The sequence below is a fragment of the Anomalospiza imberbis genome, chromosome 2 (assembly GCF_031753505.1).
Source record: "Anomalospiza imberbis isolate Cuckoo-Finch-1a 21T00152 chromosome 2, ASM3175350v1, whole genome shotgun sequence".
Lineage (NCBI taxonomy): Eukaryota > Metazoa > Chordata > Aves > Passeriformes > Viduidae > Anomalospiza > Anomalospiza imberbis.
The window spans coordinates 83,755,552-83,827,640 of NC_089682.1; the positions used below are offsets into that span (position 1 = coordinate 83,755,552).

At 41.4% G+C, this 72,089-nt stretch overlaps 1 long non-coding RNA gene across 4 annotated transcripts; it reads left to right on the top strand.

Moving 5' to 3' along the window:
- Positions 1-18,967: 18,967 nt before the first annotated feature.
- Positions 18,968-44,694, top strand: LOC137469417 (uncharacterized). Of its 4 annotated transcripts, none has more exons than XR_010996489.1 (5): positions 18,968-19,053; positions 19,563-19,688; positions 24,809-25,526; positions 26,251-26,533; positions 36,121-36,302. It is a non-coding gene; the product is annotated as an uncharacterized lncRNA (long non-coding RNA). The 4 variants fall into 4 exon arrangements; XR_010996487.1 differs by lacking the exon at positions 36,121-36,302 and adding an exon at positions 42,259-44,694 and having other exon boundaries at positions 18,975-19,053; positions 19,390-19,688; XR_010996486.1 differs by having other exon boundaries at positions 18,975-19,053; positions 19,390-19,688.
- The last annotated feature ends 27,395 nt before the right edge of the window (positions 44,695-72,089 follow it).

Below are 72,089 nucleotides of genomic sequence, written 5' to 3' on the forward strand. Positions count from 1 at the left end.
AAAGCATCTGAAAAGCCATAAAACTGCTACTCATTTTATCATGTACTTATAGTCTCTGTATGATTACACTGTCTTTAGCTACAGCAGTGCATTAGTCAGCTGTGTTTAGCACTGACACATCACAGATGAACCACTCTCTGTGCTGCTCCTGTGGTGCTCTAAAGCTGATAAAACTCAGCAGCTGTTATTTTCACTGGCTTATGCAGCACATAGTGGGTGTTCTGGTCACTTTATAAATATCACCTTTACACTTCCAAATGCTTATAAGCACATTTATTTCTAACAGAGTATCTCCACTTAGGTGCAATGTGTATTTAGCTGGCGTTATATAAAAAGGCCAGTTCTGAGGGCAAAATGTCTCCCCCGAATGACACATATGAGACTGAAAATATTTTTGTGTTTGTATCCTAGAAACACACACCTAAGTCTGGTCAAGTGCTCCCCACAGAAGAGCCACAGTGGTGGAAGAGGCTGCAGCACCCAGCTGCTGTACCTGACCCTTGGCTGCAGCATCCAGACCCCAGGGCTGAGCCAACAGAGCCAGCCACGTGGGCTGCCTGTGCCACACCAGTGCTAAGCCGCCCATGCTAATTCAGTTGTTCAGGGTTTTGTGAGTGAACTGGGCTGACTCCATGCTTTCAGGAGAAGGGACAATCCCAGCTGGCCTTCTGTGGGGACACTAATCTGAAGCAGGAGAATGGGAAGAAGCAGGAAAGGAACATTAGGAAAAAGAGATCTGCAAAATGCTGTCTGCCAAGGAGAAGGATTGACTATTGACTTGTCCCTTTCGGTTTAAGACAGATGTGCTATAAGGAAGCCAGGCTAAAACAAACATTAAGTGATTCCTCAAGTAACCAGTGGGAATGATTTTACTGCCAAAAGACATTGAGTCTGCACAGGTTTAAAGGGACAGTGGACAGGCACTTGGAAAGGGATCTACTATGGGTTACTAAGCAGGAGAAACTGTCACAGGCACAAGAAAATGCCTCTAGTTGAGAAAGGTCAGAGACTCTGGAAACACTTTACAGCTTACTTGCCTCTTCTCGTTCATCAACAAGCATCACAATGAGGACACTGTTTTTCTTTTTCCCTGGGGGAGATCACAAATGTGGTCCCCCGTTGCCACAACTCAGGGAAATGAGTTGCCTGTTTTGGGGACACCTGCAAGATAAGTGCAACCAAAAAACACTGAGGGTATCCCCTGTGAGTCTGGGAATCAGAATGTGGGCTCAAGTTACTCTGATCAAAACCATCACAGCTATCAACATCCAGCCAAAGCAATGGACAAGTAAATGGCAGAAATTATGTCTGTGCTCAAAACTGGGTTCCTGAAAGCCTCTGTTTGTTTTTCCATAAGCATTTTACTGGGGCTCTGAAATTCTCTGGAGCATTTGTAAATGTTCAGCACCTGGCTTTTGCCTAAGATCCATTAATATGCACTGGGCAGGTATTTCTCTGGATGAATACCTACAGGCTTATCTCCAAGGGAAGTTGCACAGCAGCAAAGCAATCCCCAGCACCTCCATGCTAGACAGCAGTAGTTTCCACCCCTCTTTGTATAGATGGAAGGGAAGGGAAGGGAAGGGAAGGGAAGGGAAGGGAAGGGAAGGGAAGGGAAGGGAAGGGAAGGGAAGGGAAGGGAAGGGAAGGGAAGGGAAGGGAAGGGAAGGGAAGGGAAGGGAAGGGAAGGGAAGGGAAGGGAAGGGAAGGGAAGGGAAGGGAAGGGAAGGGAAGGGAAGGGAAGGGAAGGGAAGGGAAGGGAAGGGAAGGGAAGGGAAGGGAAGGGAAGGGAAGGGAAGGGAAGGGAAGGGAAGGGAAGAATTAGGACAACCTAATCAAGTTCAAATTAGAACTGCAGAATTCTGGAAAGACGTGTAGCACATTTCCTGGAAACATAGTCTCTCCTAAGCACAAGTACTTCCTAAGGTTCTGCACAGTGCCACCAGCACTGTAAGGTGCAAAGAGCAATAGCAGCAACCAACAGCAGTGCAGAACCCAAGCATTCCTGCTAAATACTACTATCACCACCTGGGGACAAAGGCTTACTGACTCACAGCCGATCAAGCTTTTTTAAAATTAGTATCAGGTTGGACTGGGCTTTGGAGCTAACTGCTACAAAATCTCAACTTCCCCTCCCCCCTCGCAGTCCAGACACTCAAGGGCAGGGAGAACATCCCAAATCCATGCCACCAAATGCCCCAGCACTATGTCTGCCAGGCCTCATAGTCCCGATACCTTCAGTGCATGCCAACCCAAATAAGAAACAGTGAGCAGGGGGCAGGTGGGGGAAATGGGCTCCTCCCCATGTGCCGATGGAAAAAGAGTGGCACGTGGCACCAGCCCGGCAGCCCCTCCTTATCCAAGAGGCACAGAGCAGGGACAGCATACTGCTGCAGGTGCAGGAAAGCCACGGAGTTTGAGTGTCCCCGCAGATTTCCTATGTTCCTTCCAAAGTCACAGTGTTTTAATTGATATTTCTTATGAGCATTCAACAGGTGCAACATAAATCCCATGGATTGTGCTGAATCCCACAAAATCTTGACTTTCATTTTGGAAGGGCAGGGGGGAAGAGGAGTTTTCTTGCTCTTTGGGTTTTCAGCCTTGAGCTACATGAGACAGAAAAAATGCTGTATTTGCTCACAGTGCTGCCAGATTAAAATAAGCAGCTATTCATCTTATTTTTCTGAAAGGATGGTTAAGTCATTGAGAAAAACTCATTGAATATAGAAATGCTTTCAGTTATAGCACAAGTACAGAGGGGAAAAACTTGGCTATTCCCTTAATGTCCTGGAGTGGGGAGCAAATGCCTCTATGTCCACTTCTGCCCCTTCAGGCATGCACAACAATGCAGATGGGACAGCAGCAGTGCCAGGAAGAGAACTTCTGGGCTTATGGATACACTCTGGAACCCTGCTAAAACCAGTTAACTGACCCATTCTGCCAAGGTTTTAGTTGTGAGGTGCTAGTGGTAACAAAGGTAGATGTCACAGCATATCATTTCTTTAGCACAAAGTCATGATATATCTCCTCTTGGTTTACTTTCTACTTGACCAATGGCCCAGTATCTGCAGGACTCCACGTGGTACACAGATAAACAAAGAGCAGATAGGGAGGAAGATGTTGGAAATAAAGACACACTTCCACTTCTCATTTTTGCAATTGGCCATGTATAGTATTTCTTAAGAAAATTCCTGATACAAGTTTGTTAGATGGTTTGAAGATTTTTAGGTTTCTGTATTAAAAAAATTATTATAAAACTGTTAATCCTGCCCAAGATTCAGACCACCTAGGAAAATCATATTTATAACACTTAGGAAGAGATCAAGCTGGTAAACTGCAGATCTGCATGGTTTTCTCCCTACTGCTGTACCCATTCTTCACTATCTGCACATTTGCAGTTTGGTCTGAGTGCCTGACATGGGTCCTGCACTCATGCCAGGCCAGTCTGATAGTCCTCAAGAGGAAGGGACAGATATCCATCTGCTGACAGATGTTTATCAACTGATAGATGAGGTTTACACCTTTAGGAAAACAACTGTTTTCTTCTAACATCAACACTAATGCTCAGCACCACAACAACAGCAACAGTAAAACTGCTGGCAGTAGTAATAAACACTGATAATAATGACAAGCTTTACTGAAAACATACTGAAGACTCTTAAATGCTATAATACTGATTTCACTTACCACAATCAGATGTGTTTTTAAAGCAGAAATAAAAAAACAGGTGGAGAGGACAATTTCTCATTTCTCTTGAATGTATATAGCAGAGGTGAAGAAATTATGCTTTTTCCTCCCCCACAAAAACCTGAGGTTTTTCACTAGAATGAAAATTTGAAATGTCAAACTTTCTGAAAATGAAAATCTTAAGCAATACAAAAGACAAAATATAGATCAACACAAGAAAAACACTTATCTTAGTCCTCCTCGGTGCCTTTTGTCTATACCTTGACTTAAAAGCAATCTAAATAATCTTTACATGATATGCTTGGGTGTTTAAAGGCGTTATTCTGACTTTCTAAGCATTTTTTTCCTGATTTTTAAGCAAAAAAAAATTATGAAAATGGCTGTTCTCCAACAGACAGTGCATGTTTATCAATGCAGAATTTTTGACAAAAAGACAACTGCTTAATACTAAGACATTGTCGCCCTCTTCTAAAAGCCTGCTGAATTGTAATACCTGACATTTTCACTGTACAGGTCCTAAAACAGGTCACCCTGGGAGTCAACATCATTATCCCCATTTGCCACAGTGAAAAACTGAGGGACTCACCCCAGGACAAGCAACATACCATGGAGCTGAAACAAGAACTTTCCTCTGCTGGTTGCAGCTCAGCACTCTTTGGTCTTAGCTGTGTAACCAAAAAATAGTATCTGAAGAGATAGTTTATATTCTAGCCCTGATTTTGGAAGAAACTGTGACAATAAATCCCATCTCTACAGAGCAGGAGAAAGACCAGCAGCTCTCCAGTGGGAATTAATGTAAGAAATTCTGCTGAGTGATTGAAGCAATATAATTTTGGGGGGTGAGCATCTAAAGGGTTTGGGACCTGGCATGCCCCTCTTAATTTCCCCCTAACAAAGCATATTTATCTACATTTATGAAAAACACAACGCTGAGAGAATGTTAACTAAAATTTAACTAGGAAGCATAAGGAAAATTTAAATAAAAGTCTTTCAAGGAAAAATAATGAGCAGAATTACAGCAGAAACAGTTGCTATATGGATAAGGCAAAATATTTGACAAGAAAAACATCTCTCAGAAGAAAGCACATGGGCAGAGCTATTACAGCCTCAGAGGCCTTTTCCCTCAGACTTCTTATTTTATAACATATTTCTAAAACACAACACCCACAACTGTTTTTCTTCATCTATCAAAGCATAAAATTGCCAGTCCTTTGACCTAACTTAAATGAAGGAAGTAGCAATGTTAGGTTTAATTAAAAACAGCAAATATTTGTACAGCTGTCCCTGGTTTCACAGCACAGAAATAGGTTTAGCATCAAATCTTACAGTTTTAAGTCCTCTGGGAACTATATACAAAAACATATAGGATCCTTCTGGCTGACTTGCTAAAGCCAAAAATACTTTTTTTTGAGTTATTTCAGGTGGGGCTCATTCAACCTTCCTGTTTCCAACCCACTGTTTTCCTACTTGAGAATTTTTTTTTTCCATGCTCCAAACGTGATATTCTCAGCTTGACAGGTTTGGATGCATTTGATGCATTTTGGGGTTGTGAATAATAATAATAGTAATACAAATGGAGGTAGTCTGAGAAGTTTTGGCTTATCATCAGCTTTTCTGGTGGAAACCCTGATGGCCAGACTCATCTGGGCATTTCCAGGTATCTCTGCTGCTCCTTGTGGGTGTCACTGGGAGGTACCTGGCATGGGATGCAGGAGTATCAACCAGATCCATCCCCAAAACTAGGAGGGGTATGGGATGAAGGACTTTGCTCCTGGCCCTTGCTCTCATTTTAGGTTACATGTTGAAACACCCTGTAAAATCCTTCGGCACCAAGGTTTATAATGCAGCCTTCGGAGGGCTGACTCCACATGCACCTCAGCCCCTTGACTGAGCCAGCCAGGGCAAGCCCACAGCCAGCAGGGACCACGGGAGGATTTACACCACCCTGTGCAAGAGGCTTGGCAACCCCAAGCTCTGCACTCAGCTGCCTGTTCCTCCCAGGGACCCGCAGCTTTCAACCTGCCAGGGGGTGTTGGAGAGGCAGGTGGGGCGGGTGGCTACCCACCATAGAGCCAGAGATAAGAGGGAAGAAGGAAAGAAAGGCTCAAACTGGGTAAAAAATGCCTCACCCAGGTCTGGAGCAGGAAGAGAGGTGGGAATGCTGATGGCCAGTTCAGGTGCTCTGCTTGCATCTGTCAGGCACCAGGCAGGGGCTCTCCTCCTCCTCTGGACTGCTGCAGCCCCCCAGCTTCCCCACAGCCCCCACAGCCTTCCCACACCCAAACCTCCAGCACCAGCATGGCTGGCCCAGCTTGCACAGGCCAGGAGAGGAAGGGAAGGTGTCTGAGCATGGTGGGGCTCAGGGGCTGGAAGAAGAGAGAAAAGCTCTGGAGAAGAGAGAGCCCTAAGGAGGGAGAAGAGAGTGGAGACCTACCTCTTAGCCCTGGTGAGCCCAGGCCAGGCGGGCTGGCCCAGCCAAGGCTGGAGAGATGCGAAACACTTCAAGAGATAGCTCTGCACAGCAAGATGTCACTACCAGTAGAAGCAACTTCCCATCTTCTACATGTAGAACATCTCCTGTTACCTCTCCTGCGGAGAGCGGAATCCTCTTCCTCCTCACCCAAGCCTAAGTAAGAGAGAGAAAAGAAGTATACTGATCTTGGGTTTCTGACAGAATGGCAGTGGACTGCACTCATAATTGCACATACTGGGTCTTGCCATGTGAACTGCAAGGGTTTCAATTACAGTAATTTTCAGTTAAGTAATTTAAGTCTAAAACCGTAAAACAGAAAGCTACTTGACAGTTAAGTGCAGTTGCATCACAGGAGTTCAGGGGATAAAAAAGCTTTTTTGGCAGAATGAAGGCTTACTGACATGCTCAGTAGCCTGGAAAGATTATTTAGAGCGTTTTCAGAAGCCAGTTTCATATGTCTAAATTTCTAGAAATGTACATAAAGTCTTAAACTGTGAAGCTATTCTCCAGTCCTCAAGGAGTCTAAAAGCAACACAAGATGCAGAGTTGTAACGTGCAAGTGGAATATGACTGACCCACAGAGCTCAGAATTGTTCAAAACTAACACACAATATATCCAGCATAAGAGGCGAAATGAACATGTACTTGGAAAAATCCTCAATTTTCCAATAAATACAATTGTTATGCATATTAGCCCAGGAAGAAGTCTAAGAAAAAGCCTAGGTATGGGCTTTTTATTCATGGGTTTAGTTGTCTGAGTCCAATACCTCTCCAATGTCTTATCCCCAGTCAGTTTACTTTGGCATTGTCTAAAAGGTTTTTACCTTATTATCTTTTGGGTATACCATGTAGAACAAGATGGCAGTTCTTGTCCAATTTTTAGTACCAAAGGTGCATGCCACAGAAACACCATCAGTAGTGGACACAATTTACTGGGCCAGGTGAGCTAAAATTAGAATTTGCTTTGCTTCTATGCCAATTTTCCCAGTAAAGACCAGTACAATATGGGAAACTGGGGCATACTGAAGCAGCAAAGATATAACCACTTTGAAGTCTCATCTGGTGGATAAATATTTGTGAATGAAGTTTTGCTGTCTCTTTGTTTCTCAGTATCTGGATTATGAACTTGACATATTGCAGGATGCTGTTTTCACACGTACTATGTCCAGCTTTGTGGTTGTTCATAATTTGTTAAAAATTAAATCCAAGCTATCTCAAATCAAGCTACATCTCACTCATAAGCTCAGTCGCGAAGAATCAGGAGCACCTTTAAACATTTTCAGTTTTCATTCAGATCCAAATATTTTCAGTCTCCAGGAAGACCCGCCTGAGAGTCCACTAAAAACAAATACATGGTGAGGTGGAAAGGATGATACTGGAAACTAAAAAGAGTGTGTTAAAAATCAAATTAAATACTCAGACATTATTCTTAAAAATGAGAGAATAGTGACAGATTGGAGTTCTGCAATACTAATTTTCCAGTAACTTCTTTGTTGCTCATAATTTAAAATAAACAAGGCTAATGACATTTGGGTTTTGCTAGCTTGATGAAATACAGCCATCACAATTAAGGCTTTATTTTCTTCTTCTTCTTTCCCAGAACAGCTTTAATATCTACTTGCATGAAACCATGTGTTTAGATACCACTGGGACTACAATTTACTTTGGGTTCTGATTTTTGTATTCTACTTGAAGCTAAGTTAGGTCCTATTTTCCCATTATCATGAGCTGTTGGGACTTTCCATTCCAATCCTTCTTCAGTGAGGGTCCATACATTCTGTAATAGGTTTCCTTAAACACTGCATCACAGGTAACTAATGCCTTTAATTGCAAGTAATTTCACTGCTGCAGATTTGAATTTGAGGTAAATTGGATGCAAGGGATCCATTTATATTAAAACCTATATATAAATTCCAATGAGCAAGCCCTTAAAGGTAAACTCTGAGATGATGAATTGGCCGAAGTCCCTTCAAAATGGCAGCCCTTGATAACATGCTCCTCCACTCATTGTTTTTGAAGGAAAGCTCCAGGTTTATGGCTCAGAGGCACTCACTCATGCTAGGAGTCAGTATTTGATACTTCTCATTTATTGCTACAGTTACTTCTCTTTCAGTTACTTCTTGGGAAACCTGATTTTCCTGTTATCCCTTTGTTTTAAGGTCATTCCTTGTTTTCCCCTAATTAGTTGGTTTAGCAGCTGAACTGGTTCAAAAAATCACTCTATAAAATAATCCCAAAACACAGACACAGTCTTGAAGAAAATATAGAATCGAGGAATGGGAAAATCGCACTGAAATAGCTCAATCCTCTGTAGGCACTGACAACAACACTTCGTGCTGCACTCTGGTGCACATTACAGTGCAAGTCCTCAGCAAATAAAAGGCAGGTGTCAATTTATGATGACAAGTGACAGCCTCACAACAATTTGGAGCAAACCCTTTGCTATTGACAGCAAGCGTTTTGTTACTGAGCTTGCAGTACAACTGTAGAGATGGCTTAGCCAAAGGGGAGATGGGAGATGGGGAAGGGCAAGAGGCCCCTTTTCCTCATCCTGGGACCCAGGTGACACCTTCACCCCACAGTTTACCCAGCTGATTACTGGCATCGCACCCACAAGTGAACTCCTAGTGCCTTCTGCCCCCACAAAGACACCCTGTATTAATGCCTGTGCTGTCTCTTTCCTGTAATTACACACTGCTAAGGTGAACAGAACAGCCTCTTTTAAAAATAGATTCTGTATTTTAAGCAGCAATATGAGTGCTTTTGAAAAGGAAAAATACAAGGTATGAAAGCTTCCCAAAATAGCAGTGTGTGGCTTGCCCTGGCTGTGCTCAGGTGCAGCTATGCATTACTCCAGCTTTTTGATAACATCCTGTCTCTTGCGCTGAAGTTACCGAGGGGTTGTGAGGGTGCTCCTAAATCAGAAATGTGTAGTGGATAGGACTGGGCCAATCTCAATGGCAGCCAGAAGGGAATGGAACATAAATCACACCAAGTTAAAAGAGCCATCCCAACTGCAAAATAGTCATGGTGTTTTCTTTAACGGGGAAAAGAAAATAGTGTCCTTAAAAGGTGCCGGATTGGCAGAGAGGGATAATAAAAAAAACTTCTGACAGTGCAAGTTTCTCCTGCCCCTATGCTATGGTGCTGCTGCTCTGCCCAGCACAGAGAAAGGCTTGGCACTCCTAGACAAAAGGAGCAGCGTGACAAGACCCACACATCCACCTGTACTTCCCTTGCCCTGGATCTTCCATCCAGGTGAAACAGTGCGGCTGCTGTGAAATCAGCCCAGTAACACTTAGTTTGTACTGAGAGTTAGTCACATCACCAAGACTCAGGTGATGGCAGAGGCAGCTCTGCCAGGCTCCTTGCAGGCTGGCAAGCAGGCAGGCAGGGGGGCAGTGCATTGCCTCTGCCAAGTCTGCCACAGTGGTGCCAGACACAGGCTTTGTTTTCCTGCTAGAGAGAGACCCATCCCTAGGGAACAAAACAGAAACCGCAAGTTCACTGAAGGCCAAAGAGCAGCACGTCATCAGGCATTGCTGGCTTTGGCCACAGGTGACCTGAAGATCTGGAGATGTCCTCAGGAGATTAGTGAGGGCTGGCACAGCCAGGCAGCTGTGCCAGCTGCTCAGCATAGCGTAAGCCCAGGGCTTTTCATCATGGGGATTTGCCCATTTTGGGTGACAAATATGGAAAGGGTGGCAGTTGCTAGATGACATTTCTAATGGTAGTTAATAAGCTTGTTTTCTGGTTGCTGACTTCCTGCCACAAATTAGAGATTGGTCCTCAGTACCAAACTAACTCGTTCTTCCTTATGCAGGAGATCTGATGACTGATTCATAAATAAGGTCTTTGGGTTGGCTGAAACTCAGAGATAAATTGCTTTCATTAAAATTCACATAAAACAGAAGCAGAGTCCCTGCTTGCCACCACAGATTGAACAAATGTGCCAACGTGCACGTTTTTCATTTTGCAGCCACTGATATTATGAAGTTGTTCCTGGACCCAATAGCTTTGAATGTTCATTTTTTTAAGTAGTTAATATGAAGCGTGATGCTGGAAAAAATTGCCTCGCCCTCCGTAAAGTTATTTGCAAGCTGTAGGCATCAATACTCATTTGTGTGGCTATTTTTTTTTTCTTGAATACTGACAAATGAACAATTTGAACTTTTTCAGGTGTGGATAAGATTCCAAGGTCTTTCTGGAAGTTCAGAGGAAATACGCTTAGGTGATTCCATTTTATTAATATAATAGTGCTGCACTCTGCATGAATCTGCACCTGCTGTGCTAGAAAAAGGCTTTGCAGTTACAAACTGCAGAATAAACTATATGAGGGGCTTGGGGGACTTCTTTTTTTCCACAGGAACAGTAACTTTACAAGAAATTATTAAAAACTCCACCATTCTCAGTGGTATATGTCTTAAGAGATATCTTCCAAATGCAACCTTTTTAGAAAACAGACGGTGAGAGATGAATACAGACTTGAAGTGTGGCTTATCTGTTTCATGATGTTTCCCGAGGACTGAACTGCTCAGACCATGTTTCCTTTTAGGATCATCTAGAGAAAGAGGCACTCCAGATTCAGTTCATCTTATAGCAGCCATCTAGGCTGGGTCAGATAAACCATTCCTACTGCTCCGCACTGACCCCATGCAGAGCCTCTTTGGAAAAGTTTCAGCTCAGACTTTCTGTACCCAAGGAATGCCACAGGAATAGTTTTATAAAATGGCCATTTTATTCCTCCAGAAGTTGAACTATGCTGAGAGTTTATATTGGAAAAATATAAAATAGGTCAGTTGGGGGTGGTAGTCCTGAATTACCAGAAATGGACATTAGGAGCTCTGGCACTCCAGCCATGACTCCCAGATTTTGGCCCACCAATCATGGAGTGCATCCAGCACCTGGACCAGGGCACCACCACTGCCACTCTGTCTTCAGTGGAAATTTTGTCTACCAGGACACAAGGAGATTAAGAAAAAATGTTGAGGGTTGGCAGCAGGCCTGGGTCTAAAAGCTGAGTGTGCTGAAGAAAAAGGCAGCTGTCTGTAACAGCCAGATGTAGGAATCTGTTTGATGGGTCAGGTTGGCATCTCTGAGTAAAACAAAAGATGGAAGAAAGCTGTTTTTATCCACTCCAAGGAAGCTTTTATAAAAGTGGCTCCTTCATAAACATGGAATAAGTTGGTGGATAATATCAATTTTATGTTAAGGTTCAAAAATAAAAGCTGGGCCATCAGAAACATCCTGAAACTTCAGCCTGCCACTGAATGACAACTGCATGAAACAGACCCAGAGCAGTGGAAAATTTTAAGCCGTAAATTAGCCTTGAAACTAGTAGGCCATGTTGTTTTTATTCTGGGGGAGGTTCTTTATTAACTCATCTGTCTAAACATATGGATCTTGACAAATGAAAGCTGCAGGGAGGATCTGCTCCTGTCCTGCAATTGAAAACACTTAAAATTAAATTACTGCAAATATTCCTGTTACCCTCTCTTAAACGGCAAAGTACCACAGGAGCTGTTGCTCTCTATCAGTTCAGCTCACAAGGGACCTATTTCCTGAAGCTAAAATGGAAAGAATTTTTTAGTCTGAAACTTTTTCTTCAGTTAGGTACTGCCCACTTTTACTGAAAGGAGATAAATAAGTTAAGTTTTTGTTCTCTGTCATGTATCCTAACACTCCCATGTGCTGGACACCTGCAAAAGCTAGCAAAGCCAGCTTGTTTACTTAGTGCAATTTATTTGACCTTTTAATATATTTGAGTAAGGATTTTATATCTAAGGCAACTTTACAGAACAGATTTGAAAGGTGACCTTCAAAGGAAACATCAAAATCTTTCTGCAAAAGGAAACTTTGGAAATATATGTGAAAAAGGCTGCTTTTCAGCTAAGCTCCTGACTCAGGACTCCCTGGCTTTTCAGCACAGGGACATACCATTGCAGTGAGTTCACCTTGCCTACAGCAGACCTACAAGTGCTACCATACAACACTGAAGGGCTCAAGAAAGGCTTTGGATGGCCAGTTCCAGAGTTTCTGTAACAAATGCCTTCTATCTGCTGGCTGGGACAGTCACACTGCACTGGTTTTGATGTTAACCTGCATTTTAATCCTTAACTGCAAATCCTTTTTGCCTTTATGAACCTGGTCAAATGGAGCTCATTTAGGGAGGGATGGGAGCAGACAGAGGCAAAATGGAATGTTTTCCTTTAGTTATTGTATAAATGTGCACCCCCTTACAGTACTCACAAACCTATGCTGGCCCTGGTCAGTGACAGGGAGAAGGCTGTCCCTGCCACAGGCAAGGTCCTACAGCCAGCAGCACTACACATCCTTAGGGAAAAACTGGCTCCACTTGGCTTTTATTTCTGAACAAAGCAGACAAGGGGTTCCATGAGCTTCAACACACAATGTTAGTTTGACTGCATTAAGGAATGCATTTATTTCATGCAGAGCATTTCTTCATTACAGGCAGCTATAAGAGCAGCACTTTCTGTGCTGCAGGCCATGTCACCTCTTGGGGACTGGGAAGCCTTCAGGATTTGTTATGATGTGCAATGGGCAGAGCTGTTGAGTTTACCCACCTCACTGGTGATCTCATTCACATCACAGATGAGGAACCCTGCATGGAAGTCATGCTTCAGCAAGGGCTGCTGTCATAAAGTCCCTTCAGGAGCCATTGGGAGCTCTCCAGAGACCTCTGGATATAACATTTCCCTGAGGTCCTACGCCTGCCTGATGGGGTGGAGGGAATTAAATTGCTTGAGGACAGATGCAAAAGGTCTGTCTGGCAGAAATAAAATTTAAAAAAAAATAATTGTTGAGGCCTGGAGAAGTAGGTGCTCATTCATACGGAGCAGGTGCAATTGCTATCTAGGGCTTCTTGCCAAGACAGCTTGCAGTGGTATTTAATGGTTACACACATTTATCTCAAACCTGAAGATCTTTCACACTAAATCAGAAAATATGCATAATTAGGAAATTTCTGCTTAGAAAATCATGCCTAGAATGCTTGTGGAGCAGTATTTTTTCCTCATTTCTTTTTGCTAGTTCTTTTAGTATAGCATTGAGTTAAGAAACATCTGTAGTCATATGGCTTTACAAAGAGAGGGACAAAAATTTGAGAAAGACTTACATGAAGCTCATCAGTGTTTGAAGGCAATCATTAAGAAATTTATTTGTTCATTGGCAGTTTTTCCCTCATATTCTTATATTCCGGTCTGATCTGCTCTGAGACAAAGCCTGTAAAATCCCCTGGCAATGTGAAGGAGCAGGCTGCTTGCCCAAGGAACGAGCAAAGCTTATGAGCTGTAACGTTCCTATAAAAATAACAGATATCTTGAAAGGTGAATCCTGGAGATTTCACTGTAGCGAGAGCTCCTGCTGACTTTACATCAGTGAAGATTTCCCAGAGGAAATGGTGTTCCTGCAAAGTAGTGAATAGCCTTCTCATATCAAACTCATACAAAAATCTTGTTATTAGGAGCTGGGAATGTCTCCAGAAGTTGCTCTGGAGGAACAAGAATTCGTTCTTAAATAATGTCTTGAAATGAATACAGAAATGTGTAGGCTGAGAAGACAACCATCAGAAATCTCTCTGTTTTTATCACAGTTAAGGAAAATGTGTTTTCAAGTAATTCTTTATTGAGTGAACACTTGAGAGAGACAGAGAAAACAGAGTGCTTAAGTAGGGACTCTTTCACGAGAAGGTATACAGCCTGATTATGTTGCAAGTAAAGACAGTCTGCTAGATCTTTACTGAATTTTACCACAATAAGTCAACTAACCAATGGAGAGGTGTAAGCGCAGTATCTTCTGTTGTAAAAGGGAAAAAAAAAAAAGAAAAAGAAGAAGAAACATATGTGGGCCCAATGGGATCAATCACTTTAAAGCAATAAAAGGCCTTGGTAGATGATCCAGTGAAAGTGAATGGAAAATAAAGCAAAAGAGGCATTAACACAGTGAAGCGAAGGTATTTATAAACTGAGGTGAAACATTTGTGAAGATTGCTTTGCAGAGCTTTCTCAGCCCTGTGACTGTGCAGCAGACAGCACAGAACTTCTCTTCTACTGCCAAATCAGGATGGTTTATTAAGTCACTTGTGTCAAACAGCTGCAGCTGTAATGCTGAGAAGAGACTTCCCTCCCTCCCCACTTTAATAATATTTAATGTCTGTGTGATTGCTGAGCAGGAATAAGGGCTTGTAAATTTTTTAAGGGATAAATTAAGCTTCTTTTAACTGTGATTTGGGTAGTAGGTGAGGGAATTTTGTAGACTATGAGATAGAAAAGTATCTCTTTCCATTGGCTGAAGGAGTAAATTTCCACATGTGATTTTTAATTTTTTTTTTTTTAATTTGTTAACATGTGATCAGGAACATCATCAGCTGAATACTTTCCAAATGTGGGTGCATACTCTGATTGATTTGCCATATTTTATGTTCACACTTTAAATGTTACACTGGCGTCATTCTCACAACTACAATTAAGGCTACCTTAAAAAACTTACTCATTCATTCTTGGTGTGAACGCAGACAGCTGCCCTGGGTTGAAATTTTGCATGGGATATCTTAGCTTAGGAGTTTTTTTAGAAATAGTAAAAAAGTGCCATGAAGGTCCAGCCAGCACTAGATACCTGCTTTCTTTTTTCAAGTGTGACTCTGTCCCTCAAAGGAAGAAGGAAAAGGGCTCTGTTGGGAGCACAACACGGTGGTGTTTGCTGAAATGTTGTGATCTCCAGGGCAACACGGAGCATAGCAGGCAGCAAATAAACAGAGGGAATGCACACAAAGGTGTTATACACGTTCCTGGTTTCTAGTGAGCGTGCATCTACTGTTGGTAGCACCACCCATCACAGGGAAGGACAGAAAGCTGAAGAAGTCCTACGAAATTAGACTTTTGGCTATTTTTCTAATGGTATCCTCTTGGAGGGGAGACGAACAGGCAGCAGAGAGGCCGGGGGAGGAAACCTGTGAGGAGGCAGCTGCAGCCGTAGCCCTGAGATTGCCCCGCTTTGCAGAGCACAAAGTGGTGCCACCAGCCCCACATACTTTGGTGTGACAGCCACCCGCTGGAGCCCAGACCCCTGCTGCCCCAGCTGCAAGGGGCTGTTTTGTTATTTCCGACCATTTAGGCTTTTTACAGGTGTTTCTATAAGTTCACTCCATCTGCTCTCAGACACAAAAATACCCTATTATAGGCCTGAGTTCCAGTTTCTTCAGCAATGCATTAGCCTCAAGCACAAATGGTTTTATCTCCAATTTAATTTAAAAAGTAATTTTTAAAAAAGCTTCCCAAAGAATCTCTATGCCACTCACTTGTAGGCAGCTCAGTGTGTTGAAATCCTGGTCTGATGATCCATAGGGAGATCCCATTGACATAATCAGGGCCAGAATCTGAGCTATGCTGTCCAGGTCAAAGCTCACTTCATCAGTGTTGCTAACAGGGTTGCCATCAGGAAGATTCTGAAAATAAACAAACAAACCAACCCCTGGCTGTTTTGAACTCTGTTTGTCAGGTCACATGCATGTGTACAGAAAACTAATGAGGAAATTGCAGAGGAGTGAAAGTACTTGGCAGATAATTTTCTCCTCAAGCTTCCTAGAAACTAGCAAGTCCAGCCACAGTTCCACCAAACTGGACAGCTTCCCTTTTGGATGGCTCAAGGCTTGCAGAGATTCCTAGCTGAAGAAACACAAGACCAAGAGACTTGGGGGGAATTTAGGCCTTCTGAATATCACTCTTCATGTCTTTTTACAAGAACTAGTGTTTATGCTGAAAATTTCCAGAACTGTTTCTTTCCCAAACATTCCCACTTAAAATGAATATTTTGATTCATGGTCATTTAAAAAGAAAACATTGTTAAATTCTTTGAAATTCTGGCTAGAAATTCAAGAATCCCTTGGGAAATTCATCTTGCATAAGAATATACAGCGCAGGTTTTCAATTCCTCTCCCTGTCCTCAAGATGACGGTGCAACGGAATGAGAGGGCAATGGATTCTAGGGCCCTGAGTCTGCAAACACTTTGGGTATGGTTTCATGACTCAAAGTGCTCACATTACTCTGGTTTAATAAGTCACCACCCATCAGCTGAGCTGTGGCAACTGCCTGTGCACATACAATTAGCTCACCCTAATTGCAAAATGTGCAACTCACCCCCTTTCAGGAGATCTCTGCAGCTGCACATTTATCTCAAGTTACCCCTTGGCATGTTTGCTGCTCAAGGTCCCGTTTCATCATGCCTTAATTGCGATGAAATGTGCTAGAAGATACCAGCATCCAACATGCCCCTGGGGTGGGGATGCACAGCTCCCTCGGCCTCGTGGCCTCGGCAGGCTGGCAGTTCCCTGCCAGGGTGAGCAGCCCTTGAGCCAGGGGGCAAGCTGCTCTCTGCAGTGCCTTGTGTTTGCTATGCAGCGGGTGAAATTTAGAGCATCAGAGAGAAGAGCCTACATTCTGCCTCCCTGCCCTCAACACGTGCAAAGGGACCTGCTGTCACCAGCTCAAGTGCCACACACACAGTGCTACCACACCTAAAAAAGCTCAGATTTTAATGCCAGGATATTCCACTTTGGGTTCAGAAGGAGAACGAACACTGCTTGCACTTCTGTTATGCCATATACCCACCCAAACATCCTACACCAAAGCATCTTTGATTCAGTCCTCTCTGTATGCACCTTTTTTGTTGTGCTTTCCAAATGACACCACCCAGTTTAGCACAACTGCTGCGCATATGATCCACAAAATCAGCCTCTTTGCCTGGGTTGTGTATTTACATCTCCTGCTACCAGGCTTTTGATTAAGCGACTTCCTCCTCCTTACCAGTCCTTTTGGGCTTGGATGACTCAAATCCTTGCTCACGTGAGTAGTCCTTGCTTGAGCACACACTCTATTGTTTCAGCTGGATCTTCCTACAGTAGCATCTAAAGGATCAGGATGTTTCCCACCAGCAGGCAAGGTTTCAAACACAAGATATCCTTGCTACAGCAGGGAACTAGTGAATAAGAAACAGAACCAGCAAGGAAACCCTGAGCATGAATGTATCAACAATTCCATCTGATGAAAGTATCCTCCTATTGTACTCCACACATGAGGCTCAGGTTAACAAATGAGGCAAAGTAGTCCAGGAAAATAGAAAACTTACATAGTAATGCAACAAAAATGGACATATACACCCTTCTCATGGCATATATAGAACTACTTGAATTTTGTTTCCAAAATCTAGGATGAAGTTTGAAAACTGAAAAAAATAAATTAGAAAAAAAATGTAATGATTTTTCATGTGGATATTTTTCCTTAAATAAATCTCATGCTAACTGCCCTGCTTTATTTTTTAGCTGTTTGGAACAATTTGACATTTAAATCATAAAAGAAGACTGGAACAATTTTTTCCAGAAGGTGTTGGTTTTGCTCTGACCTGTCCTACCACTTAGGTAACCTTTCCATATCTCTGTAGCACATTTCATCTGTCGCTCACCTTTGAGCAGCACACCTGAGTTCATGAATCCCTACTCTGAGATTGCTTTAGCCTTCCAAATTCCTGACCAGATTCAAAGAAGCAGAGCTCCTTGTTTGTCAAATATTAAAGTGTACTTCCTTCACCATCAACTTCAAATACTCAGTGCCAGACAAAATATGCAATACCTGTCAGGGCCCCACAGCTAGAAACTGAGTTTTTAAAACAATTTTAAGCTGAATATCGCATGGCTTAGGGGTGACTGTCACTTTGAACCTCTCCAGACAGTTCAGAGATTGCTAAATTTGTGTTATGTGCAAACTTGCACATCCTAAGAAAATGTCATGCAAAGCATCTAAAACTTCCCTAGGAAAACTGATTTTATAATTGCATCACACCATGGAATGTTCTGGTTTCTTCTTTAGCCGTGTTTGTGGTCATTAGAGAAGGTCAGTGTGCAACAAGCACTGTAAAGGCAGTGCCATCAAACAGGCAAAGGAAAGAAAGAGTTGTCAAAGTTTGTTTTTTTTGCCAGTCCATCAATACCTCCCTTTTGGACAGGCATAATGTGAAAGTTTTTAATTCCAGACCCTTTGTCTGAAGGCTTCTGCCGAGTCTGCACACCGGACGAGAGAGCACACTCAGGACAGAGAGCATTTCCCCAAGGAGCATCCCTGTGACCTTCGGTGCCGCGCATGGCTCCGTGCCTGCTGCCGCACGGCCGCTCTGCGGAGGAGCAGTTGTGGCACACAGAGGTGGCAGCCGAGAGATGCTGCCCTCGGTGGGCACAGCCACGGGGCACTCCAGCTGCCACAGCCCCTCGTCATCCCTCCCACGGGCAGGACAAGGCCAGGCCTGGGCTCAGCCTCCGCACGGATGGGAATGGACAACCCAGGAAAGGCTGAGACAGAATTACTCGGGCTTTAACCAGCTTTTCACGTTGCTGCCCAGCTCTGCACATGATGGCGCGTAACTTCAATGCCTGGTGTAACCTCGTTTGCCCAGAAGAAAACCAGCAGGAACTGGCGAGGGATCCCGGCCAGCGTCCTCCAGGGCGCCTCTGGCGCTGGGATGCGTAGGCGGGCGCAGCTCCCGGGGTGACAGGCTAGGGCTGCATCGGTGTCGATCAGTCATCCTCATGCCGGCTCTGCTCCGGAGGGGCCCCGGAGCGCCGCGGGCCCCACTCGCCCTCGGTCCCCGCGAGTCCCCGCAGCGCGGCCGGCGGGGCGCGGGGCCGCCCTTCCCGCGGCCGCCCAGCTGGTGGCGCTGGCGAGTCGCCGACGGAGAGCGGCGGGGGCTGCGCGGGAGCGGAGCGGGAACGCACCGGGAGCGGAGCCGTGAGCGGGAACGGAGCGGGAGCGGGAGCGGGAGCAGAGCGGAGCGGGAGCCGGGTCTGGCGCGGCAGCCCCGTCGTGGGTGGCGGGAGGCTGCGGAGAAGGTGAGAAACTGGGCGCGGAGCGGGCGCGGGGAGGGAGGAACGCGAAGGTGGGAGGAATTAAAAGCGGAAAAAGTGATGCTGCCGCGGGGGCTGCGGAGGGCTGCGCGAGTGGTGGGAGGCGGGGCCGGGCCGCGGGGGCATGGGATGGGGCGGCGGGGGAGGAGAGGAGGGGAAGGGAGAGGCAGGGAAAGGAAGGACAGTAAATAAATAAACAAAAGGAAGAAACTTCTCTGTGCGTTTTCCCCTCAGCTTTTTCAGAAGGTCAAAGTAATTAGGTTAACTATCGCTATTTTTTTATCGCTATTAAATTTCCACCCACTTCCACGCTATCTGCAGGGATTGAAAGTGCGGGAACTCAAACACCGCGGGAAGGCTGTTTTCCAATACAATGTTTGCTGCACTCCCCAAAGCGCTGAAAATCTACAGCTATGGCAAGAGACAGGTTTCTCTCTTTTTGTAATCACACGGTTACTTTGGTGATACCTCAAGTGCAACTCTGCCTTTGCCAGTGGTAACACGTACCACCATAGCACCTACCTCTCCTGAGGAGTCAAAAATTACACCAGTGAAGAGGAGCCTTAACTAAACTTACCAGTAGGACTGTGCCGCTTGCACTGTGCCGTGACATCCAACAGGTACGTTCTGTGGTCAGTCACACTAGTGGGCTCAACACTTGCCAGCAGCATGAGACTACACAAAATGGAGTATCACTGGGCATTCCTCATTTTAATGGTAGTTCTGGAAATGCTGAAAGCTTTCTGCATAAAACCAGATGAGGGAAAGATCCTTAGTGCTACAATAATAGTCTTTAACCCAAAGATTTTACTTGATTTGGTTTTTTGGGGTTTTTTTTGGTTTTGTTTTTTTTTTTTTAGGAAATAATATTTTCCAGCTTTTCTTCTGCTCCCTTGCATTGTCCCTTGGAAGGCTGCTAATATTGCAATGTCTGAGCCCTGAGTTTTGTTTGGCCCCTGCCATTGCACACATGTGAAGGTAGCCACAGCACTGCCAGGATACACAGCAACACCCACATGCACATGAAGGAAAATTACAATAACCACTTTCCAAAGGAATCTGCTAATCATTTTTGTTTTACCTTTTCAAATAACTGCTGGTGACTCAGGCTTGACATGACTCCCATAATCTTCACACATAATTAAGCAATTTATACCTTGTATCTGTGGGTAGATGCTGCTGTCAACACTCAGGCCAGTTCTGGAAATGACTGAATTGTTTTCTTGGGGAAAAAAGAACTAACAAACAACAACCACCTCTTGCTTTCTGCCACCTTTGATTAAATAATCTTGAATAACAAGACTCTACAGTAGGGAAATTTGCTTGTGTGGGCCATTGCTTTTGAAGCTGATGTGACAGCTTGTTGCACGACTCTGTACACGTTCTTCCATTTCACAGTGATGAATACAAGAGATGAGTGGAGCGAGAAGAACTTCACTTTTGTTACTCTAAATTGATAAAATAAGATTTGTTAGCTGTGATGTTACACTGATATCAGTGTTTCACACCTCAGTAGTCTGAAAGTGGCCACAGTGTCTGTGGGATGGGCTGGGGAGCCCCAAAGTGAACTCCACACAAGCCAAACAGGGTTGCTGGCACCACTCCCATTGCAGCATTAGTGTCAGAGGGAGCAGTGAGAAGTCTTGCTGCCCCTACAGGTTACCATTTGCCTGTGTTAACAGAATATTCTGAGGAATACATGTGTTGTCTTCAGTTTTCTGAACTTTTCTTGGATGGACAGGGTTGTCCCAAATAAATGTATCATCAAGGAGCCCTCCAAGGGCCTCAGGACATCTGGACTCTGATAGGGAAATAGGAAACTTGTGCTGGGGGTGAAACAGGCTGCAGTGTCAAACCGGACATTTCAAAGAGATCCAGACTCTGTAACACATGCACATAAATTAAACTGGGAAAAATACAGTGTTAGACTTGTGGAATCCTCAGTTAGAGGTGAAAAACACTCTTTGTTCTTCTCTTCCCCACAGTGAAATAGGATGGTTTCTTTCATAACTGCACCGTCCAAACCACTTTTTAGACTCGTGGCTTATTTCCATTATTTTAGCAAAGGTGTGTCTCATTGTGCACGCAATATTTGAAATAGGGGAGACTTGGTAGCACTTTCCAGGTCAGCTAGTCCATAACCACACAGACTACTATCATGAAAGAACAACTTCTCAGTCTCATGCAAAGGGAGGAGAAACTGAACACAGTTAAGAAAATGCAGATGAAACCCAGTTATTGGGAGGATTTTTCCAGTTGTTGGATGCTGCAGATGGTGGAAGAGTCCCTACAGAAGATATTGGTTCGCTCTTCATCCTGGCACATGCTGAACTCATCTGCACAAAGCAAAAGGAGACACTAGAATTAAGTCAAGGAATCAAACAGTTTTTCATAGAAAAGCTCATAGACCATTTTTAGGTATTTCTCCCCTATCCCCCCCCCCCTTTTTTTTTTTTTAATGAGAAAAGCAGTTATGTTAAAAACATCATGGGGAGTAATTCTGAACTGGCAGAGAGATGCGATAGATGATTGAATAGATTCTTTCCATCTCCACATTTTGTGATCTATGAACTCACCTTCGGGAAACTTTTCTCATTTCAGACTGAGTTTCACTCCCCCAGGGTTGTCTGAAGAAGGTGAGATATTTAACCTAAGCATCATTAACACTACCACTGTGTTTTGGCTTTAAAAGTTAGCAAGATGTCTCAGCCTGAAGAAGCCGTCACAGCGTGACTCTTCTCTTGTTTGCTTTCTTCCTTGAGGTCTCTCCACAATACTTTCTGCTGGTGCTTCACACTGCAAGCCAGAGGTGCAGTCAGCTGGATGTGCTGCAAAGCACATGCATCTTAAGGTGTGCTGCACCAAGTCCTCTGTGACTTCCTTTTGCTTCCTGGCTTTGTTCCTCACAGGCTGAAAGCTCACATGAGGGACACCACTTAAATATGGTGTCCTGTGCAGTTTTTAATGAAAATCTCATCTTTCTTCCCTGCAATGGGTGGTCCTCTTGCCAAGGGCTGTCCAGGTATGTGTAAGCCCTAAGAAGTCCTGCAGGTCCATGCCGCTTCCAGCACTAGGTTGGTGCTTAGAGAGCATGGCAGTGTCCTCAGCCAGTAATCCCATTTAATGGGGCTCATTGTTATGCAGGGGAACTGGGTGACAAGCATCCAAGTAATTGGTTTTAAATGAGGAATCTGCAGAGAGCAAACAGCAAATTAGGGGAGAGCCTTCAAAAATGAAAGGTGTGAAGGATAGTACTGGAGTCACCCAAAGCAGTCCAAAGCATTTGATCAAGGACCTGGGAATGAAGAGTGAGAATAGCTTGTAGGAGTGATAGTCTGTGTACATGTGGTGACTTGGTGATGATATTGTGAGGCTTGCAAAAGGATCAGGGAGATCCCCAGCTATAAAGCAACTGATTTTCCTCTGGCTTCATTCCAATAAAAGTCACTTCTGTCACAGTACCCAAGCATTGCTTCTCCTAGGTTACTTTCTTCTGGGTGGTTGATTTTAGTCCAAACAGCTACATTTATAGCCAAAACCCTGGGATCCAGAATAATGTTTAATTTAATTTACAGCTCGGAGGATGTAAGAAGGAAGTAATGTGGATATCAGTTCAGGAAAAAACCCAGTAACCTGGAAACAGAGACATAAGAGCACATTCACTCATTTCAGCTAGAACAGTTTACCATCACATGGTGCTAAGAGGACAGCATCAGGCTGATATCTAGTAATCTACAGGTTTTATTTCTATTCTCATTAAACTTTCCAAATTACAAACAGTGCAAACTTAGGTAAATAACAGTATATAATACATAACTATTTTTGATGTAAAAATGACTCCTGGTGCCAAGAAACAATTAATATTTGAAAAAGAAAAACCTCAGAAAAATCTCATTGCATTTATATTTCTTTTCAGACTGGAACTTTGTGGCTTGGAGAATGGATACACTGACCTTTTGCTGGTGTGCGCTTCAGCTCTTGCCACAGGCATCTGAGTGCAAGGGAGCTCAGCTGTCCTCCCCAAACCCCTACACATGCAGACTCCTGTGATCAGCAGCCTATGATGGTCTTGCCACAGATTTCCTGTGCGGTCTTGGATAGGAAGGTGTCTGTGTGCCTCAGTTTTTCCATCTGTAAAATAAGAACAATGTTACACTGCTTCACCAGTGCAGCTAAATTTCTGCTTTAAAAGCACTCTGTGACCTTTTGGTGAATGGTGGTAATGAGCTGTTTGCCTTATTTATAAGTATCATTTGCTGTGATATAAATATTTTCTTGTATTGTTCATACTGTGTTTATTTTGTGCAAGTGAATACAGTCCCAATGAAAGCAGGAGACCAAGTATTTTGCTTTCCCATGTAACTCAACCAGCATTCCCAAATTCTGATCTCTAACACCTCTGCTATTGCAGTCCTGGGCCTCTCTTGAGCAGAAACTGCTGATCATGCCAAATTCTCTGGTGTTTTGTAATGTGGGCTAACATGGGCTGAGGTTTGGATGAGACCAATAGACTCATTTTCACTTAGGGCCTGCAGCAGCACTGAAGCTGGAGAGAACAGAAGTGAAAGGTCAGTGTTTCCTTTCCCTGAGCCACACAGCTCCTGTTTGAAAGCAAATAAAAATATAATATGACTCCTAATATTTATAAATATTTTTGATAGCTTTAGTGCCTGTCTCCCAACTTTACACTGAGGACATCTAGATGTTATTACTTTTATATATTTGCATTGTTTCTTGGAAGGTTTGCTTGAAATAAAAACCACTGTAGACCTTTTACTTCTCTAATTTTTCTAATTTTGTGTGTCTTGGTTTATGTGTAAAGTGTTAGCCAAGATTTAGTTGACTTTCTGGAACAAAGTGGGTAAATATGACCATGCACTTTGAGAAAATAAATATGACCATGCACTTTGAGTTGCCACAACTTAAGGCATGTCTTTATAGAATGATTAAAATGAGCACTTAGCTTGGGTGAGCTGGGATCATGTGCACAATAAATTACTATGGCTTGTTAGATGAAGAATAAATTGTTAAATTACAGTAAATGGAGAAATTACCATGTCCGTGTCCTGAAGGACATGACAGCATCCACTCTCCACTTCCAAAGGGTGGTTTCAGCTGCTTTTCTGGATTTCCTCTGGAGTGAATCAGAGAGGCACACACAAGCAAAGAGATGATCCCACTTATTTTGTGCATTCTGTTTTGGAATGGTGGAAATCACTTTGATGGCTAAAGTTGGTCAGATGAATCCTACATTAAATACATACCATGGTATTATATATCAGAACCTCTTCTTTTCTTGAAGGAGTGTAGCCATTGAAGGCTAGAATCCTAGAATGATTTGAGTTGGAAGGGACTTTAAGGATCATCTAGTTCCAGATTCCCTGCCATGGACAGGGACATCTTCCACTAGACTGGTTTGCTCAGAGTTTCATCCAACCTGGCCTTGAACACTTCCAGGGATGGGGCATCCTCAGCTTCTCTGGTCAACCTATTCCAGTGTTTCACCACCCTCACAGTAAATAAAACATAGTAATAACAATAACAACAACAACAATAATAGTAATAATAAATGTGCACATATAAAACCTTGAGACAAGCTTAGCAACTCAATATACACATCAAATATCTGAGAAAGCAGGTGATGCAGCCAAGCCCTCAAATACCACTAACACTACCCCATTTGTTTTGAGAGGAATTCTGCTGTGGACAACCCAATGGTCGAAGGACTGTTTCTCAACAGGTATACTACTTGAGACAGCCATGTCATGTTTCTGAAGGAGCCATCCAAGCAGCACATAAGGAATTACTTCAGTACAGAAAGACAATCCACAAGGACATTTTATCTCCAGTTACTACACAGCATCACACTGTGGAACCTACATAGAAAATCACTGAGCAATTGCTGCTTAAGCTCATATCTAGATGTAAATTCAGTGCTGCCTTCAAAATCTTTGTCCAAGACCTGATATCCAGGTCCCAGTTAAAGGAGACACTGGATGGAATGTATTGCATGGCGCTGTCTCATCACAAGCAGCACAGTATAAAAAGTCTGTGGCAAGGTATACAGATCAAATCCCAGAGACAGTGATTAGCAAATAAGGGTGAATCTCCAGAAGTCTAAATCAAGTAGTCACTAAAAGCATTGAATATTGCTGAGAATTTTATGAAAAACATGAAAATGTACTCTGATGAGATTGGTCATCATTTTCATCTCAAATTACATGAGAAAGACTACAAAAAAAAAGTGTTTTTCATTGGATCTTCTGCTACAGGTACTCATTACCATGAGAAATGTGAAGCTGCAGAAGAAGCAGAAGAAGGAAAACAAGCTGTTGTGCAACTTCTGTGAAACTTTGAATTTATTTGACTGAGATCAGGACTGCAAGTTAACCCTTTTATCAGAAACCAACCTACCTACATTATAGTCTGCCTGCCCGGCATTGCTCTTATTCTTGGTGGTGAGGGTCGTTCATTGAAACAGAAGTATAGAAGTTATTGTTACTCTGGGTATAACATCTCACCCTACAATAGTTGCTTTGTGATTGAAATGAGTTTTTGACCTGGCAGAGTTTATAAGGAGCCAAATTTGAGCAGTTACAGCCCCAGGTCACTTGAGCACTTCACAGGGACAGAGCAGAAGAGCATGATGGTGATCAAGCAGCTGGCTGGGGAAGCCCTGCTGGTGGAGTCCTCTGCACTTGCTCTTCATCAAACCTCAGCAAAAGTTTACAGAGGACAAGCAAGCAGTCTCTTCCCTACTGAGCATAGTATATTTTCATGTGGTAAAGAATTAGGTGGATTCATTTTCTGCTGTAATTGAAGAAAAACAGGATACCAGGATATACACCGTACTGTATATATGATAGGCAAAATGGCATAATTGGAAAAGAGGCTCCATGTTTCTCCTCTTTTCTGGAAATAAATACCTGTTAAAATATAACCAAAGGCAGTAAAAATATCAGTAGGGAATAAATAAAGAAAATAAAAAGGTTTTGTTCTGAAGATAGCAAAGCAAACAAGCAGGCATGGATTTATCAGCGTAAGGGGAGGAAAAGGAGAGAACAGGAACAAAGTAGAGGGGAGCACACAGAAATAAGATGTGGCACTTGTCTGCTAGGAGAAATATTCTTTTTCCAGAGATTAAAGGAATCACTTTATCTCCTGCATTTTTTTTTTCTTAAGGAAAACAAAGGGCAAGACCAACAGAACTTCCCAGAAGCAGGCTTAATGAAAACTGAGGTGAAATCTCTGTGGGCTGCAACTCAAGTGTCTATTAGTGTGAAGGAGGTGGAAGACTCAGCACCCCAGCATGCTGGACAGGGAGGCAGGCCTGAGGGTGGCACTTTGACAGCCATGGCCATGGAGGAAAGCCTGGAACAAGCAGTCCTAAACAGAGGTCAGATGCAGTGACCTCTGTGATCAGGCCATGTATCACAAGATAAAGTGAATCCACTAACAAAACCTTGTGAGTTGTTGGCTAAAATTTTGCTGAAGGAATTTTAAAATTTGGCTAATGAAAAAGCTACATGCTCCTTTCCGGACGTGCTTAGGGAAGAAGATTCTCTGTCCTAGAGCTCTCTTCAGAGATACCTGGGGTAACTCAAAGTATCACTACGAAACTGTTTGTCATATATGGGGCACTTCAGTTTTTTGTCCACTTTGATAGGTCTGTTTAAAATTCAGTGTGATGCTCTCACTGAAATGACTTTTCCTTATGTTTTCCCTACAAGAACTGCTACTTGTGTACCAAGTCAGTTGAGGGAATGTGGCAGTTCTCAGCTACTACTAGAAATCAGTTATTAGACATGAACAGTAGTTTGGGTTAAATTTGCTTGGAACAAGTTATTTACAAAAATATTTATCATCAATACAAAAAGAAGGCTGAATAATTCTAATACACATGAACACATTAATTATTTCAAAGCTTGTAGCATACATTTTAATTTGTTATCTCGTCTGGTTTATATCCTCGTGTTGATTGACATACCTATATGTAATAGTTAAATCTTCTATCCATATAGTTTCTCATATTTTATGTTATTTTTATTATATTCTTCGAAATTACCTTTAATAAACCCCAAAATTTTGGTACCACTGAAATTACCAAAAATATGCTTATGAGATCTACCTCTTTAAGAACAAATATAAAATCAAACTGGAATTGTTTTTTTAGTGTAAGCTGTTTTCAACTTCTAAATGAACAAGGAAAGCTTTGAAGAAATTTTTGAAGTGTTCTATGAAATATCTCCTTACCTAAAACAAAGCCATATCATATCAGCCATTACAGAAATATTCTCCTTTGCCAAGAGACCACACGTGAAGCTTCAGGTGGTAAAAAATTAGGCTTTCAAAAGAAAAAGAAAAAATATTGGGTCTTCAATAAAAATCAACATGGAACTGCTACTGAAGTTCCATTGTAAAGTCTCATAAAAACATTTCCAGTTGCTCTCTAGTAGGTCTCATTTCCATAAGCAAAACCCCTCTTTATTTCTTCCACAGTTTCTTATAGGTCTTTAAGGAGCTATGAAAAGTCTCTTGCCAACAGGGAATTTCTTGCAGAAATAAAGTGTCTTATGAAACATTTTTTTTTATAGATCTGGAAACATATTAATGATTAAAGGGCTGATCCTTCAGAGCTGAGTATTTGCAGTTTCCATTGCCTTCTGTGTGAATTACAGATGCTGGGCATCTTTTCATATCAGCTATAATATCTGCAAACCTCAAGTGTTAGATGATTGCACCAGACTTGTCAGAAACCTTAGGGCTTTGCCTTCTGAACCACACAACAGAAAACAGGTTCTCATATTGAAACCCATGAGTTTCAAATTCAGCATTCAGGTCCTTAAAATCATGGGACAGACTTAAATTAATGATATTTTTCAGTTTTTATGTGATTCATGACTTTGTATCTTTTTTCAAAGTCAGCTTCTTGCCTTTTAGGTTTTCTCTGCAGAAATCCAGGCTGGAAATTCACTTTTCTTTAGAATACAAGAATTTACTTACCTGTCTCCTGCACCTGAGACTAAAGAAAGATGTCAAACATTTAGTGTTGCACTACAGGCCTCGGGGTGGCGAAGTCATTGTCCCTCTTGCAGGTCTGGTGCCGTGCTCCTGCTTGTCTGTCCTGGCACAGCCCTGTGCTTTCTCAACACTTAGCTGGGGACACAGAACCAGAGCAGTAAAAAAAAAATCTGTGGGAGGCAGAGCTGCAGCTGCTGGAGGAGCTTATTTTATCTGTCAGCAACAGTACATGAACCCTCTCTACTGCAGGATAAAATCTGACAGAGAAGCATAAGTCCTGACAGAGAAAGTTTTATGTACATTAAAGTCCCCATCAACCTGTCAATGCATAAATGGCCATGTGCAATGTAAGTGATGATTAAAAGTGATCCGAAAGAAAGCATTTAAAAACCAAATGAACCAACCCACTACACCAGATCTACACCAAAGCTTCTTGATAAGTTAAACTGTTTTTAAGACAGTGATCAGCCACAAAAGGCCTGACTGCCAAAAGGCATTTTAGACATTCAGCAGATTTCCTTTTAAAACCTAAGATAAGAAACATCAAAATATAAATGAAAAAGACCCCAGTCAACAGTATAAAATTTCTTGAGGAATCAAGGAGAGTGTGTCCCATTTGTGGGACTGCTTCCAGGGCCTTCTCCCTCTCCTTCATCTTTTGTGCTTTTGTGTTTATGGCAAAACCAGTTTAGAGTTGGAATGGCCACATTCAGCCTACAGCCCAATAGCAGCTCCTTTTGGAAGGATATTTATTATTCCTGCTGCCTTTAATTGCCTGGTTAATCTGTGTAACCAAGTACTGTAATCCATGTAATCCCATGGCCTTTTCACTTGTCCTTTATTGACCAGACAGGTATTTGTTATGCTGCTGCTTGTGTTCTTCCCTCCACACAGGCTGTCAGCTCTTCACACATGAGGATTACCCACCACACTCAGTGTTTGTACAGAGCTGGCACATCTGGCCTGAAGCTTCCAAGGGCTACTAGATAAAACAAACAAATAACCCTGAAGCCACCCTAGTGATTTGTTGAGGTTTATTTGTCTATTTATACCATTGAAGCTGGCAGAGGGCAAGGGAGTGAGAAGAAAAATGACATTTTCCTTAAAAAAAAAAAAAAAAAGGAAAAAAATAGAGAATCAGGTGTTGTGGGGAACCAAGCTCCATCTGTTTCATAGTGTTCTCAGACCACTGAATAGTCACCTTCTGGGGCGGTGCCAGAAGAAAACTCTAATTTTTCAAAGATGAAAGTCAGATCAATGTATTCTGTAAGGCAATGACAATTAAGTCAGTTAGATTTTCTCAGAACCTTTCCATCAATATAAGGTACTCCTTTAATTGTGTCACTCAAATAACACTGCAGTTGTGGGTCAAAAATGTAATTCTTCATTTTCCTGCATTTCCATACCACTGAGGTTAACAGATGTACCTACTCCAGTGATACGTATGTATGAATGTCTGCTCTAGACCTACACACTAAATAAATGACAGGATATTTGTCAAGCTGCCCCTGGGAGTGGCCTCATATTTTTTGTATAAGCTTCAGATAAAAGTCTAAACATCTGGATACTTATAAAAATCATCCAGAGCTCCTGGATGTTGAGTCTTTCTCTCATTCATTTGGACTGAAATTGTCAGTGGGCACAGAAGTGTTGTAATGTGAGGCGTAATCTGCCAGTGGACAGAAATAGGAATCAGATGTCTTTCAAATAAAACTCACCTCTCCACCAGCAATCCTCCAGCGAATCTCCCACACCTGTGGATGAGGGTTACACTGCTGTTACTGCCATTTAGAACTCTTTTAATGCTGGATGTGTTTTTTAAAAGACAGCTCTCACAGCTTATAAAGCAAGGTTTTGGCTCCGGCTAATGAAAAGCATTAGTGTACTGTGGGAGGTGCAGGGAGAGAAAGATTATAATTAAATCTCTCCACTCCTCTCCAGTCTCTAAGGGCTTGGATAAGAAACAGTTCTGCTGGGCAGCTGAATTTTAGCTAAATAAGATAGCTGGGGGAGGGAGCCTTCTTGGTGGTTTCATATATGCTTGCACATGTGGTAGGGCTAGGGAACGTTTCTGATGAAAATAAAATTGTTCTGGGCTCAATCCAGCTGAAAATACCGGCAGCTTGCCGGGCCCTGCAACTTTCATAAGGTTGCAGATCCTGGCTCCTAGCAGGAAGTTTGGCCCAGCCACCGCAGAAGGCCCAGCAAGCAAAACAATAGTTTTGTGCCTGAAAATTGCACATCAAGTTGGGAGAGGCAGGAAGGACGTGTGCCAACATGCTCCCTCTGTCCCAGGAGCCGAGGTTGGGCTCCTTCTTCCCCCTTGCCCCACAGCCTGTGAGCACAGCCAAGAAGTAACATAGGAGCCCAAAGATGGAGGCTGTGGCTCCTCTGCTCACAAAAAAGGGCTGGTGGGCCTTGGCATCTTGTAGGCTGTTGGTGATGACCAGTAATGGTCTGCTGCAGGATGAACATGGTTCTCCTCTCATCGTCCTGTGTGTTCCTTTCACTATCAGACTCTCCTGAGTTTGATTTGGTTTTGAAGAGCAAATATTTGTTGAAATGATTTATGATTTACATTAATTTATATAGCACCCTTTAAGTACATCACAAGCGGGTCTTTATAAGAAGTAAGTTTGAAACAATGTAGGTGCAACATGCCAAAAAAATACAGCTATTGAAAACAGAAGACTAAAACACCCAAACAACATTTTAAATCTTCTGAAGGAATTTAATACAAAACCTTTTCTTGGAGTGTAGGAGAATGTTGGATTCATGGCTTTGGATTGCTGGGAGGTGTGTTCAATACACTCTTAGCTTGAGAATAGAGACTGAGCCTATGTTGGGCAAAAAAAGCTAAAAAAAATCTGAGCTCATAACCTTAGTCAGATATTAGAGACATGGGCAACGAAAATGTTTTAAACTTAATGCTACAGAAGTAATTGCTGCAGCTGTTTGGACCAGACTCAGCTCTGCATCATCTCATCACCCTAAAATCACTAGTGGTCCAGAACTTCTCACATTATGACAAGATGGCCTGTTCTAGGACCAGAAACAGGGGCAACACAAGTAGGGTCAGTTCACCTTCCTGACATACAATCAAATGCAGCTGCAAAATTTTGCTCTAAGTTTCTTGTAGAAGGGAAAAAGACAAGTTTCTACCAAAACACAACCCTGATCCTGGCAACTCTGTACCTTTCTCAGGATTATACTGCTCTGGAGGAGTGGAAAGGCTCATAGCCACACTGATTTCCACCCATGTAAAGTTCTGTTTGTTTTTTTTTTTCCCAAAAGTTGTTTTTTTTCCAAAAAACATTCCTTACTAGGAATATTCACAAGCATAGAAAACATGGAATATAGTGAAAAATAATGTTGAAGTAAAACCAAGATGTTAATGTCCCTTATCATCTTTATAATCACTGATAAGCCCTTGCACCCACAGATATTTAATGTGATTTAAACCAGCAGTAATTAGTCCCTACCCAAAAGAGTACTTAAAAGCATACACCAACCCACCATGAGGACTGACACCCTAAGATGCTACACACGCATTTGCACACTGTACTGAAGCCTTCATTTTCCTTTTCCTGTAGTGGAACATCTCTTTTTCATGGAGTTAACCTGAAAATGTGCCTGCCACTCTTTTTTTTTTTTTCTGGTCTAGCAAAACTTTCTCAAACATTTCAGCTGTGGTTGGATAGCAGGCCTGATTCTGTACTTGGGAAGTGACTGAAAATTTTGCTCTTGATTTCATTGTGTTCAGGATGAGATCTTACCAAGCAGCAGAAATCTAGTAAGTATGCATGTGACCTGTGTTTTCAGAGTTTCTCCGCATCTTGGACTACCAGGTCAGTCTCTCTTTAGAAGCATATATTTGAAGAGAATGTAAATACCATTTATATATGCATATGCATACCCACACTCATTCCATGCATGCATATATATATATATATAATAATATTACTATTTTACCAAAATTGTGCAAACTTGTTACCTGATCAAAATACAAGCCAATATTACTTTAATGATGAAAATCTTTGCTTTTCACTGCAGTTGTCTTTGCTGAATTAAACGAAGACGACACTTTTATCAGAAATATACCTAGACATGTAATCCAAATGACACAGACCCCGGTTAAGCACAGAGAGATATTTTACTTTCAGTTATACCAATGTAACTCTGCTCAAGGTGAAAGACATCCCTCTGATCTTTCACCAGGAAGGCGTACTTCTTCTAAGCAAAAGACATAAAAGACCTGCCAGACTTGTGCTCCTCAGTGGGATTTATATCTCTGTAAGTGGGCCTGCTTGAGTTGAAGATGTATTTACATTCATTATGGGAGCTTTTCTTCTTCCCCTAAGTGCAGCATACAACTGCATTACATATAAAAACGTAATAAATAAAATGTTCTGCTTGCAAATGTGCAGTAGAACACCAACACAATTTTATGAGAGAGTATTTGTACATAATCTGATTCTTACATTATAACATGTTTCAAATACAGTATAATGCTCTCTCACTTTGAAGTGATAGCCTGCATAGAACAATGTCTCATGGGATGAGCCAAGACCCCCTTGCTCTTGCAAATACACTCTAAAAACAGGCCGGAGTTCTCAGAAGCAATGCACTGATTAGGTTTGGACCAGGGGCTCACTGGTCTGGATAGCACTCCATAGGACCTTGGTAGAATTGACTTGGAAAGACCCAGGACCAAGGTCCCAGTAGTCCATAGCTCCCTGGAAGAGCCATCTTCTCTTAAAGCCACATTGCAGCTTGGCCCATAATGGATAGGAGTTATGTACAATGTGTTCCTCTCGTATAAATGGCACCTCCACACCAAATCTTTGATGTGCTTTCCAGGGCAGTGATGATTAATTTTAAATAAACACTGTGGGAAGGCCACACCTCCCTCCATGTCCCATTCAGCTGCTGCTTTCTGCTGAAGCGCCAGTCTTTGTGCATCACGCTGAGAAGCAATGTGTTATTCCAGATAGTCCTGTGAGGGCTCTGAGAGTCACTCTGCCTTGGACCAGGGCAGCTGGCAGTATTTCAGACCACATAAAAGCTGCCACATGATGGAGTTAGGACCATTTACAAAAAGCTGTGAGTGCCGTCATCCGGACAAGGGTACAATATGAGCAGGGAGGGATAACGTGACAAGGGAGGGGGGCAGCGAGACACTGGGGACACCATGTGCCTGGTGTAAGTCCAGGGTAGAAGGGACACATCTGTACACAGAAATTAAGTCAATAAAATTGCAGGGTTTCAGGAAGCCTCTCGGAATAGGCAAAGTAATCCTTGCTGTATGTATGTCTAGAAATGCATGTCACAACTTTAGTGACAGACTTCCACAGAGAAGCAAAAGGGGTTGCTTCTTCCATCTTAAAAATAATTTCCTTATTGTAATGATGGTACATAATGACACTGTTCTCTCAGTATTTAGGTACTGAATTCCCCTTTTTTAGAAGGGACTTAAACTTGAGTGACCTGTGGACCTACCATCTATGTACTGAGCCCTCTTTGTTATTTGTGCTTTTTGGAGAGATTATGCTCTCACGATTTATATAAAGAGCCTGCCGTCTTAAAGAGGATTTCATATGACCCCCTGATCCCATTATTTAAGTACTAAGATCCTTCTTGTTAGAGGTTACTTTAACCACCATTTAAACACTCGGCTCCCCAGAATAGGGCTTTCCTCACCAGTGTCAATAAAGTTAGCTTTTGTTCAAGTGCTCTTCCTCTGCAATTAAATCACACTTGAATGGCAACAATCCTATTTTTTATAGCATGGTCCCATTCCGGCTGCATCCACCCATGCCAGTGGCATGTTAAGCAAAATCCAAACCCGAGAGTAGATGTGGATGTTGACTGTGGGTTGTGCAGCCATGACTGTGGCTCTGAGCCCCACCAGTCAGCACAAGAGTGCAAGGACTGAGCATGGAATGGTGATGGCATCCTAGAACACTGTGATTAACTCCTTAAATAACAAATGTTCAGGCAAACCCTCAAATCATTGCCACAGCAAACTGACATGATGAAAAGAACTAACTTTGAAACTACTATGTCCTTGCCTTTTTCTCTGAAGCATTTCACATTTGTGAACCATGTGCTTTGTAGGCAGTTATGCTGGTAGCATAAGATTAAAAGCTTTGTTTTAGCATGTTTAGGTAAAGAATGTTTAATAGGACTCACAGAGAATAAAAACTAGGACAGTTTTAATAATAAGTGAAGACGGACTCTTGCAAATTTCAGGGATCTGAAAGAAAAGCCAGGAAAAAGCACAGTAAGGAATAATGCTTTTTAGAAGACAAGTACTGCATGGACCAGAGCATTTCAATTCCACAAACAAGAGACAGAAAGAGAAAGAGAACTAGGTATAAAAGAACTACAGTGATAATATTTAAGGTGTGGCAGGAAAAAGATGATGTAGACACGAATATGGCAATGTGGAAAAATAATACGGAAAGTAAAGGCACAGGGAAATAAATGGGTTCATTAAATACCTGTCTTTCCATTGTAGAACTGTAGGTGGATCATTAAAGGAAAAGAGGCCAATGAGGAATTCCTATAGGAATTTCATAGTTTAGAGGTGGCAAAAATTCTTTTAAAGATGTAGCCAGTGATGTTTGAAATAAATCATTCCATGAGACACTTCACAGAAGTGAAGGCAATAGGTGCTGCTCACATGAGTATTACAGAGCAACATACCTTCAGAGGCTGTTAAAAATTACCTGTTCCAGAGGAAGATATATTGGAGATCACCTTTGTCTAAGTGGTCTGATATTTAGAAGATGCTTAATAGATTTTAGTGTATCAGGATAATTTCAGATAACTGAGATATTGACTTTGTGCCAGGATTCATGAAGAAAAATAGGTAACTCTAAAGAAAAGTAATGAGAGGTTCTCTCATCAGACAGAAATTTTAAGAAAAAAATAGAGTAAACTAAGTAAAAATCATCAATAAAAGAGGCAGAATAGAAGCCTTTCCTAGTTAGTTTGCTATTCTGTTCTTTAAATTGTTCTCGATTGATGACCTAAAAAAGCCACAATAGATTGAAGAAATTAAATATTTGGCCACATAGAAATATTTTATTTGGTATTCAAGTATAAAATGTTCATACAATAAAGCTGAAGCAAATTTTGAAATTAAACATTTCAGACTAAAACATTCAAATACTTAGTTTTTAAAATGTCAACCCAATACTTTTCAGCTGTATTTTAGGTTCTCCTTGTACCCCTACATATATGAAAACATGTGTTTTCAGCTGTAATACTTTCAGAGATGTAACATTATTTCAGAAAATTTATTGGTTTTAATTTGCATTTTTCAATGGGTAAAAGGAAGTTGTAATGAAGCTTTTCACTCAAATGTAACAAGGAAATAATAGATGAGAAAATATCGCAAATCAATATGGTTGAAAATAATTTTGCATTTGTATATTACTGCAGGAACACAGATGTTGGAACATTATGTACAGTTCTGGTCATGCCATATTTATAAAAATACATTGTAAAAATGAAGAAGATGTAAAAAAAATGAGCCAGGAAAAATATTCCCGTGCGGGAAAAAAAAATTCTGTGCAGTGCAAGACCTCAGAATCTGATTAAAAAGAGAATGAATAAGTAACTTGAATGTGCAACACATTCTTTCATCACAAGTTATTCTGGGACTAAAGTGAAGAAAAGTACAATTAAAGAAAATGTTTTGGAAAACCAAAGCACTTTATTGTCCCAAAAGTCTTCACTTCAAGGCTAGATGTCTATATGGAAGTCTGTGATTCAGAGAAACTCAAGGTAAGAAATGTGATATGGAACAAATTTAATCTAAAACAAACAAACAAACAGAAACAAACCCCAAACCCAAACAAATATGAACAAAACATGGCCTATTTTACCCTGGTAAATAAATCCTGATGATCTAATAGCCTTTCTGGGCACATCTGTGTGACATGCTGACTCTGTTTCTATGGATAACACTTTGTGGAGCAGTCCCAAGTCTTCCTGTACATCCAAATTACCTTTTTTTGGCAGAGCACTGAGAGGAGAGATAGTTGTGCAGCTATTGCCAAAGCTAATGAGAAGTGTATCTTAGACAAGACAAAGCCCTGCTTGCAGAGAGATTTAAGCTGAAGTGATGTTTATCTTCAAGCAAACAGTGAAGTCATAAACACTCTGAAACCCATTCTGCCTTCGCTTCCTTGCTGCTCTTGCATAGTGTTAACAGGGCTGCTGTTGCCCTCCCTATGCACATCTGCACCTCCTCATTTCTAATTCTTCATGGTCTTGAGGAGACAGAAGTTCTGTAACTCTCTTGTCCCCCTTCTGTAACAAAGCCATTAAGACCTCATTTAAATCAATATCTCTCCACTGATTCCTCAAGGTTTTAGTGAGTGTCTTTGAAATTCATCCACAGTGGTTTGCTGTACCCAGAGCTCCCAGCCCAACTTGAGTTACTATCTTCAGAGAGGCCTGAGACCTCAAAAGGTTTTATTTCCTACCCCTATGCTTCTTGGAGTCTTCAACTCCTCTTATACAAACTGACAATGCAAAAAAGGATTTGGGGATCATGTCTAAAATGATTTGGAATTTGACTCTCATAAATCCTTATCTGTTAGAGGACTGGAATTTTTCTTTTCCTAAGAAAGCAAACAAACCTAATTTCTTTTTAGAAGCCCAAATATCCCAGAAAGCTAATTGCAAAATAATACTGACTGTACAGACACCTGTGCAAAGTGCTCCTGACTGTCAGCTAACATGAAAATTTAGGTAATCAACTCCATTAAAATCAATAGGAAACTTGCTTTCTGAGAAAGTAAAGTTTGTTGCACCCAATCTTCTGCAGAGTTCTTTGTTCCCAGAGACATTTTATGCTTCACTAAGTAAAAAAAGTCATCATATTTCAAGGTGAAATTTTGCAGGCCATTGATCTAGAATGAAAGCTAGTTCCTTTGGGTATTTTGGAAAATCAGAAACAACATATTTATTTAATTTAGAAAAATTACTTCCGTCCAAGGCTGTTTCTCAAGAAATATTCATGACAACCAAACTTGCAAACTGGCTACATATACGTGCCAGGCATAGCATAAAGAAAAATAGCTCAATACTTTGTGAAATCTCTCTGAAAAATAATTGCTTATTGGATTGTAACAGATCTTAAAAGAGCTTCCAATGTCCTGGAAAAATAATCATAGTTTTAAAGGGCTAGTAAATCTTTGCATGGTAGTTAGCAAATGTTTAAATAAACTGTAAAGATTCCTTCTAACAATTTTCATACTTAGTCACTGAATGATTAACCATGTTGCTTTTTCTAAAGTTTACATTAAAATAATAAGAAATAGACTTTCCAAAATAGTAAGACATTGTGATTCTTATGCCAATAGGAAAAGCCAAGGGCATTAAAAATTAAAGATGACATCTCCAATCTGGATTTTGACCCTAGCTGAGTAATTTTCATGCTTCTGGACTCTCTTGGTCCCTTGAGCAAAATGGACAAGACCATTCTTCCAAAAGCTGAGGGTACACCTGACGTAAATTCTTTCAGACTACAAATTTAGTGAGCAGAAACTAAGGTTGGCTTAGTTATTGAATTTGTTTGTGTTGTTACATAAGGCATGGTACACTTTGCAGAAATAACTGCTGAAATAACTAAGTGAATTATGAACAAAGTATAGTCTGAAAAGTAAAAGAGTGTTTGGTTGTGTTACCTGTTTTAAAAGAGTTTAAAATTTCTCTTCTATGCTTCATTATTTTCTCTTTATGTTTTTTTAAATATATAACAAACTTGAAATTTGATAAAGGTTGGGTTTTTTTTCTCTAAAAAAAGTCAATCTTTTGTAATAAAAGCCTCTGAATGTTGGGTGTGTGTGTGTGGGGTTGTGTGTGGCATTTGTTTCGGTTTTTTTTTTGTTCTGAAAAACATAAAGATAGAATATGCAGAAAATACTCAGATGGAAAAAAATATTTTGCTACCAGTCAGAAAGCTCACTTCTACTTCCCTGGAAACAGAAGATGAAAGGTTCATTTTGCCCTGAACCAGGCATCCTGTACCAAACATCAAAGAGCAAACAAATAGCAATTCTTCACTAGAATACTGTCTAGTAGTCATGGCTCAGAGACTTTCTGTGTTGGGGTTGGTGTCTTTGTAGTAGCACACATAGGATTTGTTGCCTGAACCTTTATTGTTGTCGTGTTTGAAGGACATCCTCAGCATAAATACACGTGAAAGAGCTTCCTTTTGCTTGCTCTCAGCCTGACATCTGCTAGATGTTCTTGTCCTGTGTGAAAGTGAGAGGGTTTTATTCACCTTCCCACCTCTGTCATTCAGCATTTCAATTTGAAACCTCTGAGGTCTTCATGGTGTAGACCAGAACAGAATAATTTTTGGACAGTTCAATAAAGCTAAAATTAAATGTTATATTTACAATTAAGTGCCAAACTTTCAGTGGTATTCTCGTGAAACTTTTCCATTTTGTAAAATCAGGGAAACCTTTTTTGACAAAAAAACCTGTCTTCTGGAAAATTTTCAAGCTTCTCTGAGTGTTATGCTACGTTTTTGGCTAAAGAACCTCAGTAAGGGCTCTTTATTTTTATTTTAATACAAGGTGTCAAAATTAATTATCAGAAATTTCACTGACATAAAGGAAAATATTTGGGCCAGAGCATTCATTGTTATAAAGACTATTACGAGAATTTTTATGCTGCAGCCATAACCACATATTCATGTAGACTAACTAAATAAAATACAGATTTCAAGCAAGCAAGGGTAGAGTTTTTGGCTAATGCACACAAGGCAATATCTTTCGTGAAGTTTGACTTTTATCAGTTCATGTTGTTCAGCTTTGTCTGCAGATATTTTGGACTCTTAACAATCTGCTCATTTAAAGAAGTTGACTCAGAAATGAGGGAGGCCAGAGGCCTGCCAGAGATGATGCCATCCCTCTTATGGTGCAGTCTCAAGAAAGAAATGGGAAAAAGGCAATTTTGTGTTTGGTATCTGTATCCTGCCTAAGCCCCAGTTCAGCTGCCTAGCTCCTGCAGAAGACTCTCTATTGCTCAGACATATTTTCCACTTTATAAATCCATGCTGACTTCTCCCAATCACCGACTTGTCCTTAATATGTTTGGAAATTATTTTGTTCTATTACTTTCCCAATGATTGGGTTGAGGCTGAGTGGCTTATAGTTCCCTGGATCTTCCTTCATGTCAGTCTTGAAGATAAGAATGAAATTTGCTTTTCTCCAGTCCTAAGGAATCTCTTGAGATACCCATGACTTTTTCATTACCATCAGGAGCAGCCTCACAATGGCAACCACTGTTCCCCCTCATGGTGTAAGTTGCCAGGTCCATGGGCATGGGTACATTTGGTTTTGTTTAAATATTCCCTAACCTGATCCTTCTCCACCAAGGGAAGTTCTGCCTGGTTCCCACCTTTTCCACCAGTTTCAGGAACCTGGAATTCCTGAAGGTATATCTTACCAGTAAAGACAAGGAGGAGAGATTTGAGTACCTTGGTCTTTTTCTATGTCCTTTGTCACCAGGTCTCCTGCCCTATTCTGCAGTGGGCCCACATTTTCCCTGGTCTTCCTTTTGCTTTTGCTGCTGTGAAGCTTTTCTTCATCACCTTTCAGGTAGGCTCTGGCTTTCCCAACCCTAGTGCTGCCTGCTTAGACAGTTTCACTGTGGTCCTCCTAGGTCATCTCTCTCTGCTTCTACTTCTTTAATTGAAGTTTAAAATGTTGAGCTTTTTAAAAAAGATAGCAGAAAACATTCCAGGGAGGGAAGAATAAGCCTGACAAACTTAAGGTAACTTACATTGCTGAAGAGGCACATGGGCCACATTTCCTGAGTGTTGATGGCTCCTGTCACATACCATGTTATCCAGCTGAGGAATGACAAAAATATAAAAAATCAAAGCTGGATTTTAGCCCAGAAACATCATTCAAAGATCTCTCTGTATGCAGGCTTGGAGACTGCAAAAGCTCCAAGGCTTCACTGAAACAATGGCCTGAGCTGAAATAATACGTGTGATATGTTAAACACAAGATCACGAAACCTTGTGATCTTTTAGAGGGATCTCGGCTGGGAAATATGGAATATTCCTGAAAGGTTTGGCATTAAAAGTGACACCCATTATTGTCATTATTGTGACTTTTGCTTATGAATATGGCAAGAATTGATCATAACACATATTGTTAGGCATGTAAGCTATTTAGCAGGAAAATTGAACTTTTCGTTTTTCTTCTTGGAAGAAGGAAATTCCACATGGGAATACAGAATATTGTGTTGTTCTCCTTGAAGATGCTGGATAAAGAAAGGATATAAAGAGGATAAATTGAGAATTTTTTTTCTACTTAATTTTTAAAAAAAAATAAGTCCTTGTTTCAGTGGATTCCAAGTTAATTATTTTTCAGAAATATTCAGAGGGAGAGACAGTGTACTTAACACACACAAAAATAGTTGATGATTTCTTGAAGCACAAACCTTGGAGGGCGTAGACACTGCTTAAATCTCTCTCTCAGGGTTTGAGGCCAGGGCTTGAGCCAGGTGTCTGAACCTTCAGCTAAGCAACTGCACCAAGATGTGCTTCTTCAGGAGTTCTCTTTCTTTTTGGAGGGAAGCTTGGTCTGGAGCTTCTGAACAGGAGTTTTTCAGGAAAGGTCTAGTTGTAGTAAAGATTTTCTTGTTTCAGCAAATAGTAATTTTCCAATTTAAAACATGTGCTGTGGACTAAGTTTCCTGCTTTGCTCCAAGGCTGGGTGTCTTCAGAGTCTGGAGATGTTCAAGATGGTGGAGAGTGCTTCACACAAGGGGCATCTCCTCATGTGACTTCACAGCAAACACAGGAGATGAAACAACAGGAATGAGCCTATGCCAGGGCTGTTTTATAGTCATCCAGAACTGACCAGAGCTGGTTGCTTAATGCAGCAGTTTGGTTTGGGGAAGACTGTTGTTCTCTTTAGGTTGTTGTCCTGTCCTGAAGTATGCAGCATTTTCCAGCCCAGGAGAGATTGATAAGAGACTGAAGAGCCGAGCTACAACCCCGCGAAGAGGACTTTCTGAATTTGCCATCTTTTCAGAACAGCGAGAAGTTTTATTGTTTAATATTATTCATTTTTTCTGCTTGTGAATGCTTTGCTTCTTAAATAAACAGGTTTTTTCCACTTTTATTGAAGGAAATCTTTTTCCTGAACCAGTTGGGGGCAAGGCCACTTGAATCTGCTTTCTAGAGGGACCCCTTTGGAAGTTTCCTCCCAGATTTGCCCTAAACCAGGACAGAAGGCTTGGGGAAACTAAGGACGGGAATATGGGAGACTGGTGAAACTTCTCCAGAAAAATAGTTATCTATCCAAAGGATTAAGTGAAAGTTGGCTTTTCTACAGAAGTCCAGGTCTGGACATGTGCATGCTGATGGAATAGCAAATTCCTGTTTTGCAATTACAGCCAGAAAGAGAAATGTTTTCCATTTGCTGCCTCTCCTCCCACTTGCCCGGTGTTGGCTAAGGGTGTTATTCAGTTCAGCCAGAGAAGATGGAGGGTTGGGGGATAACAGGAGTTTCAGGGACAAAAAGAAAGAGACAGGAGTAGGAGGAGAAAGGGGGAAAGAGGGGGAGGAGGAGGAAAGACTCCTGGCACAAATATATATGCATTCAAATTGTTGCAAAACTAGACCTTGTGAGAATATAAACCTTGTGCGATGGAAATGCAGGTTCTGGTATGATTATTTCTGCTGCCTGTGAAGGTAGGAGGTCAAAACAGGAGAGGATCATTCTAAGCAGCAGATGTGGAGGCTGTCCAGGGACTGGTACACCCACACACACTGGGTAGCCGACCTAGGCCTGTGGCAGAACCAGAACCCTGGCCAGCTTTCCTTTTTTTCCCCCTCTCGCAATAAAAAGCATGAGGTTCATCTGACCAGAGAAAGCAAAGCTACCACAGCCTTTTGTGGCCAGTAAAGCCAAGTACAGACTGTCATTGTCAGGCTGTGCAACACAGTCCACTTTTGTTGTTTACTTGCAGCAGCGGGTGAAAGGAACTGCTCTAAGTTACGTTTGGTGATGAGGAGCCAGGAGAAGGGCTGTCATGGGAGGAGGCTCTGCTGTCTTCCTGAACTTTCACTTTTGATTTTCAGCTGAGCTGGAAACACGATTCTATTTTGTTATTTTTTTTCAGTGCCTGGACCTGAGGCGAGATCCTCAGCTGGGATAAATCAGCTCTGCTTTCCTGTGGCCGAGGGAGGTAGGAAGATGCCCAGCAGTTCCAGATACAACCTGCCTTGTTTAGAGACTGGACCGCTTCTTTTCCCTGGTAAAATTGAGACCACCATTTTCATGTGCTCAATCATGAAGTATGTGAACATTTTTCAAAAGCAAAACTTCCCAATGACCCAGAGTGCCTTTAAATAAAGAAGTGCTATTGGGCCTCGGCAGTGTGAAAGGAGCAGTTGAAATCCCTGTCTTACCCAGCTGTTAAACCTGTGTTTGATTTCTGAAAAACCTATAGAGAAAAAGGGTTAAAGGAGACCATACAAGAAGTAGAAGAAATAAATTGAATGCACATGTGCAATCATTATTCATACTAATGTTCCTTGTATTACTTCATAACACAGCTGTATACACAAAAAAAACAGTCCAGTTTGGTTTCTTCCTATTTGAATCTTATTAATTTCTGTTTAATGGAACACAAATGTTTGTGCTCTTCATTTTGACGAATGCAGCCTCGTGGTGTATTTGGTAAGCGTTAGCTAGCACAGTTGTGACCATCTAATACAAATGTCTCTGGGCCTTTCATGCCTCCTGACAGGACATCTTTTGAGCATGACAGTTGCCATGGGGACGGGTGCAATGTCTATTTGGAAGGAAAATTGGGAGCAATGCTCATTACGTCAAAAACTACATTGGGGAGGGAGGAAAGGAGAATGTTTGCTTCTTGTGCTGACACTTAGCTGCTTGTTTTACCCGCCACCCACACACTTCCATCAAACAATATCTCTTTCAAATGCAGAAGTCAAAGTTTGCATCTCCTATCGTTCCAGCTGGAACAGGCAAGGGCTGTGTGAAATGAATATCATCGTGCTCAGGGCCGGGGCACTGCCTAGCTGGCTCTATCTGTCACTTCGTAGCACAGCAACACTGAGCCCTCTCAGTTTTCCCCTCCTCCCACCCTTGGCCAAATGCTTTTCAGGGCTCCTTGGGGCACGGCGAGGACACCAGGGTGGTGTGGGGAGGGGGCAGCTGGGGAAGTGTAACCAGTTTACTCAAAACCATTGGATTTATTGTGGGTTTATTCTGGTGAGAGAAGAATTCAATGTCTGTGAGTATCATAATTTCCAGAGATAGGGAAGGTGGCAATGAAAAACACAAAGACCGTCGTATCCTCCCCACCCCCAGGACACCGTGAGAAGTCAAGGAAAAAAAACACTTTTTGTGCAAAGAGTCCAGATCTTCCTCTTTCCATGTATTCCTTAAGTCTGCACATTTCTTTCATTAGAAATTAGCCATTGCTATATTTTTCCCGGATTTGTTCTGTTGACTTAGACTTTCAAAAAACCCTAAACCCACACTTAGAAAACCCCCAATACCCACAAAAACTGGATACCAACCAAACAGTTGAAGAGAGAGATGAGGCAGACTTGCCATGAGGCCCAGGTTTGAACAGGGGGTGTTTTCAAAGTGCCCAATTGTCTGACTTTGGGTGCTGGTGTAATAAAAAAAAAAAAAAATCATCTTGGTGAAATACAGGATTCATTGCTGCAATACCTTGCTGATACCTGTGGTGGGAATTGTCAGGATGGGAGGTATGCTTAGTCACTGAGATACCTGCATCTTGAAAGATTTGCCTTAAGGTCCTGCCTGCTTGGCTTTCTGTGTTTTACAGGGGCCAGGTGTTCATGGCATCACCCAGTGGGTTGCATTTCTCCCTCCCTCAGGATCATACAGGCAATCCAGTACCTATTTAGTCCATGCTCTAGACTTCTTGGAATTACAACTTCCCTAGCATCTGGGTGAATACAAATTATCTCCCATATGGAACAGGAACAGGATGGTGGAGTTGGAGATGGCCTCTACTTTGTAGGGGTAGAGGGTGTGTTTGTGTGTGTGTGTGTGTGTGTGTGTGTGTGTGTGTGTGAGCTTGGGGTTATTTCATGCTGTCAGAGCACTTCTCTATTCTCTTCATCATAAGATTGCTAGCATGAAACATGATGCAGAGAAAGAGGCAGCTTTGACATACTTGCAAGTTTCCTGGCCATCACCAGTCTGTGAGAGTACTTGCTGGGTGCTCCACACCGGAGAGGCTCCTCGACCGATCCCTACCTGAAAGCAGCAATTAATTTCTAAGGTTCGATTTACATTTAAAAAAGCCCCAAACTACCAAACCTCAACCCTCCCCTCCTAGAAATATATTCCATTATGTGCAGGTCTAACAGTTCTCCTTTCCACCCCCTCCCTGTTCAGTTGTGCATTGACAGCTGCCTTTAAACTTGAACTTTCTCTACTCCTGCACAGCCTGCTGCCACTTAAACTGCTTGACTAATGTGACATCACCTCACAGTTGCAGCAGCAGCAGCAGTTGTTATCTTGTCTGGGGAGAGAGTTTTCCAGGTCTCAATGCCAGAGCTGCAGTGCGTTTCCCATGGAGTCACAAGCCCTGGAGTCGTAAAGCTGATTTTGCATAGGGGTGAAAGTGGGAGTCCCAGGTAGTGCCTGGACCTTAGTACTCTCCTCTCTCCTCTCTGTATCTTTTTGTGGCATTCACTAAAGCCAGGAGGCCATGTCTGAAAGGAGCAGGAGATTGCCTCTCCCACATCATGCCCACCATTCGATGACCACTTGTGGAAGGCTCATTTAGCCTGTAAGAGGACTCTTCCTGTTCACTAGGGTGACACATGTGAAAGTCCAGCTTCTGCTAGCTTTCCTGCACAGCCAGCTGCTGCCTTCCAGATTAAGAAATGAAAAATTTTTCTAGAATATTATTTTGTCTAAATACTGATGTGTTTTACATGGGTTCATTGTCTGCTACATCAAAATCTGGAATCAATTCAATATTTATTCTCATAAAAATTATATAAATGCATATTTTCTCTCAAAACAGTTTTCCTCTCAGTAGACACAGCTAAAAAGAATTTAAACACATCAAAACTAGCATTGTAGCAAGTTTCAGAGTTAACCTGTGGTATCTGTTTGCCTATGGCAAAAACAAAGCAATTGAATTAATTTAGTCATCCCTGCCTAGTCATATCCTCCATCACCATAATTTACCTAGCCATCTAATCATTTTGTTTCATTCAAAATTTAGGCTCAGTTCTTTTTTCCAGATTTATGCATGCAATGACATGCATAAGTCTCTTAGGTTTAGTGGGAACTATGATTATGTCTCTGAAGGAAGAGCTCTAGATCAAAAGTCTATATGTTTTCATAAAACTTGCATGAAAACTACTCTGCAGAAGAGTAGTCTATAATAGATCAGTGTGAATTTATTCTCAGTCTTGCTTTTTGTACTATCTGAAGGTATAATTTTCATAAAAATCTAAACTTAGTTGTAAAACCCTAGATTTTCATAAAATCTGATATAAGTTACCAGTTCATCACTTTTAAAATTAAAATAGTATTTTCAGAGCTTCCAGAACTTCTTTATTCAGTTTTGAAGGGACTTAATATTTGTTTTAATTCTTTTTTTTATGCAATGTTCTGGCATTTATGCCAGTGTCAAAATTAAAGCAGGAGACACTTTGAAATAAAAAAGAAGATAAAAATTCAAACTTGCTAAATGACACTTCTCTTGCCTCTGTCATTTTTAAAGGTAATTCAAATAAGAGTACTTTAGAGAAGTAGTTGCATGCTGTCATTAATTACACATTGTATAATACTGTGAAAAAGTAGAGCAAAAGTTAAAACAACATTACATTAACTAAAAGAAGAAATTTTTAAAAAATTCGGAAATTAACTTTTTCAAATCATTAGGCATTTCCAGTTTCCACCACACTGAAAATTTCAGCTGTATTTAGTGATGTTCTAAGTCTCTGACAATCTCAATAGATGTTAAGAATCTCAGAGCAAGAAAATATGTAATTTCGAAAGACTACTATGACAATTAATTCTACTCTCTTACAGTGACTTCATTAAGCAAGGAACAAGCACTGGCCAAAATGTTTACTAGGAAGAAACTCTCCTTTCTGAACGCCTGAAGTAAATGCTTTTTGTTCTTTGGCAACCAGGTTTTGAAATTAAGAAGTTTCATTCTTCTCTGGTACAAACCTACACGCTTCTGCTTTCTCCTGCTTGCAGTGGTTCACAGAGCTGCACTTTGCAGGCAGGGACCCAAAATCAGCCCTGATTGTAAACAGCCCCTGACTCCCAGGCTGGCCTAAAGCTGTCTTTAGACTTGTGTCTGCTTTTCTGCCCATGGAGCTGCTCTGCTTAGGAGCCATTTGATTTAACAGAGGGGATGAGTGAACAACTCCCTTGGCCTTCATTGGAAAATGAAAACTATGTCCCTGGCAAAAAAATCTCCTTAGACTTTACACAGTCTTTAATGGTGCTGTGCCATGAGGTGCTCACTCAAGCATCCCGTCTCCTGGACTGTATTGTATTTACATATTCAGAGGCTGTTCTGAGTGCAGCATTTCCCTTGGCACTCTGAGGACAAGGATATCTCCACAGCCTCATCATGGTACTCTGAGGACAAATTGCTCCCATCTTTTGAAACCAGCACTGTTTCTACCATTAGAATGAAAAAAAATATTTGTAGGGAGCTGGATATCCTTTTTTTTTTTTTTTTTTTTTTTTTTTTTGCAGTCAGTCAGGGAATTCTTCCCTTTTTGAACTTGCTTAGCAATACAAATACTATAATTGTTCAGAGAAATGGCTTCCCTTGAGCCAACAGCATCAAGAAAGCAGACAGGCTTAGTTTGTTCCAATCACCTCTATCTTTCTTTCCAAGCTCAGTGAGCAGTCCTTGTGGCCAGGCAGAGGGATGGAAAATCCTACTGTGGGTCTTGATCTCTCGAGAAGAAAACAGTAATTTAGGGAAAAGTAGGAGAGATTCAGATCTAAGAAATACTAGAAGATAAGAAATGTTTGCTTTTCTCGAGTTTTCTGGTCTTGCTGAAGGCAGCAGTTCCATAAAAACGAGTCAGCTGAAAGTCTTGCTAAGTAAGTGCAGGGGTTACCTTTAGATATCCTCTCTTTGCTGGTGCAGGAATAGCTGGGATTACAAAGAACATGAATGTCTGGTACAGCTCAAACGTATTTGTGCCAGTACTCCTACAATGTGCTCCTGCTGTCATGGCCCCTTGCTTTCTCATGCTCATTTAAAATAAAATCACTGGCTGGTGATTAATACACACACAAACACACGCACACAAAACAAAACAAAACAAAACAAAACAAAACAAAAACAACACCCAGTTACAGTTTGATATATTTGCTGGGTCTGCATCACTGATACATGTAAAATACCATTGTTTTAACTGGGAAGATTACCATCAGAGACTGAGAGCTGGGGTTGTATCCAGACAACACAGCACAGGTTGTCCAGCTAACCACAAGATACCATTATCCAGACATCCTTGAGGAAAGAACTAGGAGAAGATGTGTCTGGAGATAATACATCTGCATAATTTCCCTTTCCTGAGTCAAATGACTGAATCACTTAAGCAGGATGATGCTCTCAACATGTCATTGGAATAGCCTCTCCCTGGACTGGTGACTTTCCCTTCTCCTTTTGTAGTCCTCTCTTCCAATACCAGCATTATTAAGTGTAATTAGCTTCCTTTTCCATAACTGAAGCCTAGATTTTTGCAGTTTTTTGTATTCCGTTACTTCAGTCTGTGTTCTGGCCCACATGATACTTATACCAAAGCTGGCATTCTCAGTTAAAGCTGTTCAATCCCTTAATGCATTTCAAGCCTGAGGCCGGTGTCCCTGTTACCCACTATTGAGGTAATTACTTGTAAATCAGTTTCTCTGTCCCTTCTAGGAAATGGAAGTTCAAAATCAAATGAGAATAACTATGTTATCATATTTTTTATAATTCCCTTTTTCCTTTTGCACTATCCAGGTCCTTGCTTTGTCAAACTGTTATCTTCTCTCCCCCTCCTCCTTCCCATGTGTCCTTCATGAATCCAAAGCCCTCTCTTTTGCCCAAGGTGAGGTTCCCATGCACTTACTTTCAGTCATACAGGAATTCAATTTGCTCCTCTTTAACTAATACCCTAATTCAGGCCCTAAATGCTGAAACCACTCAAAACAGCAGAAAACAATTCCTCCTTTATGTTTTCTTAGGGCTATATCCCAGGCTTTGCAACCCAGATATTCCAGCAAACCTCACACTGTATCTTCACAGGGTTTCACATGGTTCATACCTCTTTAAAAGGACCATCTGTGTTGCCTCACCCAACCATACCATCCTAGGTTTTCTTCCATCCTCTCTGTTGTGACTGAATGTTTCAGGAATTCTCCACAAATAAAATGGCATGGATTTTCTATCTTCCTGAAAAAGAAGGAAGAAAATAAATGTATTTTTATACAATTTCTTCTCCAAAAAGTGATGCTATGTTTAGGGAAAACAATGAGGACAAAAAGCAGGTTTTATTCCTAACCTTAGCCACACAGGATGAATGCCCTTTGCATTTGTTCTAGTCAGGCACATACATAAGTCTGGTGCTTATCATCAATTTTCCATCTCTGCTAGTGTTCCTCAATCCATGCGGCTCAAAAACACCCATCAAAGATACAGATCCTAGCAGGAGCCTCAAGTTTGATTCCCTCCATGTTCTATAATAAGCAAGTACTTTGCATGGGAAAACATTTCTATATCAAGCTCTTATTTCTTCATTCTCCAAAGAAGAGTGTTCTATAGTTACTAAAGACACTTGTGCCATATGGTCCCACCTACATGTTCTTCCTTCCTGTTTTCACAGTATATTTTACGCTATTTAGCCACTTTTTTTTTGTTTTGCTGTTGATGTACCCACAGTGATCCAACAACAAGTCATTTCTTGCCGTTCAGCTGTAGAATTGTGACACCAACCATTCTGTCCCTGAATGTGATTGAGTCTAACAGAGGGATGGTCATTTTTCCACAAACTGTTCTTTCCAGTTACATCCTCTCTCCGATCTCCTATTATGAGTAGTGGTAACAGGGTTCTTGTAACAACAGCCAGAGGCTTTGGCCTCTAGTTACAAGAAGCACTGAAATAATTTTTTTCCTTTTCTTTTTCACAATCTATTAAGGTCAGAGCAAGATCTGCTTTACTTTCTCATCTGGTTTCCCCTTTATTAAATGCAAATATGTTTTTATGTTGCTAAGTGGGAATGTTGTTAAGTCAAAAAAACAAGTCTGCAAAATTAAAAGAGTGCTAAATGCCCTATGCAGAATTAATTTGCCTGTCCCTACCCCCATCTGCCAGTGCCTACAATAGCTCAATGCTTTTTTCCATCATAGACAGAGAAGGCAGAAACTAAGAAAAAAAGCACAAAGCAATGACAGAAAAATAGGAAAATTGAATTTAAAAAATCACAAATGGGAAAAAATAATAGAAGTCATTATCAACAGCTAGACAAGAAACTCATTGACCTACAACTCCATTATCCAACTGAGGGTCATGTCCCAAAATGTCTATGGAACATCCTGAAAGTTTCCTGAGCTATTAGAAACTTAAACTATTTAAAGTCCTTATTAAAGAAAAGATCACAGCAGAATATTTTACATTATACCTGCTGTGTGAGGATCACTCCACAATTTATAAGGTCCAATGTTATGGCTCTTCTGAAACAAACATTATTCCTATTGTATGGAAAAATGCATTCAGATGTTCAGAAAGTCGGGCTATTTAAAAATAATTTTTATACTGTAAGTTATACCATAATTATAAATGGAAATAAATGTAATCAAAAGAATATAAAAGATTTTCTATAGTTTTCCATGTTAGTCTCCAATTTCTCTTAATTTCTGTTCCTTTTTTTTTTAATGTGTTATAGATACAAATTAAAAAATATGTAAAAGGCTACACAGAATCTATGCATCTGTCACTTACTCCACAGCATATAAATTCACTGTATTTGGCTACACATTAGAGAGGTTGACTGTGCAGTTACCTCTTTTTTGTTTCATTACCTTGGGAAATCATCTACTGTTCTAGGTTTAGGGAAAACAAAAACAATCAACCAACCAAAAAGAAAAAACTTCACCACCAACAAAATTTCATTCCTTTTACTTTTTAAGGAATAAAGTCTTTAAGATTTATACATCATTAAGATGAGATACAAACAATCATCATCAGACTTTTTCAAGACTGTTTCCAAAGTGAAACACATTGTTTTATTACCATGACTATGATTCAATAATTAAGCAAAACTTGGTCAGAAAAGCAACAGAAGATTCCTTGGCCATTTAGTGATTTTTTTTTTTTAATATAGGCAAAAACTAGGTTAAACTGGGCCACTTAAATGATGGGTTCAGTCCTGAAAATACTTGTGAGAAAATCCAGCTTTGTACATCTAAGCAGCCTCCACTAAGTCTAGAGGAAATATTCCCATGTGTAAAATTTACTCCGATTTGTAGTACCAGGACTTAAATTAGGAAACAGTGCTGCAGGCCTGCTTGGGGTGGGGGGGAAATAGAACAGCTGCACCTAATATGTGTCATTATTATTACTAGTTTAATCTGTCCCCTTTGTAAATAAAATTATACTAAAATGGCGTTAGCCTAAACTGAACTTGAGAAACAACTAACAAATGTAGTTCCAAAGCATAACAGAGGCTGGAGGATCCTCTTCCACTGGTGACACACATGGCTGTGTGCAGGGATATGTGGAGATGTGCAGAGCCAGGGGCAAGGGTGCCCACTTGATGTCTCCTCCTTCATCCCTGGCTATGCAGTGGGGCAGGCTCCTGCACAAGGATGGACTTTTTTGGTGGTGGACTCCTTCTCCTGTATGTCCTCTCAAAGCATCTGGCACTGAGTACACGTGGCTTCTTTTAGGCATCTTTCTCCCTAAGCACATAGGATTTAAGGATATTTCCAGGAGATCTGTGTGGATCAGTGGTCACTCAGATCATGGTCCACATGGAGCTGGAGGGAATGAGGGAAAATTACACACTGTACAGGCTGAGTGCAGGAAAAGACAGGCTGTAAAATGAAACATTGAGAGATATTCCCCAGGAGGCTGCTGAATGAGTGAAGCCTACTCAAGGGCTGCTTTGACTTGCATTCAGTCCAGCAGAGGTTTTATGTGAGCGCTTACCACATCAGCTGCAGCAACCCACAGCAATCCAGAGAGCACCTTGGAGATGCAGGGAACAAAATGTACTCACAGGCTGAGGATGGGGGCTCTCAAACATCCTGAAAAGGGGAAGCTCTTAGCAAAATAATAAGTGGGACATGTGAGCCTGTCAGCATATCCTGTATAGCATCACTTTGTTGTGACTCTCATGCCATTTAGAAAGTTGCAAAGAAGTATCACTGCATGTGGAGAAAGTCTTCTTCTGTGCAGCTGGACTACCAGGACTGCAGTCAGGTCTTGTTGGTATATTCTGTGAGACTTCAGTGGTGCTTGAGTTTTGGGAAAAAAAGAGAACATGGGTCCATGCCAAGTGAAAGATGCAGAGGGAAGAATTCAGAACTCGGAAAGGATCCCCAACAGCAGATTCTCTATCATAAAGGAGGAAACATAAAGCAAGTGCCAAAAGACACTATAATCTTTTATTTCCAGGTACAACCAATCGGAGACCTTTAAAAAGCAGAGATGAAAGTACAGCATGTTGCTTGTATTGAGAAATTGTCTCAACAAGCCAGAAAGGAGCAAATGCAAATTAATTCTGGAATAGTTAGGAGTACTGTGGTGGCAGGTGTAAGCCCCTCTTCTCCACCCCAGCACTGTCCAGTGCAGTGTTGTATACTAGGTGCTGCACAATCTTCTCTGTCCAGAGCTCTCTGCAAGCCCGTGTGGAGAATCAAGTTCTTCTGGGGTGGCATCAGTTGTATGAGATAGGCCTCATTTCCAGCCTTACTTTTCTTGGACTTTGCACAGTTGCGAGTTGGAGAATGGGGAATGTTCTGAGGGGTTATAAGAAGGAAGTCATCCTGGGTGTTTCTGACTAAACTGAGTGATGTGCTGCCCACAGCTGCGGTGGTGTTGACAATCCAGATAGCACGATCTCATCCCATGTTCTCCAAAATACTTGTGAAAAGATTCAAGTGAAGGACACAAGAAGATGGCACTGACCATGTGGAGAGCTCTGGATTTCACCCAGAACCTCAGCTTGGACAGCTCTGGTGTTGTAGGATATCTGCATGGTGGTATGCCATAGTGCAATGTCTACATTCATGATGTGAAAACATCCACATGAGAGAGCTGGTGATGAGCGTGTCCACTGCAGTGTCTGGGATGTTCAGCAAAGATCAGATTCATCTTTTCTGGCATTTCTGCTGCTGGGGCTGTTTGGAAGCACAGCAGTTTTGCTGTACAGATGGTGTCAGAGCTGTAGAGAGCCTGGGAAAAGCGCTCAGGCCCTTTGCTGGATGCCTCTCTGCTAAACTGAACCAAGCACGGCCCTGCTGTCTTGGGGTCTTGGACAACTGCTTGGAGTTCTAACCTATTAAGCCAGCTCTAACTATTTTCTTCTTCTCTGCATTCCCGGACTCTGAAAGGCAAGCTCCTAAGACCTTGTTTTGGAGCAGCAGACCTTGCAGTCAGATTCAGCCAGCTTTCTACAGGCTGCCAGTTGGTGTTATGCAGTCCAGTTATTTCACCAGCTACTTTGCTGGAATGAGGGTCATTTCACCCCTCATTGATTGGGGCTGCTGGGACACGGCTACCTTTCTAGACAAAGGAGAGCTGTAGACATGATGGCAAATTTTTTTAGCAAGTTTTTGTGTAACTGTTATGTAAGCATGGGTTGATTATTTCCAACTTGTTAAATTTATGCATGATATTCATTGCTGTCATCTTTATGGCACAGAGCTTTAAGGCTGTGACTGTGAATAGTGCTACACATTGTACATTTGTTTTGTTTTCCAGAATGACTGGAATGACTTGGGGTGTGTTTTTATGCAGTTCTCATAGATGCAGATAGGTCTGCATTGTTCTTCTACTCTAGCCAGAGTACTCTACCAGCATTTCAATGTCTGCTAGTCAATAACACTTATTACAGTAGAAAGGAAACCTGTGATGATCTTCCTAAGTACTGTGCCAGGTGAATGGCAAACACAAGAAGTGTCTTGACTAGATAGAGGATCTTCACACCTTTTGACAGATGCACTATATACACAGAAAATGTAGTGGTATTTTTCCAGCCATGAGAGTCTCGCCCTCTGCATGAACATCAAAGGGAACATACCCGGAATATTCAGCTAGATGAAGAGTGTGAATTCATCACAGATTCCTCCTCAGCATCTGCCTAGACTTAAAATAAGCAGATCCAGAAAGATTACTGCGTCAGAAGCGGGGAGAATCCTGGCAAAGGTGAATTGCCTCTTTCCTGAATGCTGCCAAGAGGCGGGTAAGGCAACTGTACATGACTTCTATGATTCTTCTGCTTCGCCTTTCAGCTAGTCATAGACTGGGATGACCTTGAAAGGTTGATTACTCCCTCACTGGTGACACTGGAAGGCATTGGCAGAATGGTACTGTCTTTTCTATAGCTGTTCCTGCTTTTTGCACAATTTATGGAGGTGAGCACTCTTAGCACTCAAATCTGGTGTCTGCAGGGCATCTGTTTTTCACTCATGTGAAATATATATGCAATTGTCAGCTGTTACTGACTCTTAGTTATGGCATATGTACAAGTAAAACAAGCTATATTGTAAATAGCACAACACTTTTTCAGTACAGGAGACAGCCAGGCCCTAGCTGAAGGCTTAAAGTCAGAGCATGAACAGACCAAACTGAGCTGGGACTGTCAGAAAGGGAAGAATATTAGAAGGACCAATCAAATTTTCCTACTCTAGAAAAGCAAAGTGCCTCACGAAACAACACAGGGAAAAGCCTCAAGGCCATACTGTACTCACCTGGCTTGCAAGAAAAGTCCCTGAGTAGTGCTGCCTGTCATTTATTCATATGGGTCTTGGCATATTAGTAATGCTATGTAGAGATGACAGTCCACTATTCTGCATGGGGAAGACAGATGTGCAGAGTTTTTATAGCTTTTTAACAAGTGCAGTGTGAAGAAGGAAATTATTGCCCAGGAAGAGTGCTTCAACATGGCTGAGGCCTGGACACAGCCTTGCTACATCCAGGTTTCAAAAACTTCTGGCTTTCTTTTTACCCCATCATTATCCCTAGGGTCCTCGCCTGCGGTTAAAGAGCTGAGCCTTTTGTTTTGTGGTCAGAAACAGGTAATTTTGCTCTGTCCTAGTTTCAGCCAAGGATGTGGTTGGCAGAGCATGAAGCTGTGTGGTTGTATATAGGTTGTTATACTATACCACCCAAATCCTTGCTGGAGCAGAAGTAAGGGATTCTCACCCCTCCTTTCCACGCAGATGCACAGGAGAGTGTTGGGTACCCCAAGGTATTCGCAGTCAGATTGTGGAAGTCACATGTGGCAGCAGCACACTCCTTCCCTTCCCTTCCCTTCCCTTCCCTTCCCTTCCCTTCCCTTCCCTTCCCTTCCCTTCCCTTCCCTTCCCTTCCCTTCCCTTCCCTTCCCTTCCCTTCCCTTCCCTTCCCTTCCCTTCCCTTCCCTTCCCTTCCCTTCCCTTCCCTTCCCTTCCCTTCCCTTCCCTTCCCTTCCCTTCCCTTCCCTTCCCTTCCCTTCCCTTCCCTTCCCTTCCCTTCCCTTCCCTTCCCTTCCCTTCCCTTCCCTTCCCTTCCATCTATACAAAGAGGGGTGGAAACTACTGCTGTCTAGCATGGAGGTGCTGGGGATTGCTTTGCTGCTGTGCAACTTCCCTTGGAGATAAGCCTGTAATTATTAGTAGTAGAAAAATTATGCCCTTCTCCAGAGAAATAGCATTAGAGAATTAAACCCTTCTCCAGAGAAATAGCATTAATTAATATCAATAAAATGAGAGTGGGAACAAAGAAGGCTAATAGATTTATTATTATTATTATATATTTACTAATCTTCTATATTTCAAAAGCAAAATATATTTTATTTCTAGTGAAAAGAAATAAAGACATTTCAAATGGAAAATACCTGAGTTTTTTCACATAAACATTTACAGGGCTTTGACCTTTGGAACTTCTGAGAAACAGTCCTGCTTTATAAATACAGTGAATTGGAATAAGTAGCTGTGTAGTGAGTAATATCATTATCTCATCAAGGAAACTCCTCATGTAAAAAAATTAAGGACATACAGAAGTGTTTATAGGGTCAGGATTTAAGAGCAAGTAATGACTGCAATGGAAATCCCTACACCAAAGAGACAAGGGTCCACATCTTTGATCCATGAATTTCACAGCCCTTTGCATTCACTGACTGACAACCAGACGGTTGTGTAACAACCGTCACAAACATTTTCATAGTCCTTATTTTACAAGTGGTAAAGATCCAGTGGAAAAGGCAGTAATTGTTCTGATTTTTGACTGGCTCAGAGAAATGAAGCGGCTGTGTCTGCTCCAAGGTAAGGAAAGGGCTTTGAAACAAAACATAAACAAACAAAAACAAACAAAAACAAACAAATGAAACCTGAGCAACCTTTCCATCAGTCTTTGCTTCTCAATTAGCTGGCTGGCAGTGCTCCAGCCTACAGTGAAACTATCTAAAGGCTAGATAAAGGCTAGATATCTAGCCAAGGCTGTTGTTTGGGTTCTCCTTGTAGATGATGAGCAGACACGCAGCAGCCTTCCTGCTGGACTGCAGTACCTAAGCTTGGGACAAGAGACAGCCTTACAGGTGTTATCTCTCTCTGCACTGATTATAACTGAGTGCCTCAGAAACGACTCTAAATCGAAGGGCAGCTAAAACCAAGCTGAAGGAGTTTCTGTTCTTGCTAAGCAAGTTTTGACCTTGGATTCTCCACAGCTGACAGCAACCATGGAGCCCTTCAGAGCCTTTGGAGGAATCTTCTGATCAATGGGGCACAATGAGCTCAAAGATTCTGTCCAAAGACACCCCATGTCTTTATGTGTTATGTTTTCAAGAGCATCCAGAGATAAAGAGCTTACAACCTCTTTAATCATGGGTTGTATGTGAAAAATGTGATATAATCTTGGACATCTGGCAAGTATATGTATATGCTTAATTGAGAGAATAAACATTCCTCAAAATTCATAGTCCTGAGATTGCAACCTTGACTTTAACCTTTTGGCTTTCTTCACATCCTAGTAAATGCAATCTATCACGCATACCACATCAGAGTCTACCCCAAAAATACTGGAACAGATCACAGTTCTATGAGGCTAAAAAAAAATATTTGTGATAGGATTTAGAAATGTAAGATTACATCGTAATCCTCTCTTCAAAAAGAAAAATGAAAAGCTGAGGAAAAAAAAAAAAAAGCAAATTATTCCTGCTGTGGCATATGAAAACTAGAAGAATTTAATTTTCTGGTCTGTTTGTCCTAGCATGCTTCTCTAGGCTTGTCATCGGTTCCACTGGAACACAGGGAATGTAAAAGATATTTTAATACAAATTACTGAATTTGATTCATTCCATTCTCCTTATAAAATTGTCTGCTGTAAAATTATGTCTAATGTGAAACAGTTATAATTTGCTTGCTACTCACTGTATTAATACCTATTAAAATTGACCACAGTAGCACGCACCCAGTTGTTGCAACACGCAAAAACCCACAAGATTTATTTCCATGTGTCTGGGGAGTGCCAGAGCATGAAAATATATTGAAATTTAAAAGGTCTAATGTAATTATTATATAGATCTTTGAAAAAACTGCAAGTCAACTTGGAATAGTACAGTCAGCTATTTCTAAATATCACAGACCTCTTATAAGTCTATTTTTGTGACGTTTCCTACATGAGTTGCACCTGTCACAGGATTTTTTAGCCTCAATTTCAAGACTTACAGTGTCCATAGACCCCTTTAAGCACTGGAAGTTTCACAACGTGAAACAAATTAATTTCAGAAAACACATCTATAAGCTGCACTAAAGTCACCTTACAAAAGACCCTTAGGAGCAGTGTGTTTATCATCATTATTAATTAAAGTCTGGAATCTGACCCCAGAGTTAGAGACTATCCCAGTGCTGGCTACAGATCAGTCCATCTAGAAAAACAAATCCTCTAAGCAATACCACATGGAAGACCAATGGTCTCTAGTAGGATTGGCCTTTGGTGATAAGATCAGTGGGGAGGCAAACATGACTAACAATATTTCAGTGCTTTGATACTCTGGTGATAGGCACTATAAAAAACCTCAGACAGTTTGTACCAACCTACACTCACCAAGTATGGCAAAGTGCCAGCTCAGCCCTTTCTCTTGATGGACAGAAGCAACGCTGGGAATGGTTTTTCTTTCCACAAAATAGCAAGTGGTGGACAGAGGTTCATGACAGTGAGGTGATAAAGTGACAAAAGCATTTTCCTCCTAAAGGAGTTGCAGCATCTTCTCATAGGAGGATGAAAATGGCAACCACAAATTGAGCAAACCAGCCAATAAAGATTATTGTGGGCTTGCTAGCATGCAGAGTGCTAAAAATTTGCAAACTTCAATCTTTCCTGTGTATAATGTGTAGATCAAACTACCTTTTACTGCTTCCAGCTGTGGGAGGCTGAATATATGCAGCAGGAAACCTGCAGCTACATGTAAAGCGAAGAAGGCACCCAGATGGTTTGTGCACAGATGGAGCAAGCCTGTGCTGACAGCACTGCCCCTGATCCAGCACCAGATGATACACGGGAGCTTCTGGGGAGAAAGGCACAGCTGTGTGGGGACACTACAGAGCCCCCACGTTGTATGGCGTTCATTTAGGCTTAATTTTGATGAATTTGGAGGTATCCTGACCTTGGTCTGGCCTTCTGTCCTGGGGGCCCTATGGACCACTTGCTCAGGGGAGCTGTGGTGAGGCATATGGGGTGGATGAGGCTTAGTCAGAGGAAACCACGTAAAACTCAGCAGTGGCTAATTTGTGGCTTCATCCACAAATCATTTAGGCAGACAAGGGCAACCTACTTCCACTGAAAGGTTGTAAACACATATATGTTTCCTAATCCCCCTGTTCTTTCTGAACCCAGAAAGCATTTACTAGTCTGCCTGGAAAGTCTCCTCCACACCTAGTAGTTCCAAAAAAAGGTCTGGTTTAAGACTGTAATCCCAGAACATCACAGAATCATCTATTTGCACAGGAGGGAACATCTGAAGAGACACAGCTCTGGCTCTGTGAAGGAGGGTCACCCTGCTCTTCTCTAGGACTTTCCCCATTGGCTCTCTTTGATACCTGTCAGCTTACTGGCCATTGAAGATCCCAATCTTTGCTCAGCAGAAGTAGGGCCTGTCTGAGTGAAGGGGACCCTAAACATGAGAAAACGCAACACCCAGGACCTTCTGCCAGCACTTCAGACCTAAAAACCTTGCATGTGGGAGCACATAATAATGGGTCTCCTTGCTCAACTTGTTGGCAGCATGCTACATTAATGTGATGGAGCAGAAAGAGGACTGATGAGAACAGGAAATGCAGGAATACAGGGAATCAAAATAAGAGCATGAGGTGGAAGAAATTCAACACTAATAAATTGTGTCTGTTGCTGTCATATCAAAATGAGGACAGTGGACAAAGGGTGGGCTTCACTTCACTTACACGGTGCAGGTCTTCAGAGTAGGGTGACCACACCCAAACAGTTGGGAATGGTCAGTATTTCATGCTAACTCCCAAAATGGGGAGTGTTTGAGATTTTGGTGTTTGGGCTGCACTGAAAATCTGCCAGGAAGAGCAGTGACACATTAACAATATACACGGCTGAGTCTCAGTGCCCAGATACATGCCCTGGCATTGTCCAGTTTATTGTCACATGCTTTGCCTTTGCGATCTGGTCACCCTGTGGGTTAGGTGACATTTGTACCACTGCAATGTGTTAAATGCTACGTTTGAAAATACAGTCTTCTGAATATTGTTGCAGGAGGCAAAACAAAAGGAGCAGTAGCTTCCTAAACTATGAGTATATCAAACACAAGAGCACTTGTATAATCTCTGAAAGTCAGACATCATCATTTCTTCACACAGAGCAGCAGAGAAATGCTTCTCTGAGCATTACTCTGATTACTTACTTAATCAGAGTAATGCTCACTCTGATTAAGTGAGCATTAAAAGAGCAATTTAATTACCTGGCAAACCTAACAGTGGATGGAACCATCTTCCTTTTGAGTGACATTCTTGACACATTCTCTTAGCAAGTACATAAGTATTTCCTGACTGCATTGTGGAAAAAAAAAAAACAAACACAAAACTGAAAGGGGAAGAGAATATAACCTGTAGTGAGATAGAAATTGCCATTCAGATAATTTAAATGCCTTCTGCAATATTTTTTTCTGCCTGACTGCTGTTAGCGCAGGTGCTTTGAAGAAAGGTGCAAACACAATGTACCACTATGCAATGACTTGCCCATGGAACAGTTCCTGCTTAACTTTAAGACATGCATTATGTCCCAGAGCATGACAGTTTATTGCAGATTGTGTGACTGCTACATTTTTATCCTAGCTTGTATAAGAGTAGATGGGATGATTCATATACATCATTTGGTGCTGCTTTTAGCATTTATGAGGAGATGCTAACTGTTCCCTCTTACTCCTTTGACTGATTTTTACCACTGGAGTTACCACAGGGCTAGTGACAAAAGAGGCAGAAGCAGGTGTTCTGGCTTCAGCTTATAATCACAACTAGATTCGGGTAATTTCTTCCAGCCTTAAAATCTCAGGAGCTGCAAAGGGACTACATGCAGGGTATTAGCAAGGCCAGCCTTGTTTTCTAAATATATAGCCTACAGGTTGAGCCAGACTTTATTTCTGTTTGTGTTGTGGCATGACACCTTGTGACTTTGATTTAAGTGGGGGAGCAGGTGAGGTCTTTGGTGACTTTCCACTGGCTGGAGATTTCCCATCAGGAAGCCAAGTTCACCTGCTGGCTTCAGCTGTGAGCCTCCAGGCACCTCCAGGCTGTTGTTTATTGACTTTGAGGCCTTTCTTGCCTCATGGGTGGGTTAACTAATGACACTCCTCTGTTCCTGCCACCTCCTCTTACCCAGAGAGCCACACAGCTCTCAGGGCCCATTGATGTGGTGCCATCAATCCATCATCATGTAATGTGGTGTGGGCCCTGACACCTCCTCCCACCCCCCATGCCAGCCTCCTCACTGGAATTGCAGACCTTGTTTCCATTTGCAAGCTTAGATCTCTGAGGAAGGAAGAAATGCTTTATGAGTCATCACCCTCAAGAGCTTTACACTTTGAGATGTAAATGTAGGAGGATATTGTTCAGAGGTCTCTCAGTTTGCTCTAAAAGCCTACAAAATCTAGTGTAGAAACCAAAATTATTAATTTCTCTATTTGGCTATATGGAAATGATTATCGCAAAATGCTGATACCTGCAGAACTTTCCATGTAATTCTCACAGTTAGGAAACAGCAAACAGAAAGCCCCTCAGCTCTAAGCTGACTCAATAAGTGAATTTCTATTTACCATTGTATGCTTTGCTCTTGCTGCTGCTGCTGCTGCTGCCAGGTAACTCTAAGCAAGTTGTCCACAATAGCAAATACTTACATAAGTATAAATGACATGTTTTTATAAAGGATTCCAACATATTGGTATATCAGAAGGGGAAATAAGTGAAAAAGATGACAAGAATGTAGTTCTTAAACTGGCTTGTAGCAAAGGGAAAGTCCAGCTCTTAATGTATTGTGGACCTATCTTGTAAAATTATGCTCTTGGGTCCCATTTCACCTACAGATTAGGAGCGCTAAATATGCCACACAGGGGGCCAAGAGCATTAACAAACAAGCACAAGTAGTCCACCCTTGGAAGATCTGTAAATACAGTACTCCAAACCCATCTGACAGCCCTCCAAAACCACTACAGGAAAGTAGGTATTAATAACTGCTGCTAACATTCAGAAAAACTGGGATTTCTTCTGGAAGATGGCTGGTGTCTAAGACCATCTCAACAATTCCTACTGTGACCAAAGTTGGAAAGAATTGGAGAGAGGAGGGCTAAGAAATGAGGAAAATAAAGCAAATTCCAAACACTGAATTTAATCCCTGAAATATTAGGAGTTTAAACAAAACAATAGTTGTTTGTCTTTTGATCTGGACTTGTAGACATCGCTTGGTTGACTTGTTGGACAATTCTACTTCAGCAAGAATGTCCATTCCTTTTTCTTTTTGGGAATTGTTAGCCAAGGAGAATTTGAATGCCAAGGGAATTGCTAAATACTATATCTATGACTAATATAGAAAAGTGGAGGAGGGAAATGTCTCTGATTAATCAGCCTCAAGAAACCTTTCTCACTCTCTTTTAGTCCCCTTGTTCTGCTTGAGAAAGCAGCTGTTGAGGGTGCCAAAAAGGTAAGATCAGAAGAGTTCCTTATGATCTCTTTCAGCATTGGATGTTTATGGTGGAGGTTTATGGGGCTATATCAAACACTGGCTCAGGGAGCATCTCGGTGAAGGACACACATACGTTTTTGCTATGATCAGACTGAATTAAAGCCAGGTCTCTGACCTTTCTGCACAGTTCTGCTGTTGAAGCCAGGAGTATTTCTGCTAGTCTATCAAAAATTAAAGTGGGGGGTGCTCACATCAGTCTCAGCTAGACTCACAGAAGTGCTGGAGCCCAGCCTGCCCCAAGATGAGAGGGGCCAGCATTTGAGGGGAAGCCCATTGGTGCAGATAATGCTGTCATGGCATCACCCTTCCTCATCAGTTGTGGTAACAAGGGACTACAGGGGACAGTGGCAAGTTGGCAGAGTCCTTACAGGGCTTCGTGCACAACATGTACTGCAGGGAGATAGATGCTAAATCAATTTCTCAAACATAGCACTCAAGCTTTCAACAAAAGGCCCTAAAGTTCCCTTTGACCTTAGCATGGCCAGAGATTTGAGATTTTATTGCTGCTTCTGTTGGATATGACTTAATTTTTGATGGAATTGTGATTTTCAAAATGACTCAGTCTTGATGATAGATAGAATCATATTTTTTTTTTTTTTAATTGAAGGGATATTTACAGATCATCTAATCCAACCCAACTGCAATGAGCAGGGGCATCTTCAACTAGATGATGCTGCTCAGAGCTCCATCAAGCCTGGCTTGAATGTCTACATTCACTGCCTCTCTGGGTAACCCGTTCCAGCATTTCAACACCCTCATTGTGAAAAAAAAAAAAAAAATCTTCCTTGTATCTAGTCTTAATCTACCTTCTTTTAGTTTAAAACCATTGCCCTTTGTCCTATCACAACAGGCCTTGCTAAAAATTTTTCCTCATCTTTTGTATAAACCCTCTTTAAGTATTGAAAGTCTGCAGTAGTACTTCCCTGGAGTCTTGTCTTCTCCTTTGCATGCCAAGGTGCCAGCGCTTGCAGAGACTGGGGTGCAGGGGCAGCTGCTAGGCAGGCTGACAATCTAACCCCCTGGATGGAGAGGGTTACACATACACATTATACATACACATACACATTATATGTATTTGTACATTGCCCACTCCTAGAACTTTCTAGAACTGCCAGAGGGCAGGACAGGATTGGCCCATTTGAGCCGCCTGTGTATGTGTATTTCTGCCAGCAACGTGTGTATGTGCATCTTGTGTGAGTGTGGGTGGGCTCCTGTGGTGGCTGTGTGCTCAGCCCCTCTGTGGGACAGTCCTGGGGGCACAAAGATGTGGCCACCCTGCCTCGATCAGGCTGCTGGGTTAGACAGCCCCTACAATAGATCACTTTGCAGAGGTAAGGTTTGATTTCAATTAATGTCCATTAATCAGTTTTGCTGAGAGTACATGGAATAAAGTACTAGCAAAAAAGGGCATTTGGGCTGATCAGCTTTCCCTAAAAACAAAAGGTGTGTCTGGACTATAGAGCTAGGTTTAAGATCTAAGATCCCAGGTCAGCTCTCTATTAGGCTTTCTGGTGTAGCTTGGACTTGAGTGTACTTTAAACACCCAAACAATTACCCAAACCTCCTGGCCTGCTCTGTCAGGCACCTGACACAGAGAGGATCCCTCAGCATGCAGCATTGCTTTTATTTCTCTGCAGGTCATAGATTTTAAGGACAGGCCTCACCAAGAACCTTCAAAGGTCCTTAAAATCTGGACTGATGTTGTCCTAAAAACCTGCAGCCCACCGAAGTCTGCTTCATCTTTAGTCACATCTCTCTGCATGACAGATAAGAGGGAAGACAGAGCCACTCACAGAAAGCTGTGAGAGAAGAGCCTGAGATGATAAAGCCACCTCATTTGCCTTCATGCAAGACAGGCTCTGCCCCAACAGCTCTTTAAGCCTGTTTCCCCACTTGAATCTGCAAAAGAAGTAAGATAAAATAACCCAACAATAGGGCTCTGTGTGATTCAAGCCACAATACTATGTCTGTCACAAAAGAAAAAAGCTTTTGTTGGTATTTGGCTGGTATCTATGAATCACAGAGGCCACAAAGATTTTCACCAACCTTTGCACCATCTTTGATAGTTTGCAGATGTTCCCCACTGCTGCTTAATTTCAAGTTTAAGCTGCTTTAGCAAAGACACATTGGAGACAGCAGCTCTGATGGCCTTTCTCTGAACTGGTTTTTACCTTACATGGTGCTCCTTCCTTTTTAATGCTTTAATTTTTTTTTATTTTTTCATTTTAGATTTGAGAAAATGGGTATAATTGTGATGTTGGGAATTAGTGATACTGCCAACTTGCTCAGTGGTATTTTCACATACAGATATAATGGTTTTAAAAGGAACAAAGCAAAAGTACTGTAAGATTTCCTCCTCCACCACATTTTCCCAAAAGGACAAATCTAATCTCTGCAATAAAGAGTATCTTTTCCAGTCCAAGGAAATATTTGAATGTGATGTACTAAAGAAGACATTGAAGATGGTGAATAACCACCCTTCTCCCACTGTGCTGTTGGCTGGTTTTATCATTAGATTACAGCACTGTGGTTTTTATGAACGGCCAAGCTGTTACACTCACCCTAAATGACTACACTCTTCTGAATGAAATGTGTCCTTGATTCAGAAATCATTTATTTCACAAGGAGTGGGGCCTCCTCTGTCAGACACCTGACTCAGAATAGATCCCTCAGCATGCAGCATTACTTTTATTTCTCTGTAGGTCATAGATTTTAAGGACAGGACTCACTGAGGACCCTCAAGCCAATGTTCTTTTTCCATGGACCACAGGACTTACTGAGATCAGTTCAAGCTTCAGATCCAAAGACAATGGTTGGAATAAAACAGATTTTTCTGGAAAAACTTCCAGTATAAACATTTTTTTTATTCATTGTGAGTTGTTCTGATGATGAAGTACTTTCTTGCAGTAAATTACTTTTAATTAAAAATGTATTTCCAACTTCAGCCACTGGATCTTGTTTTGTATCTTTGTCTGCCAGACTGAGACAGTCTCTCAAGTTGTCTGTTGACATATAGGCAGCTCTAGGTTGTAATCAGACCACCTTCTGGTTTGCTGGTCCCTTTAGACCTCTCCCAGGTATGTTTTTCAGTCCAGCCTATTTTTGTGCTTTGCTTGTGAAGAGTCTGAAGAACATCAACACCAGTGTGAGATCTCTAACTCCCACCTGCTTCCTTTCTCCCACGATTCTCTCTCCCATGATTCACAGAAACACATGTATAACAGAAACATCTTTAGATGATGAACATACCCCTGCAGAAGAGTATTTTGAGACCAGAAGTTGACCTATTTTTGGTGCATCTGGTACATTCCCTATTGATTCCACATCACCCTTGCTGCCTGATAAAAATGTTATGCAGTACCAACTCCACTTTCCAGGATCCCCATCAGGATGACAGGTCTACAAATTATCTGGTTCATGCTATTTATCGTGCTAGTTTTCTCCCAGGCATCTGGAACTTCCCCAGTGTGCTAAGATTTATTTTCTTTGGCTTGCTCTTTTTTTAGACTGCTGGATACAGGTTACTCAGATCCTTGCCTGACTTTATTATCTGCTGTTTAACCTTGTCTTTAGTTACAACTAGAACAAAAACTATGTGATTGCTGTTGGTTGGCATGAACTAATGATCAGGGTTTGGGGTTGTTTCCTTGGACAGAAGACAAAAATACAACAGAATAAGCCTCTTTTCCTATTGACAGTTTTACAATTTTCATCTCATAATGGATGCGTGTCATTTTTAGTGTTCTTTATTCTGGAAATGCTAAGATAAAATCACCAAAATACAAGAAAATGCTCCTCAAAAAGCAACTTCCCTCAGATCTTCTTGTCATGGTTCTCCTTGTTACCTATTTTTGCTTTTATCAATTTTCTCCAAAATCTACCCGCTAATTTACATGTATTGACATTGAGAGCATTTTGCATTTTATCCTGGGGTCCAAGTACACATATGCATAAGTTTTACTTCCCTTCTGCAGCAGGCCATGTAATGACTGCAGATTCTTTTGCTGGGTGGGGCTTTTTTGGGCATCTCCTTAAGTATTATCCAATGATTCTCAATCATCATTCAGATTTTTCTATTAATAAAGTCTTTCTCCCAGCATTGTTTTTAGCTAAAATGATTTTTTTTTTCTTTAAAGCGAAATTAATATCCTTTATTGACTTGGACTTCATTCTCCTTGGAGATAACAATAAATATAATCCCACTGTCATCACTTATACCCAAGCAATTGCTAATTGTTCATTTTTTATTTAGTCATTCTGCTACAGTAAAAACAAGATCTAATGTAGGAGTTTTACTAGTTGAATATAGCACTGAAACTGTTGTCTGTAACATTTGCAATGATAGTCTCTCTTTTAAATAAAAGTAGGGAAAATTCAGGCTATTTCAGAAGGTCACGCTACACAAAAAATAAAAACCCTGGCAATCAAACAGGTCAAGAAAACAGCCCAGCTTCTTTGCACAGATGGCTATATTCTGAGGAAACATCCTGCTGATCCCTCTGAACACCAGTCCTGTAATATTTTATGGACTTTAATAGAAGTAGCACCTTCAGTTGCCAGCCCACAGCACCAGCATGCAGTACCTTACTTCAGCAGGGATTCAGAAGATGCACAGGCTCCTTTTTTGCATATAGGGATCTCCTCTGGTGTCAAAACCAAAACGGTCTGGCTGCAGGGACATCACAAAGCTTCTTGGTAAAATGGAGGTTTAATGCACAGTGCATGCAGTTTGCTCTTTATTGTTATCCAAATAACAAAAAGGATTAAAAAGGAAGATGCACTTGAGAAAAAGGTTTGTAAACACAACACCTGGAAAAATGTCCCCTGGGTGTCTTTATCTGCACAGCACAGAGAGATGAGGCAAATACAACTGTTACATATAAATGTAGGAATAGCAAGCCCCAAAGCTCTCTTTGTGTCGAAGGGATTCTCTGCTAGATTTCTCTTTCACCATTATTGCATGGCATTCTCTCAGTTCCATTTTAGATGTCCAGTTACTCAATGCTGCAAAAATTGGTACTATTTTATGCCTCAAATTTCCCAATAACCTGTGTTGCATTCTTTGTGCTGTGATGAGGACATATGGTCCAAAAAACTATCCTAATGTAAATCTGCATGTGATAGAGAGAACATATTATTGCAAAAGACTTCTATGAAACATTGAGTTTTTAAATTACCATTTCTCACACCTACTTTTAGCACACTACCAGCATCTGCAATGCTCACCTATTCCACAAAGCCTGAAAAAAGTAGCAAACAGGTCTTGCATGATGATTTCATTTTTTAAAAGAACAGCATTTAAAACATCAATCTGATTTCTGCAAACAAACTCATGCATACACTTACATAGATAACAAGGCAGTTTTCTAATTTTGAGTTTAGCTTGCAGCAAGACCTTTTCCTCCTTGGAAGACTTCTCCACACAGTTCAGGAGAATTCAGACTTTGTTGTGAGAGGATTTTTCCCTTTTAACTGCTTAATCTTTCTTTCTTCCTTCCTTCTTTCTTTCTTTCTTTTCTTTCTTTCTTTCTTTCTTTCTTTCTTTCTTTCTTTCTTTCTTTCTTTCTTTCTTTCTTTCTTTCTTTCTTTCTTTCCTTTCTTTCTTTCTTTCTTTCTTTCTTTCTTTCTTTCTTTCTTTCTTTCTTTCTTTCTTTCTTTCTTTCTTTCTTTCTTTCTTTCTTTCTTTCTTTCTTTCTTTCTTTCTTTCTTTCTTTCTTTCTTTCTTTCTTTCTTTCTTTCTTTCTTTTCTTTCTTTCTTTTCTTTCTTTCTTTTCTTTCTTTCTTTTCTTTCTTTCTTTTCTTTCTTTTCTTTCTTTTCTTTCTTTTCTTTCTTTTTCTTCCACTTGCAAGAGCAGGCTGTGCTTGCACTGTAGGCCACCAGTTGCTGATTGAACAATGCAGGAGCACTAACACACAGGCTCACTCTCACACACAGACACACACACAGAGCTCCACAGGAAAGTGATTGATGACCAGTTTTCATGTCAGAACTGTGATATTTCTGGCTGAACAGATTTCTACTTCTTTTTCTTCTTCTTTTTTTTTTTTTTTTTGTACAAAAGCCACAGCATAAAGATAAGAGGCAGAGCACTTAAGACATGTTTACAAAGATTAAACCACTGACTTGGCTTTAGTTAAAGTAAATTCTCCTGTTTCCCACTGTGCAATGTAGGTTTACAAAGGGAGAACTGGCAAATGTTGCTTCATCTTCTTTTCTGGCACTGTCTGTTGGCTCCAAAAAAAATGCACAACTTAAACCACATAAAAGCGCAGCAAGGTATTAGCGCTTTTGAGGACTTCAGCATCTGACACATTCCTAATCTGCCTGGGTAGGTTTTTGATCTGAGCTGTTGTACTGCCTTTATAATGACAGGGCAATTTAACAAGCCCAAAATTCAGGATTCTCTCTGCAGCCGAGGAGTTACCAAGCCCCACACTCAGCCCCTCTCAGGTGCCAATGTCACTGGGAGGACTGCCTGCTCCCCACCTCTCCCCTGAGGCCAGGGTGCTGCAGGGAACCCCAATCCCCACTTTGTTATAGCCCAAAATGCTCTCATTTTCCACAAGGCTGAGACCACAGCAGATCAACCTGAGGAAGAATTTTAGGAGATTATAAAAAGGTAAAATTGCACAACTGCAAACTTCCAGCACGGAAGACAAGGTTTTACTGAAGGGAAGCTGCTGTCTGCTCAGAGAGTCCCCGGAAGCAGAGGGCAGCAGAACAAACATGGCACAGCAAAGAGGAGGAAAAACTGTAGAAAATAATAGGGAATGGCAAAAATACAAATCTCAAGAGAACAGATAAAAAATAACTAGATAAGGCTCATAGAATTTTCAAAAAACATCTCAAATACATCTGGAAGTTTTGTATTAATGTATTTGCATTAGTGTTAGTGTGATACATTATTATGCTCTGCTTGCAGAATGAATTGTCTTGGCTATGGCAAGAGAACAAGAAAGGACAAATGTCATGTCTACCTCCAAATAAATGATGTGCCTAAAGATTATTCATCTCATAATTCATTATTACAGCAAATAATTTTTTAAATAATAGTAAACATGAACACAGAGAAAGGAAAGGAATTGAACATCAGCCTTTCACTTTAATTTTTGTCCCTGAAAAGTCATTGAAGTCGGCTTTGGTGTGGTGTAATCCAGAGGAAGACATAGTGGGGCAGGAGGTTTGTACTGAAAGGATATTTGACTGCATTGCCAGTCAAAGTGGAAGGACATATGGGATAGGTGGGGCACAGTCTCTCCCAGATTTAGTCATATTCAATATTTTTATTCATGCCTCAGATGATGGAACAGAGAGGCTATACAGATGGCAACCAGCAGGGAAGGACTGTCGGGAGTTTGGAAGACAAGATTAGAATTCAAAATTATCTTGGAAGACCAGTATTTTTAAGGTCTATCAGGAAAACATGCTACTCTGGAAACGAGCTTGCAGATTCTTCCTGACATGGGCAATAACTGGCTGTATACTGCAGGATGGAACAGCTGCCTGGCCAGCAGCTCTGCAGAAAACCATCCAGGGGCTGTGGAGGATCACAAGCTGAACAGCAACTTTGTGTTGTTGCAGAAGAGGGTAGCCCCAGCCTAGCAATGTATAAACAGAATTAAAGCCTATGAAACACATAACCAGTTTTCATCCCTGCAAAGTGACTGTGAGGATTCATGTGCAGTCTGGTAAACTGCTCTCCCAGAAAGATGTGATTCAGCTGTGCTAAGTTGAAAGAATGGCAAAAGGACTAAAAAAAGGTCTAGAAACATAATGCAGGAGAAAATTTAAATTATAGAGTTGCATGAGTAGAGAGGACTTACTGCCATGACACAGGGTGACAAAAGACAGACATAAAGGAAGGCAGACTCAGGTTAGAGATCAGGAAGCCCTTTCCTAATGCTGAAGGGAGATCATACAGGAACAACTGGACCATGTCATGTCCACCAGAGGAGGCTTTTCAAATGCTTGCTGGAGTATCTGAGGTGTAGCTGATCCTGGCTGACAATGGAATGATGGTCCTACAAGCCTATAAATGAGATCAAATGGTTGCATCCCAGCCCACTTCCTCAGGGTACACCCAAACCACAGTTTCCAGTTCACAAAATTGCCTCTCAGCACTTACCCCAGGGTAGAAGAACACTTCAGTGGAAGGACCCAAAACACAATCATAGTTTGAAGTGTCTCATGATCTACCATCTCCTTCATCATACTGGCTTCTGGGAGACTCATCCTTTAACCCCCAGCTCCCCATCTTTGGGACACAGGGAGCTGGGGTCAGTGCTAGAGAGTCTGAGGAGCTGCACAAGGCCATTGTAAAGATGGGAGGCATATTTAATGGTCTGGTGGGTCAAGCTACAGTCATAATCACTGGGCTAAGCTCATTTCATTAGGAAAAGAGGGAAAAAAAGTCTTACTTGGCAAAAAAACCACATGTACTCCAACAAGTGAGTCAGAACCAGAATAAAAAGATGATGACTAATAAGATTTCTCTTCTAACCCCATACATTGTGGCCTCTGCTACAATACATATACCAGGCAAACAGTCTCTGGGAACCCCTTTTCATTAGAGACAAATAAATTTTGAGTCAAAAGAAATTAAAAGCAGGCTTAGGGTACAAATCTAGCAACAATCTCCAAAGAAACAAACCAAAGAGAAATTTGTAATTTTTGAAGGATTTCTCCCTCTGTTTCGAAACAAAACAATGTTTTAACATCAATTTTCAGCCAATACTGTTAGTGCATAATGGCAACAATAAAGATTTATGTCACTCAAAAAAAATTCACAAAAAAAATATTGCAGACAAACAGTGGGTTAGAGCCTCAGGGGATTTAAAAGGCATAGCATGGAACCCATTTATCAAAATTCATGAAGGAGTAAGTGTGCTATAAGAGTTTTCAGGGGAAGTACAATACATTCTGCTCACACTCAAGAGAGCGAGTGTGACACAGCCAGCTGGGTTTTTAAATGCCTATCATTGTGGTTTGCTCCATCCATCAGTCAGTCAGCTCCCAGATAAAGTTTCTTGCAGCATTCATTTCTGGGCCTTAATGCTCTCAAGAATCAATGAACTGTTGATTATAGGGGTGCCTCAGACTGTCAGAGGGTTTCTTTTCCCCTCATTACATGGCTTAGATGTTGGTGGGAAATAAGCAGATAGAACAAACTGAGAAAACATCTAAAGACCCTGAAAGGGTGTATTTTCAACACAGACTCCTACATGACCCTTTTGCAGAACTTGTAGACATGTCTATTTGCATTTGGCAAGTGGGTGAATGAACAGAGACATGACATTTTATACATGCATTTGCAGTTATTTCTTTGTTGTATACAAAGAGGTTGCACAACCATGCAATTTTCCACACAGAAAATGGATGTAATTTTAAATTTTTCAGGTGCACTTTAAAATGCTGTTAAAAACCTCCATATGACTCTTTCAAGATGGAATTCACTGTTCTCACTTCCACTTCTTCCTTACCTCACATCTTTAGCCAGAACCATTGAAAATACAAGAGCTCATAGAGAAGCAGTAGTCTCAGCTCCGAATCTCCATGTTTTTCTGTGTTTGAATAAAACGTTTAATGTTACTTGAGCTGGCAAGAAAGGTGGGGGGTTCTGTGTGTTTTAGTAGAAATTACTGTTTTGGTTGGCTGGACAAGCTCAGGAAATTTCTGTAGTGAGCATGACGAGAGAGGATGCTTGGCAAGATGCTTTCCCACAGCTGGTACAGGTGGAGGATTAGAGGGAAAAAAATTTTAAGAGCTTTGCCCCTAAATTTTCTGCTTTGTACCCCTCTTAGATATACAATCAATATTAAAGTCTCATACAAATCTCGCTGAAATCCATGGATCTCTTTCCACTGGCTAAATAAGATGTGAAATAAATGCTCCAAATGCTGTGTTGGTTATTAAAAACTTTTTTACATTCCTCCCTGCTCTCTTAAACACAGCTATTTTGGGAAGAAGCAGCAGATGCAGGCCTCTCTATGCAGCCTGAACTCAGAGAAACCACCCAGGTGACTCTGGCCTTGGCCAGGACTAAACAATCTGGGTTCCAACATGGTAGGTGATGGGGTGACTCATCCCACTTCTCCCCCTTTTCTGCATGGGTAGGGGTGGAGGAAGAAAGGCCATGGAGGGCACAGGCCTTCAAACTGCCTGATGGCAAAGGAGGTATTGAGAGGGGAACAGGTTTGGATATGGTGTGTTGAGCCTTGAGGGATGTGAAGGGTGGGGGTGGTCCTCAGTTGGTGCCTTTGCCTAAGGCTCTTTGCTAAAGAGTGCATGGTGCAAAGAGAGAGCAGGATCGGCCTTTAAAATTCAACATAATTTGTATAGAGAGAATTTCCAGCAACTGTCTTCACCCCTTTCACTCAGCAATACAGCTCTGAAACACCGTAAGTACATTCATACAGAGTATTTGGTATTTGTAATTTATAGATACTTCTCAAATGTGAACATTTACTGACTCCAGAATTGCTTTTATTCAGTTCATTTTGAAGGTCAGCA